Source organism: Tinamus guttatus, unplaced genomic scaffold (assembly GCF_059628265.1).
Source record: "Tinamus guttatus ecotype Peru unplaced genomic scaffold, ASM5962826v1 Tinamus_guttatus_pri_ptg000325l, whole genome shotgun sequence".
NCBI classification, from domain to species: Eukaryota; Metazoa; Chordata; class Aves; order Tinamiformes; family Tinamidae; genus Tinamus; species Tinamus guttatus.
This window is the reverse complement of record NW_028288859.1, coordinates 1,179,410-1,251,498: the sequence shown is the minus strand read 5'-3', so window position 1 is coordinate 1,251,498 and position 72,089 is coordinate 1,179,410.

Below are 72,089 nucleotides of genomic sequence, written 5' to 3'. Positions count from 1 at the left end.
AGGTTACAATCATATTCAGAGGCAGAGCCAAGAGCAGAGCTGGAATCCTGCTTTCTCCTGTAATGTTTAGACTACAGTTCCTGCAGCAAATGCTTTCACACTTTATAGTGTTTACTAACTTCATAATGTCTGCTAGCACACTGCTCTGACTGAACAAGCTGCACAAGAAGCAAGCTAATCAATAGAAAATAAATGTAGTTATTAGGAAAAGGATTCGCACGAGGCGGCACTTAACCCAGCAGCTGAGATCTCCTACCCAATAACTGTTGCTTCAGAAGAAGACCAGCCATTTCAGTATTGCTGCTGCCCAAGGAGAAAGTAAGGAAGAAAATCACAGGCATTATTTAAGCTACACTTGGAAGGTACCAGAAGTGCAAAGCACCATCCATCATCTTTATGTTACACAGCATCACCTGAGGCATGAAGTAATCATCTAAAAATGCACTGCCTGACGTGACCATCGTGTATAATCAATAGCCTCTACGATCAGAGAATATTAAGAAAAATCTTTTATTCTATTGATGTCTTGTTAAAGATGTCCATTACCAGAATGGCATAGCTGCAGAGCTTACCTGACGTAGATGAAAAGTACTCATTTTAGAAATAAAAGTTCATGGCTCAATAAATCCCTACAGCCTCACGGGGAAGCTCGGATTGGCTTTCTGCGTGAGAATTAACTCTTGGAGTACATAAGAACTACCTCCCACGTCAGTAGCCTACGTGTCTGTGTGTGTTGCCTGATTTTACTATTTATATTTATATATACAAATCATAGACAGTTTGGAAAAAAAACCACATTTCAGGACCGCAAAAGCCATGCTCTTTTTGGGGCATTAATGCACTCTTAGAGATGGTACCAGGCAGGTGGCACAACGTGCGAGGACAGGGGATGGTCCCAGCAAGGACCGACACCGAAGCTGAAGCCCATTCTCCTGTCTCCGTAACTCAGCTCGTGGAAAGGAAGGTGTTTCTCTGAAATTGATATTTCTGAAGGACGTTCCATACAGCAAGACACCTTTAACGAACCCTTAATAAAGGCTCTTGGGGACATTACGTGCAAATGTCTAGAATTCCTCAGGCCCCGTCGAGCCGGGATTCGGTGTCTCCCGCAGCAAAGCCCCTGTTGCACAGGCCAGGTCCACGCTGGGACAAGGCCGTGTCTGCTGCTCCTGAGGAAACCAGGCTTAGAGCTGGGCTGGGAATGGCCACGGGGACCAGGAGAACTTCCACGGGGCCTCCGGGGGAGGCTGTGGGCTATGTTGTTGTTTTATTTTCTATCTGCTTCTGTTTCTGGGCTCTACAGGTGAGAGTCACGGCCCACTCAAGCTAATGGGCTTACAAGGGCAGATTCCGCAGCAGGAACGTCCAGCAGCCACATCTACCACCACGAGGCCCGTTGCAGCCCTTCCAGGTCTGCTCCCACCTGCAATGCTCCTTGCTGCTCTCAGCTTCCTTACCTGCTCCCAGAGTTTGCCAGGAGAGCACAAACGACCGGGATTCACGCTGTGTACAACCACATCAGCTCACACAACCACAAGTTTTACCAAATGGTTCCCCCCTGCAGGAACCCTACACAAACACCCTCCCTGGCTGCCTCCCTCCCTCTCTCTCCTTCTCTCTCTCTTATTCTTTTTTCACTCTTGCAAAATACTCCCTGCTTAAATTGCACTCTTTGGAGCCAACACGTCTGGCTGGAGCTGCTCTGTCATTCATAACCTTATTATGCAAATAAAACATAGACAAGCTGTAAGTTCCAATCGAATCCAAACACCCTGGAGCATCCAATAAAGGGAGACATCTAAAAAACATAACTCCATGGATGACACACATTTGTGATCCAGCTGAGAAATCTTAGATACAAAGATGAATAAGAGTGAATTTACAAATGTCAAGAAGCTTCAGGATCCTTTCCCCCACTCCTCTTGCTTCAGGGAACAGTTGAGACCCGGAAAAGGATATCGCTTTCATGCAATGGCAAGCAGTGTTTGCACTTCTTAATTTCCCTGAAAGTTGATCTAGGAATCAACAGCCTTAACTTACATTGGGACTCATTATTCTTGTAAATATATTTTTATATTCTTAAACAAGAGGACTTCAACAGGCCTATTTCAAACTGCATCTCACCTGCTTTGCAAAAGGGGTCAAAAAGTTGACAGATAGAGCATGCAAAGATTTTATCAATGCTTTGAAAGCCTAACTATTTCAGACCATGGACTGAGGTCCCCACATTCACCACTTCCCTGCAAAACTGAGCAACATTTTAGACAACGTAATTTTGGTGATCACAAGTAAAATACAAGCAAATGTGAACCATAAAATAGCAAAGGCATTTAACGTTACTGGCCAATGGAGGAGACTGCAACCAATATTCTTAACTTAGCAATAATTCACTGTTAACACTGGTAATATTAACAAGGAAATTGCAAATTACTAATTACTAGTAACATTATTAAGGCCACAAGACATTTCACAAACAATAAAAGACTGATTAGCATGTTAATATTCCTATCAGGCTACAGAAAAATCATTCGGAATTTCTGGTCTTTTTGCACCCTGTCCTGCACTTCTGTTATTCTTGCAGGGGGACAAATAAGTATTTGGAAGTCAAGTGCAACAGTTTAAGGTTTAAAATGCAGCCTGCTCATTCTGCAATATGTTCAAAAATTGCTGGGATGGCTTACTGGTAACTGCTGCATAAATACCATTGATTACTCTCATTTCAATGGCATTCTAAAGACTGCTTTAGACAACCAGGGTTTAGAGTAGGTGAGGATGCAGCGCTGAGGAGCAGCAGCGATGATGACTGCCATGAAATGAGTGTTTGCAATTGCTCTTGGATCAAAGTCAATGGATGTATCAGCCACTTCCAAATGCAGCGGATGGAACATTTGTGCCTCTTACGGAGGCAAAATAGCGGTGGAGATGAGCAAGCCACGGCTAACCCGAGAGTATCCAAAGTTGTCATGCAAATTGAGTGATTTTGTTTTGTTAAATATGTATTGAAACATATTTACTGCAGTGTTCTGCATCCGAATTAGCCTGCCGGGAGTGTGATTTGTGACCACCACAGCTCTGTCCGACTGCTCCGACCACAGGGGTGCCGGGGTCCTCACCTTGCAGGAGCCACACATACGCTTTCCAGGAGATGAAAGCATCTTCCTACAAAACCTGCATATATTAGTGTGCTCCTGTCAGTCGAAATAACATTACAAATGGTTAAAACCATTGAGAATTCCGATTTCCAGATCCTCAGCTGCTAGAATAAATCAGCTCAGCTCTGCATGCTTTAGCACTGTCGGATCAGTTTACACCAAATGACAGCATGGCTTTGTCTCCACTTAGTTTAGTGCCTGTAAGGCCACTTATCCCGGGCAAGGCATAGGTCAGCAATTAGCTGAAACAACAGTCTTTCTTACACTTTTGTTGTCCTGCTTACCAAAATTGCAGTTAGTGCTGCTTCCCACAAGAACAGAAGGAGGGACACGATATAAAAGAGCAGGTGAGAAAAAGTGGGATTACACAACTGGAAAGGGGCTGCCAGCGTTTTGCAGGGATTTTACCAACCAAGCGGCTCCGTTGACCTCTCTGGAGCAGTTCCTGCACATTTCACAGGCGTGAGTGACACTGAAGCAGGTGCACTCTGCAATGCTGCTTAAAACAAGCGGCCGTAAAAATCACCATGCAGGCAGCGCCTTTACATGCGGATGCCACCACGGATAGAGGCACGAGAAGTCTCTTGTATTTACTCTTACTGGAAAAGCATGACTGACTGGTCCTGACATCACGCTGTTTCGCGCGGGCGAAGCTTTGATATAATGACAGTGACAAAGCCGCCCGCCCTCGGATGGGATCCAGAGCCAGGAAACCCAGGGATGCCAACAGATTTTTGCAGATTACACGTAGCTTGAAGCTGCGTTCGGGGCAGTGGGGCTAACGCTGCTACCTGAGTTGCTGCAAGGATGCTCGTGAGGATGGTGGCACTGATGTCCTGTATCCCACCCGCCTGGGAACAGCCTTGGAGACCTGCAGGAAATCTGCACCCCGAGATCCAGAGGCCTGACCACAGCCACTGGTTTTCAGGAGATGGTTCAAGCAGCCAGTGAACTGTGTAAAACTCTACAGGAAAGCTATACTCATGGGAAGAAAGCTGTGATTAGTATCAAATGTTGCTTTTAATAACAGCAACCCTAAGTAAATTAAACCAATTTCATCACTTCAAAGGAGGCTGCAGAGATCAAAATCAAGATCTCCCAGCAAGTTCCTGGCACGTCATCCATGTTCCTGTGGGTGCCATGGGACCCAGGGATGGCAGCTCTTTCTTCCTCCCCTGCAGACAGGGCCCCATGGACACTGCATCCCAGGGCAGCAGCAGAACAGGAGGGTCCTTTGGACATTGGAGAAGAAGACAGAGGTCCTCCCCTCAAGCTCAAGCCACATCTTCTCCCTTCTTCTTTTCTCTTCCTTTCCCTTCTGCCTGCCCTTCACCTATTGCTCTCTTCCTTCCACTTAACCAGCACCTCCATTAGTGAGTTAGGACCTTTTGTCTCCCAAGCTCACAGAAAACATCTCACTTGCCAACTCATTCGTCACTCTGCCTTTCTTCTGTCTCCTCCACGCGAGTCACACGTTTTTCCATGACAGGGAACATTTATTACTCTGTTTGCACGGTCCTCGGCAAACAGCGATCTCCTTCTGGGCAACTTTTAGGTTATTGTAGTAAAACGAGCAGCAAGGAACGATGGCAGCATTAGGGCTCAGTTCAGAGCTCGCTGAGGTTTGGCTTCTTGCTGTTAACATCTTTTTGAGCATTAAATGGCTCCATTATTTTCACAGAGTATCAAATGAGCAACTGGCAGCAAACACATACCAAAAAAGATTAATAAAAAAAGCTTAAATTTAGTGAAAATCATTAAAAATGTGTTTTATAAAAATTATCTTCTCTTCATTTAACCACCATCCCGCTTAATGAACTTGGAACATTTCCCAAAGCACTTGGTGCATCTCGGTCTCGAGAGGTTCTTCTGCCACAAATGAAGAATTGCCCAGGATTGACAAAAGCTGAACTTCCCTTCAAGTGGCCTTGCTGGAGGTTTCGGGAGAAGAGCTCTGAGTTTTTATATTACGTTCCTTTAGAATATTTTCTTCTCTTTCAAAGAATAATGACTTTCCAGAATATTATATCACGTTTCTGAAAAGCAGCTATTTATTGAATCTGTTTGAATCTGTTGGCCTTTATTACATGAAAAATAGAAGGCTCGTGTTTTTCTTTGCTGGATAGATGCTTCACAAGTAATCTAAGAAGCTACTTTCATGTTTCTTCAGTAAGTATTTCAAGATGCTGCTATTTTGATAATGTGCTGACTGATACATAATTCACAGCAATGCAAAGTTTAATAATATCTCCAAACTGAAATACAAAATGAGCTCTGAACTCTGACATGCTAAATCTAGCTCTAAAGCACACTACTTCACATTTGTTTTGTAAAATGATACAGAACTGCTATTACTCAACTCAGTATATGTCTATTTTTCCTACCCTGATGTATAAAGAAAAGATCACTTAATTCCTGAGCACATATACAAAAAAACCTGCTAGGAAGTGAGGCAGATGGGAATCACTCATGAAGATGAGTACAGTGAATGCTCCTTGAAGAATGAGTCATTCAGGTGCTGAATCCTCTCATGAAACCATTTACCAATTAATTGTCCCACCAGTAGAAAGTTCAGCCAGGAAACCTGATCTTCCTTCCATAGGGAATTATATTAAAATACAAGGATCACAAACGTGAATGCCTGGGTTTCTTGGTGACTGCTCAGTGAATAGCGCTTGCCTTCTCCCATGAATTAATGTTCTCTATACCTGCTGGAAATTTTGTTTGCTAAAGAAAGATAGAAGTGATTTATCTACCTTTAGACATTTGCTGCTGTGTCTAGTCCATTGAAAATATCTAAAGCACTGCCCGCCCTCCTTCTGTTCCTGAGATTCCCATAACTCTTAATGTATTTATTCTCACAGTACTCCTGAGCATTGAGAAAACACTGGCCTCCGCATTTAATCGATGTGGAAATAAAATCTGAGAAACGTGCCAGTTCCACGAAATGGAACATTTCACAACCCAGGTTCAAAATTTGGCAAGGATGGCCAGCGCCCAGGAGAGCTTCTGGAGGAAACCTGCCTCGTTTCCAACTACCTTGTCCTTCTGGACTTGAACCACCTGCGAGGGTGCCAGGGACTCCTTTCTTCTGTGTTAGAGAGAGGCAAATTTCAAAGTCCTCTCCCAAAGAGGACTACAATTCCAGCACAGAAAAGATAAACAACTTGTCCAAGGTCTGAGAGCTCTTGCGAGCTCCTTCCCCCTAGCCACGATGTCTCCATGCTGCAGTCTCACCGCTGCTAGTGGGAATCACACACAAGCACCACGGACCAGAAACAACCACAGGAATTCATCATTTCCCCGGCTCAATTTTGCCCTAACACACGTGGCAGCAATGTCAGTTCAGGGCTGGAGGGGGAACCCAGTGACATGAGATGTTCCAGCTTCTGCAACGTCTCCATACGCGAGTCAGGAAACTCCATCTCTGCCCGGATTCCCCATCTGCCAAGTGGAGAGAGCTCCTCCAGGCCCCCTGCAGATCCCTGTGGCGATGAGTTCATAAGCGCTTTCACATCCACGGAAAAGGCAGCGCAGGGAAGTGAAAAGCATTACGAAGACATTAAAAATACACAATGATATTTCCAGTGGGAGATTTCTTTTATAAGGATGTTTGTAAAAATTACACTCACTTACAAGGTGAAGAGGGGGCAGAAATAAAGAAGCAGCTACAGTCCCACTGCTTTTCCTCACTGCTGTCTATAATTCTTCACATGCTGCTTTCGAGGGACCGGGATGTCCTGTCATCTATCATCAGATTAAATATTTCCATGTGTGGGTAGATGAATAAATCAGACAGGGGGACACCTCACTGCTACACCACTTTTTAAATTTTCCCACTTGCCTCCTCTCTGATCCTCTTTTACCAAACTCATATAACATAGCATAAAACCTAAAAATAAATAAAAAATATGGAAAAAGCCTAAGTTCGACAACCTTGGAGCAGGGATATCTTCCTTTCTGTTCAGGTACAAACTCATTTATGGCACTACAAAGCCAAGGGCAATATACTGCAAGCAGTTTTCAGCCAGCATAAAATGGTGCAGTTGAGAGAAGCAGGACAATTTACACAAGCAGAAAAGTCTGCTCCACCACGCACAAAAACCTCAGCTACTTAAATTCGTGGACTCTAACAGATCTTCCTGAACAGGGCTGACTGCTCCATTTCAATCTAAACGTTACCTTCTCTAATAGTGCAGTAGTTCTGCTCACCTATAAGCTTTGGGAGACTATTCATGGCTTTAATCTCTAATTTTGGTCACATCTTAGTTTAAATTATAAATGAGCAAGACACAATGAATTATAGAATGTTTTAAGAAAATTAAAGTGCCAAACATACTCTTCTCTGAAAAATACTAAACAAAAATCTGGATGTTCTGTGAGCATCACTGCCGAGAACTACGATCACATTTGAAATTCCAGAAAATCCCAAATGAAAGCAGAAAGGGAAAGAAGTCCTTGCTCTGAACGAGACCAGCTCATTCGTAGCTGTGCTGCTACACGAATAAGCACATGAAGCATGTAAATAGGACTGGCATGCGACAGGGTTAGGAGGGAAACTAAGTGTGACAGTGACTTCAATCATCCGTAGAACAAATATTTTGGATGTGTCACAACTAAATGAAATCTAGTTTTCCAGTCATTCTAGCAATCATCTACTCCAAATATACCTTCTTCCTTTATACCTAAAAATATATATTATTGCCTATTTTTCCTATTATGGACAGGAGAGCTTATCTATAGCATGAGAAGAACAAGGTAGCCCTGGGTGCCCCCAGCAGACTGTGCTTAGCGGGCAGTGCCAGGTGGGATAAATCCCTCTTTTCCAGACTTTTGCCTCCCATGCTCATTCCTTAGGCAAGAAGCACTCAAAGCAGAGGTTGCTTACCCCTTCCCAGTTCTCTTCTTACAAACGCAATGAACTCTTGGGGAATATAGGCCTTCTCTTAAACCCCATTGGAAGCAAAGCAGGATGAATGGAGGACATTTTTACCCCACTATTGGGACCTACTTACTCATATTGAGGGTTCTGCGCCCTGAGCTCAGACCTGCACCCGTGCAGCTGGCCATGGACATGCTCTGTCCACGGGTGCAGACAGACAAGGAACTCAACGGCAGGGCCACGCGGCTGATTCTATGCAGCAAAGGGAAATTAATGGTCTGATCAACAGCATTTTCAGATGCAGAGAGCAGCCAGCGCTTTCATTGGGCACGTGAGCACCAAAAACCTGGAATGGTTTGCACAGAGCCAGGCAGGAAACCTCAAAGGCAGCAGGAGAAGCAGATTGGTCAGACTCCAAGGCTGACACCCGACCATCGTTCGCATGGTGCAAAAGGCATCTTGCTGCTCACTTTTCTATTTGGGTGTAAATGCAGAGGGTGGGCAGAGCTGCTGTTTCTCCTCCACGTGTTCCCATGAGCTGTACAAACCTGCTCAGCAGCCCCTTCAGTCCCCAAGAGGCCTTGGCCACGAGGCAGAGCCAGCCACTTGCCAGCCCTCCGTGGTCTTCCAGCCTGATTCCTGCCAACGAGGTAAGGGACCTCTCTCCTTACCCACCTCACATGTGCAAAGTCAACCTTGAAAACAATGGTAAGGAAAATACAGGAAACTCAGTGGTAAAATGACTCTCAAAAAATGCCAGAATCACATTGTTATTTAAAGTAGGAAATGTTTGTTTATGTTTAGGTTTGTTTCTCCTCTCTTTGGGTCTCATTCATGCTTCTGCTGCCAAAATAGAGGCCAGATGCTTCTTCCTTTTGTTACAAATGATGAATTTACATTTCCAAATGCAAATGCTCTTCTAAGAAGGAGCATTTGCTGTTTTATTTATTGTCATTAAAGGAAACTCCTGGAGGGAGGGAGAAAGCCAGTCACCTTGGCTACCATCCACTGATGCTTCAGAGACTGAGTCTGGGGAGACCAAGCTCCGTTGCCTCTGCTGCTGCTCCCCATGTTCCCCTGGCCTTTGCAAACCCAAATCCTCTCGCTCACAGGCTGCAGAGCACCACATACTTAGGATAATCCCACAATTAGCACCTCACCACATTTAATGACATCAGGGTGAGTAATTCTGGGCTAGATCCGGAAGAAAAGCGCTTCCAGCGCCGAGCAGCATAGCTCCATCGGTGGCAGATTCCCATCTCTGCACCCTCCCAGAATCAGCAAACAGCAGCTTTCTGCAGGGAGGCGAGCGCCGACGCTGCAAGCTCAGGATGTGCTTCCAGGAGGGCACCTCTAAGCACCTCGTTCATAAAGTTCCTTTTTATTTTGAAGCTAGAACAACAGCCGTGGCCACACTGCTGTGCAGACCGCTGGGCTCTTTGCACATTTGGGCTCTCTGGACAACTGCTCTCTGCTCGAGCTGCATCGGGGTGCCCAGCACTCGCCTCTACAATTAGGTGGAGCCTCTAATGAATCGGCACACACGTGGATGCTTTGAGATGGCACGGGATGCAGGGATCAGACCTGGATCTCCAGCTCCAGGGTGCACAGTGAATCATGTCAAAAACTGCTCCTGAGAGACCTGTGAATGCTTCAAGTGACATGAGGGGGAGGATGAGACATTCTATTAGGAAAAAAAAATCACGTTGTGTTGTGAATTTTATGTCTTATTTTCCTTTCTCCTCTTTATTACTTAGTAAGCATTCAGGAAAACTGGATCCTTGCTTTTGAGATACTCTGCACCTGCTGTCTAGCCTATAAAAATGCTGTTTTCTATTCAAAGCAATAAAACACCGCAATTAATCTAAATCACATCATTACTGTTGGAGCCTAGGCTCAAAAAATTGGCTCCCTCTACCTGTACACAACTTACCTTATTTTCGAAAATATTTTCCATATGTTCTTACCTCTTTTAACTTAATGTTATTATTCTTATTTGCTTATTTGTAGCAGGGTTCACAGGCTCCATTTATCATGCAAGTCCCAAAGTGCTTAACGAGCATAAAGCAGAGATCCCATAGAGGGATCTATGATGAACTCTCTATCTCAGAGGAACCCCCAGGCCGTGGGTAATATGGTATTAGCAGCAGGAGAGCAAAAAATTGGGGCAAACCCCATGTGCACCTCATTCCTACGAGCCTGATGATCAGAAGAGGATGTAGCAGGTAGGGATGCCAGCTACGCACGGGCTACCCATGCATTGTATACATGCACTGCATATGACCATGAGCACCAGTGTGGGATAGCACAGTATGGGACTGGATGCAGAGCAAAGAGGGAAAAAAATATATTTCTGCCATATATTCTCTCCATGCATACGTAGAGTGCTCCTAGTCCACAATATATGCAGTTGAATTCAAATATTTCATCCCACAGTGGTATTCAGCAAGAATATCACATTGCCAGATTAAAAATGTACTTGCCAGGGATCTTCTTAGCGATCCTCACTTGTTAATCCCACACAAAAACCAAACCAGAGCTATGTCTTGGCTAATATTTACTAAATCTGGAATTTCATACATCACAGATTTGATTTTTTCAGTATATTAATTTCTGAACTTCCATGTTCTCCAGTCTTTCAGTTATGCACCAACATTTACAAACTGCAGTTCCTCCTATTACTACGACAGCAACGTGTGGGCTGATATCAACACGTAGTTCCACAACCTACTGTGACAGAAATCTGAGAAGATCTCCTGGGACTCTCCATTTAACCTCCGAAATAGGACTTCTCCCCAGGGAGCAGCAGTGCCAGCAGCTATGACATTGCACCTGAAGCGGTGAAAAATAATACACAACAAAGAGTCTACTAACCACCCAGCAGCGCATGAATCATTCATTTTATCAGATTTCCCAGTCTTACTTTGAATAAAGTTTGCCAGCCTGTCTGGGCTTAAATACACACATGAATTTTTATTCTGAACTCTCTGACATTGCCAGGAGTAAAGGAGTTGGAAATTTGTACTAATAAGCTTAAAAGCAGGAGGAAGAGGTAAAATTCTCAGCACAAGGTGAATTGAGTAATGTCCAAGGAAAATAACTCAACTCTTCTTCTTTCCAGTGCCTTCAGGAGCAGGAGTTGGCTGTGCCCCACAGGACAACTTCACTGAATGGTGCCCTGTGGCAAAACCATGACCAACGAGCCCACCCGATGCCCACAGATGAGCACTGGTTTCTGACTTCAGGTAGAAAATGTTGTGAAAAGCTCCTGAATTCTGTGCATAGTGCAGGTGGCAGCCTCCAAAGGTCCCTCATCTGGTGTGACACTGTCTCCCACAACATAATTTTGCAGCAGGTTTTGGATAGCCAAACTAGGCCTTTGCCAAGTGCTTTTTCGAGGCCTTCTGTCCTTTGAACGTCGTGAGCGACGGTTCTGACACTTGCTCAACAACCTCTGAGGTCCCTTTTCTAGGTCTCGTACATTTTTGCATTGTCTTTCCCATAATGAACGGAGATATCAGGATGATTTCCAGTTTGGATATAAAATGACCACTAAGGAAATTGCTCTATGTATACTGCCAAAATTTAGCTATAAATAAAATTTCACAACACTGAAGCCTAGGAGATGAGATGCCTCACGCTGATGCAGAGGGAATTAACAAATCTCCATTTCCCATATTTTATCTGACTGTCTATGTTGTTGTCTTGTCAAGGGACCACCACATTGTCAGTGAGAATATGTGATTATTTTCTCATTTCCTCAGCATTTTCTTCCTTTAACAAGGTCGAAACTCTTCCATTTTCTCTGTCTTACAAATTAACCTCTTTCTCCCTTAATTAAAGCATCCGTACCGAGCTTCCTGTGGCTATTCAGAGGACTTGCTCTAAATAACAGCGTGCACTGAAGATCACATGTGGTCCAAGGAAAAAAGCCCAGACTCCAGGACCACCTATCACGACATTAGCAAGATATTAGGGAAGAACTTCCCTGACCTAAAGACAGCATAAGGTGCTGAGTGGAACTAAGTGCTCACAAGGAGAAGGCTGGGAAACAGCGGAGTGGCTGAAATCCTCAGAAAAGTCAGGAAAAATCAAATTCTCCATTTGTGAGTCCCTCATTGGTCTACTGCCTGTGCTCAGACACAGTATGCTGCACTTTCTGGGGGAAAAAACATAGAAGTCGTAACTCAAAAAGGAGCCTTTGACTTCATTTTTATAATGTTTTCAGATTTTTTGAGGGAGACTGTGAAAGTGTCATCTCCTTTTTTCTTTCTTTTTTAAATTAAGTATCATATTCCTTCTATTTTGTTTTTCTCTGGATGTTGCATCAAAAACAAAAGAGGATGTCGGGGCATTTTTATTTCCAAGTTCCAAAATAATCAAATTACCTTTTGCTCTGGAGTAAGATGTTAGCAGCAGTTATTTTAAAAATAAATCCTGCTGAAGCACAGAAAGGCTAATGCATTTCTTCTGCATCATATAGATTGACTTCGGACCTAACTTTTAAGATTCCCCCAGAAATTTTATATACATATTTTCTTCTGGCTCCTGGCTGAACTCTCCTTGGCACAACATCAAATGATGGGAAATTCAGACTAGGTGGCTTCAAGCTACCTGGTTCTCTGCAGACCCAGGAACACGGATACTTCCTTATCCAGAGTATAATGGTCTTGTGCTCAGGTGCTACATATTTTAATTTATTCCTAGCAGAAAACCCAGCATGTCCTCCATATTCTTGGCAATTAAGGACAAAACGGATTAGATGATTGGTATGATGCGTGTTAGTGATAATACCATAATCAAATGGTAAGTTCTTTCCCAAGTCTCAGCTCAACACAAAACATGTGAGAGGAGCACGTAATGGGAGAGAGTCAAGTGCTCCAACACAAATGATGCTTTCCTTGGTTAAGATATGGATCTGAACAGGACCAGAAATAGGAGGGGTAAGGAATCAAGTCACTGCAGGACAAAATTATTGTAATAAACATGACAAAAAAATACAGTTATGCCATGAAATAAAGACTTCCTGTTCTATACAGCTATACTGTTGCATGAGGTTACAGTCACAGCACATATAGCTGTCACAAACTGAAAGATTTTAGAATAAATATGTATATATTTCAGGAAAGAAATAATTCCTATATCGCTGCATTTGTAAAAGCATGACTGACACACTGATATAAAATAGGCAGGTTACTTTTCTTTCCTGTTATATCTCTGCCTTGTAAAAGGACTTTCCAGAAAGCCCAAGCCCTCCTCAATAGAGCTGTGCCAGCCTGAGCTTCCTGGCATTTAGCAGCACTAATTGTCCCTTTTTCCCTTGCTGCTCCTTGCCATATTTCTTGGAAAACAGCAGCTGTGTTTATTCAAATCGCAGTATCCCGATGACTTGATGATAGGCTAATCGGCAGGAATTCCGAGTGCGACTGTCCTGCAGGAATCTTTCCAGAACACCACGCGATCGCCTGCGCACGACACAAATCCTTGGGAAGGCTCCCACTCTTCTGGCCCATCTGGTGGGTTATCCTGGTTAGTTCATGGAGTTGCTTAGAGCATGCACCATATTTTTCAGTTTTTGGGGACTAAATTGCCCATGCGTCACTGTCAGAAAGTAATTTCACAGCATAAACAGCTCCCCTCTAAGCAGAGGGCTGAGAGCAGCACTTGGACTGGCAAAGCCTCGGCATTCATGGGGAAACCAGGGCTATAAATCCAGCACGATTGTCAGTGTTCCCTACGGAACAACGCGAGCCTCAGACTACACGATATGTTAGTAAGCAGTTTACATAATATATGAAATGATCCAGAAGAAAAGCAGACAACGACAGCAGCAGAATTAACCACACGTATCTGCAGAAGAAGCTCTCAGACAAGCGCAGGGGCAGCCGGGCAAGTGTCTACCCTTCAGTGAGAGATGTCCCGCTAATAACCCATCCCAAATACTCTTTTCCCAGCACTTTCGCTAGGGAGGGTGAACTAGGATAAAAGATCTTCTCCTCGCCTGCGTTGCTTACAAAATTATTAACATTTCATACATATTTGTTACAAGGAGAGTCAAAATGAGGGCGAATCACAAGAGCAGGAAGAGCAGGGAGATGCTCCCAGGCACTTGCCTTAGCGGAGAGCGGAGGTCTGAATCGGAGTTGACAGGAGATCCTGGGACCTTTTGCTCACGCTGGTGATTAGAAACACTCCTGTGGTTGTAGGTCTCGGGTCTAGGATAGAATAAGATTTCAGGAACAGAATTTGTGCATTAGCCATGGAGTGAAAAAAAAAAAGCCATTTAATGCTATTTTAAAGTATGCCATTTAATTCGATATTGCCGCATGGTCGCCAAGAGGAATCACTCCTCTCCCTGGCCACAGGATGAGCAGAATCAGCTTAGTCGGGGCTATTTTGGCAGGGCTGGGTTTTCACTGCATCCGAGAGCTGATCTGATCCACCCTGTGACTGGAAATATGAACAGATCTGCTCCTTTAAAAGCAGAAAGGAGTTAGATAAAAGTAATGTGACAGTGCAGCCTTCCGTGATTACAGTCAGGTTATCCTAGTTCCAGCTCTGGATCTAACTATACCTTTGTCTGCTACACAGTGTTTTATGCACCACATAGTTTATTACAGATGAGGTCATCCCACGGTTTTTATTTTGATATGACCAATACGTCATATTCTCCATACAGAGAGAATATATGCTTTCTCGACAAAGTGTATTTGCCAATATTTTAGTCATGCCCTTGGCTTTTGTGCACTCTTGTGAATTGGAAAAAGGATAGTGAACCTGGAGTAAGTGAGGAGAGAGTGGCCCATTCCAAAACTTGTCACTGCCCTATTCTTCTATCATACATATATGACACCATCACACACGCTTTAACATATATATGTGGTCTGTGTACATATACCAGCACAGGATCACTGCCCATCTCATGTTTTCTTCTAGATCATTGGCATAAAATTTAAATAGCACTGGATATCCTGGGAGAGATCCAGGGAGGATCTCTACTAGGAATATATTTTTCTATTATTCTCTATGTAAAGCTACCTTTTGAAGCCAGTTACCTAGCCAGTTCTTAACTTATTTAATATGTGCCCGATAATGATTTATATTTCTTAATCACCCTTTCAAATAAGGCTCAAGTCAAATGTTTCATTGAAGCTTAGGCTTCTTATATTACATTATCTTTTTCAGTCTAACCTGCAATCTCAGAAGAATTTAAAAAAGGAGAATAAAAGGCTGAGTTAGCTTGACCTCTTCTAATCCCAGAACACCTTGATGACTGGCCATTTATTGCTCTCATTTATTTCTTTACTCATACCATTCCATATCTTTTGCTATTATTTTTCCCCCTCCCCGAGTCTAAGGAAGCAATTCCATTTATGTTTTTGTCTGTCAGTACATATTTAATTACATAGCCCTGATCTGCATATAAATAGAAGCACTTAATCCTTTTCTTGCCCAGCCCCACCACATGACAATTCGGACTGTTTCCACATGTCCAATTCCCAACCAACCAGGCATTTCCAAACACGGCAGATGCACCGCTCTTGTTTTCCAGGATTGCCAGCAGGAATCATCTCACATCTCTTAATAGAACAAAACAAACAAACAAACAAAATCCAAATCCCCCTAAAAAGCAGGTTTCTCTAGGTGGGGATTCAGGAATGAATGGCTTGATTTACATGCAGTTTCATGTAAATACTATCTCATCAATGCAGATGGTTCTCTACAACTGAATTATCAGTGCTGATGAACTGAATAAAATTGGTGTCATTTTCCTTCACATGAGAGCCTTTCTCTTTGCTAGAAAATTAATTGCAAGTCACGTATTTGAATTTTCTAGATTAAAAAAATGACAATAAATTTCTTCATGTTTAGAGTATATGGTGAAAAAAAGTTGAAAGTTCACAGAAGAAACATAAAAAAAACCTTACCTCTTAAAATAAACAAATAAATTAAAAAGATCTAACTTAAATCAATCAGGAAACTCCTCTAGTAACTGTCAAAGCATCTAGAATGTGCCCGCCCTAAACATTAATTTTAGGAAAGTAATTAATTTAATAGCTTTCCCATATATTGCCTTGTACTAAATAAAAACAACTTTGTCTTTGTCAAAAAGAAGAAATGCACTTTTGCTCTCTGAGATTTCATCATGCAAGAAGTAAGCCTCAGAAAAAAAAATAACCTGTTTTTAGGGGCAGTTTAGGTAATATTCAATTATCATTAATGCGCTGAGCATGGATGAAGTTCTCCAAATGTAACAAGGCTAAATTAAGCTATAGATTAATGAATTCGTTCCTTTCTACAGGACTTTTGTGCCATACCGAATTTGCTTAGATTCAGATAGTAGCTGGTACCAAGCACCAGAGATCACTTCCAAGAGCCCCAAGTTTCACTGTGGTACAAATGCACACTACCAGTGTGTTCTCCTTCCTGGAGACTCTATTTTCATATAAATGGCTTCAAGCTGAGTTGCTGCCTAGCTTTGATGAAGCGAATTATCTTGTGGGAGTATCAGCACTGGAGCAGGGAGGGGATGTTCCAGACTGTCCTCTCTGGTTTTCCACATCTGCCCTCCCAAGCCAGCCACAGTTCTGGTTCCTCCCTTATGAGAGCATAGAGGGCAGAGCACAGCCCGTAAATTAACTGAAAAGTTCAGAACTCAACCCAAAAGGGGAATGGTTGAAACTTACAGTGCAACCAAGGCGGCAAGAAGGCCCTGCTGGAAGCAACGAGGCCCCAGTGCTGCATCCCAAGGCTCTTCCCAGCCACATCCCGCTCCCGGGGCCGGCTTTGCTGGCAGCGTTGGCCCGTGGGGCTGCAGCCCGGGCCTCCAAACGGAGCTCAGGAGGGTATCCAGGCCTGCAGCTACCTCCTCTGACCACCCTGCACCTTCTTGTTTCCTTCTGAAGTCCATCGAGCACGGACAATGTGGGACCATCGGCTCCCATCTCCCGCTCCGTCCCAAAGCGGAGGCCGAGGTCAGCTCCCTCCACTTGCAGAAGGCTTCGCTTTCTCTCTGAAAAAAAAAAAAAAGAGAGAAAAATGCACTTAATTAGATAACTTACAATCCACCCTGTAATTAAAATACAGAATGCTCTTAATGTCATAGTTCATGTTCCTAGTTCATTATTCATCACTCATTACTCAAATAATGTCAGGCATCTATTTTTTATATTTCCAGTCTATTCAGGTGTTCGCACCAGGCTTGTGCAGGGTCTATGGCCTCCCCTTGAATTCCTTTCCTTCTGAATTGGGATCTTTTCCTACTCTGCTCCAGAGACTTTCTAAAGCATCCAACCTTCCAAAGCATCCAACCTTCCAAAGCATCCAACAGGCCCAGATGCTCTTTTCCCAAGGGAATTAGCTGTTGCACAATTCTGAGACGCTTTCTGTCCATCTATTTAAATAAACCAAGGCTGGGTGCTCTGGGATCTGCACCAGTGCTTTGGCGGTGCTGGAGTTTGCAACACCTTGGCAATCTGAAATGGCAAGAGCCATTTCCACAGCAGGCAGCAGAGCGATTCGAGGAGCCGTTTCATGCACAAATCCATTGGGATGTTCCCTCTCCAGCAGCCCAGGGAGGCTGGAGAATGTCCCATCCCCCTGGACGTCACGTGCAGGTCACCGGGCAGTGGTTGGAAGGCAAGGGGAAGACCTTGGCGCATCCCTAAAGAACCATGGCAGCTACTTGGCAATTGATCCCAGTTCCCTCATCAATTGTGTATGATTATTTTTGCTGATGGGGCAGTCATTTTCTTTCCCTTGTAAGTTTGACTTTAATGACTTCTAAAACTTTATTATTATTTCATACTGGCATTAAATAACAAGTCACACTCAGCAAGAGGCAGAGTAGCATGTAGTGTGATGGGATTCAAGACCTACGCATAAAACTCTTGCAGCATCAGATTCTAAAAGACAGTGAATATCTATTAATGCTCATAAGGTTTGAGTTTCTTGCTGCTTTTATGTAAAATTTTGGTTCTTGTCCGTGCTGAAGGCTCTTTGGCAGTATTGTAATACCGATGAGAATAACAAGAACACAATGTATATTTATGCTATAATTTGAATCATTAAATAAAAAGTTACTATACACACAGCTGCTTTTGGGAGAGCAACAGTAATTTCCTGCTTTTCAATGACTGGAACAAATGTGGTTAAGTTTTATTTAAAAGTCTTTTTGCTTGTTTCTTAATTGGTGAATTCTTGTGTCAAAGCACCCAAATCACTCATGGAATTGTAAAAACTGAATTAGACATGAAACGCTTGCTGGCAGAATATGTCTGTGGATGTTGGAAAACCAGAAATACACACCACAACCTCCAGTTTTACTTCCTGTTAGTGGTGCTAGGGCTGGATTTTTTTTATGTTTGGTTTTGTTTTGGGTTTTTTTGTTTCGTTTTGTTCTTAATACAGTAGCTCAGTTTTATCCGATTTTCTTCAACGTGACATAATCTGATTGACACTCCAGAATAGATTTTCCCACTTTGTTATATTCTTATAATCCTAAAATAATTCCATGAGAATACAGAGGATTTCAGGCGAATGTGCCCGATTTCCTGCGCCCGCAGCCTCCCGTTCTGCAGCTTTGTGGGTGCAGGGGGAGCCCCACCAAGGACCAGGCAAGCAGGAACCCCTGCCAAGGAGCCCCTCTTCTGCTCCCATGCTAAAGCTAATGACAGAGTCAATGACAATGTCCCCAGACACTCCGGACTTAGGGAGTTTTTACTTTTTAAACAGGTTTCCCTCAGAGCAGAATTTGTTTTATGTGGCAGCGAGGGAAATGTTTGCCTCCTCTCAAGGGAGAAAATGGTGCACGCTTCGTTATGAATTAAGTTCAATGGCATTACCAATATAGAACATAAAACAGCGAAGCCTATGAAGGATCAACTAGTTTGTCTTGTTTTTAGAAGGCTGGTGAGGAACCAGCTTTGTACATGTGTATATATTCGTTTAAAACATACATACAAACACCATTTAATAAACCTGGTTCTGTGGAAAATATATAGATAGTTAGAAGAGGTAGGTAAAGAGGAAGGAAAAATTTAAAATCTTAATACAGTTAAAATTTTGAGGTTTTAGAAGTTCTGACGATGTCAACTCAAATCAGTAAAGTACACTCCCATGGAAATTTCCCAATATCTATTTTTTTTGTAATTTCAAAAGCACCTCAAATTCTCAATTTTTTTGTATCCCTAGAGACTGAATTAAGTTATAGCCAACCAGAGAAATAGAGATCTGAGTAAAAAAATAATCTCCAAGAGTACCGACAAGGATGTTATGGATTTCTCCTGGACAAACCAAGCATGTCCTGGACATTACTAAAGAATTTGAGAAGAAGATGGATGCTGAAAGACCATGGCTACAACATGGGCACAACATCCAAGGCCACATATGTAGACCACATGTAACCTGAGGTGAGGGACAGGCTGGTGCATGTGCTGACACTACGGGTTGAGGTTATCGCAAATCCATCTGAGCAGGAAACTGAGCACAAAACAAAGAAAGAACTTGAGCCCTTAATCAAATATATATATATATATGTGGCAAAAAAATGATATTGTTTTCTTCAGTGACAGACCAAACTCCCGCTGTCACTATTTATGCCCATTTTGTCTGCTTACCCCGATTCCTCAGTCATCCAGTAAAACTCTGAACAAAATGAATTAACCTTATTAATTATGTACAGACTTTTCCTTTTTGTTTCATTAATGTGGTGAATGTTGTGTCTTCACGTCAAATCAAAAAAGCAAAGGAAATTATTTAGGTTTCAAGAACCTGTCACAGTGATTTACAGGGCACAGTGATTTATAGGCACAACATGTGGCTGTCCGTAAATGAGCATCCCCACACACAAACCACACGATGCTTCCAGCATCTGACCCACACAAGTTCAAAGCCGTCAGTCCAAAGAGAGCATTTGTGTAACAAAAGCAGGGAAAAGAGGGCTATTCCTTTCCAAAAAGTGCATGCTATTTAGCAGTCACCCCAAACGCACGCTGATAAAACCAGCTCAGACCATTGAGCGTGTTTGTCCATGGATAAATATATCAATATAAGCAACAAGATGACCTAATTTTAATCAATGTTTTCTATCATCCTCAGTAGAGATGACATCTTAGCCTAAAAGAGCAGATGCGGCCAGTGTCTTCAGCAAAGCCAGAATTTTACTCAGAGACATGAAGTGATGAAGGATCTACCACAACAGGACAACAGACGTTTTTGAAGAGTTATGGACCTTGCCAAAAGGTGAACAAGTCTTCACTGCACCCGGGATTTGCTCCATTTCAATGGCCAACCTCAACTCCAATTTCTTATGGTTACAATCCCCATGAGACAAGGACAGGACATGAGTCTGCACCCTGTATCACGGCAATGCAAAACAGAAGTACAAGGAAGCGGCTCTGCCTTGCATCACCTCCATGATGTTTGGGGAGAAAACAGACCATTACTGACCTTGAAAGGTATCAGCTTTGAGCAATGTGATGAGCCAACAAAATTTTGGTTAAAAAAGGTTTTTGCTGCAACATGTTTGCTCACAGCAATTGGTTTTTCACCTGCTAATACAGGAAAAATTGTGCTTTTTTCCCACTGCTGCAACTTGAAGGTGAAGAGGAAGAAACGGGGCCATGACAACCTATCTGTTCTGAATTTCTCTTCTATTTATTGACTACAGACAGCTATAATTTACTAAGTAAACTACCCGGCACCAGTAGAGAAACTCCAAGTCTATGTTTTCCATTACCACTCAGAGGAGAAAGTATCTTAGATATATGCCAAATGCACATAGGTAAAGCAATCAATATGGGGAGGAGGAGAACAGATTAATCACAAGTTATATCATGCTGTACCCTAAAAGTACTCGCATTTAATACCCATCACTTGCAGCTCTTCCTAATTTAGTCTCGTGCAGGTGTTTACAATCAGTTTTGTGCTAGCCTTGTATGACCCGGGTCTGGTTTTAATTGCTTAACAAACGTAATTTTATTAGAGAGATAAAGATATAGCTAACACTAATAAGCTGGCTTCAAAATATAAAGAGCCTTTCAAGATTGGATTTTTAGTTAGCTTGCTGCTCTTTCTTTAGTATCTAATTGATTTTCTTGACATCTCTTTAGCCTGGCACACTGCCTGCCTAAGTACTTTATCTGACCTTCGGGCTCCTTGCCAGCTATTGATCCGGTGCCTCCAGCGCCCGCGTCGGAGCTGCTCGTCCAGCTCTGATAAGAGCTAATGCACCAGCACCAGGGAGACAGGAAGCCAATGGTCACAAAACTTCTCTCATCCTGCTTTCCCTATCATTTCCCTATCATCATTATGTACGGATTCGAACTAATACCGAAATAAGATCCCGAGCGGCTCATATGGGCACGTCTTCCCGATTTCTCTTCCGGGAAAGAGCTTCCAAAAAAACCCGAGAGAAGAGTGTGTAGATTTGGTTTTCATCACGGAGCTAAAATAAAACTCTCCTCATCTGATGAGCAGGGATAGGAGCAAACTTGAGCTGTAAAATAAAATACCAAAACTATAGAAAAAAAGAAAGGTAGAAAGAAAGTTAGAAAGTAGAAATGTAGAAAGTCAGATTGCTCACTAGTATCTTATACACTCAGGTAAAGGGAAATATTTTGGATATTATTGGACCTAAAAGAAAGTAAATAGTCTCTTTAATAATACAACAATTCCAATAAAACAATTTATTATTTATGTTGTATTGTTCCAATACAACAATTTATTATAACTTTGTACTGCAAAATACAGCACAAATTTAAAAGAAGAAGGGGGAAAAAGGCAACAAAATCCCATGAAACTCCTAACATTCTTTTAATAAGAACAGTCAAGCTTAAATTTTCCAAAATCCTGCTTCACCAATACAGGGCCTTGTAGTGAAGTCATCAGAGAGCTATTAAGTGGTGTGAAGTCAGGACTTTTTTAGGTTTTTCCAGAGGAGTTCTTAAAAGGTTTTTTTCCCCAACAGGATGAAATGAGAAGTGACGGTTTCATGATGAGATTTCGGACTTGGGAGGTAGTGGTTGAATCCTAATGCCGTTAAAAATGTTCTTCAGAACTCAAAAATCTTCCAGTCTCTGTACAATATTGACAATAGGTGCACAATGCCCAGAAACACTGCCAGATAAACGCATTAAAAATTGTGTTCAAGGACAACTATGATAGAGCAGCACAGATACCGGAATAGACAAGGGTCATGTCCAGAAGACATCCGTGCCCTGAGGTTCCTGCACTCTGGAATGAAGCCCCGCTTAGACATCACTGCCATGTAATTGTCAGTGATTCTGGATGCAGAAAGATGTACCAAAACGTCACGCATTCACATGCCCCTTATATTTAAGTGAAGTAGTTAAAAAAGCTCCATTGCTAAAATCTGCCCCACCGGCCCCCCCACCAAAGCCAGGGATTGCTCACAAAGCAGAGAGAACTACAGCAATCACAACCTTCTCGCTCTGAAGCTACCAGCCTGAAAAGGGGCCTTAAAACTCCTGCCATTTCAGGGTGGCCTCGTCTTTTCCCCCCCAAAGAAATAATTTAGGTTGCAAATGAAGATTTTATAGATTGATCCGCTGTTTAAATGTATTGGTACGCAAGCAGGGCAGGCAGGCGCCTCCCAGGCTGTTTGGAGCAGCTCCCAGAGCTGCTCTTGCAAAGTGCTGTGGAAGGGAGAAGAGCTCTGCGTTCACCAAGACTGCCTGAAGTCCTGCTCCATAAAATAGAGGTACCTGACATGGCGCTTCCCTGCAGCAAACGGCATCAGCACAAGTGAAACAGGGGCGCAGGGCTCTGCAGCTCCTTCCTGCTGCTGAATCCAAGCGGATCCAAAATCCCAGCTCCGCTCTCCGCTTGGCCTCGCCAGCCTTCTCCCCTGCAGAAATTCCCTGCTGAGATTCCCCAGTTTTTGCTCCGTTTTGTACAGTGTATTTGGGAACACCAGCAAGCAGGACATAGGGCTGTGGATGGGCAGAACACAGGATTTGGTTTCCTTATCTTTAGGGGAAGGGGTAATTTGCTTTGCTGCAATTAGCCATTTCACCTTGAAAGCGCTGCCATTTACTCCAGATTTAGATGTTTCTGGGTGTGTATCTGGGAACAGTCTGTGTGTTTGGAGCCACTGATTTCTCTTTATTACTGCTGCTAATGGCATAGGCTGAGCAAAGGTGGAATGGGAACTAAGTTCTAAAAAAGCTTTGCTAGGTCTGGAAAACATCTTTATCATCCGTGGCCATGCTACTTACTAGCAAACCTTTAGTAACAGAGAAGTGGCTGGATGATCTTCTGCTCCTTTCTTTTAGGAAAGCACCGGAGTCATGTTCAGTCTAAATTAAGTTCCCTGATCTTCGGAAAAATATTTTTCCAAGCTTTTACTAAAACATCTCACTGAGAAGTTTGGGAACTTAAATAAAAGAGCATATTTGGTTGGCAAATTTATATTGTGAAATCTATATATTCTACAGTTTTCCCCTCTTTTTTAAAGTTTAAACTTTGTGAACTTCTAAGTTTTGGAAGAAAGTGCTTTTGAACAGAGAAACTATTTAAGGGAATAATAAATATTCCCTGATGTAATAAAATTAAAAATACACTCATTAACTCTACATATTAATGTGGAGTGGATGTTCAAACTGGGGGATCAGTCATATTTGGTCCTCAGACGATCTCCTCCTACTTCCAATTATTCCTGTTCTCTGCACAGCTCCTGCCTGTTCGGTGTCATTCTGCAACCCTGCCCTCAGTTCCCTCTTACCACCAACCCTGCTAGAGGATCCTGATGCCAAATCTGGTACATTAATACTTGATTTTTTATATTCATCATTATTTTTCGACTCCTTTATTTCTCCTCTTTATGAGTTTCGTTTACAGAACTTGCTGCACGGATGTTCTCCATTAAATGGAATTTTTAAGATTCTTCAGTTCACGCCAATGGAGGTCACATCCCACACTCTTCTACAGACAACTGAAACAGAAGTATTTAGGAACCACAGTTAAAGGTAGCACAAGACTTCAGATGAGACTAGAATCCGTCACGGCACCATTCCTCTTTTATCCGGGATGGGATAACGCAGTCCAGCAGCCCTCGGAGGGAGCCACGATGAGCCAATGCTCCAACATAGAGCGTTTCCAGGGATTGGGAATACTGAAAGACAAAACACATCCTGGTGCTTCTCCTTGCTCTTCCTATTTCAGCATCTACCGTTTACCTATTACAGACTGAAATAGAATACAAAGTAAGAAAAAGTAAATGGGTTTGCAACTACTCTTTTAGTTATACATGTGGAATTTTAAAACACGAACTCAATCAACACAAAAACTACTTTAGTGAGTGCAGAAGTTTACTATACAGAAACTTTAAGCAGCTTAATATCAACATGAGAATACACCAAGTAATTTATTTTCAATCAACTCACTTGCCTAGAATCTGATTCAAACTGGGCTGAAATCCATGGGTGAGATAAGCTGCTGCTTCTCAAACAAATGTCATGTTGTGACAGCGCAACAGCATCTGCCACAGCACCCAGGGCTGCCCTGGAGAGGTCTTGGACTGGCCAGGAGGGAGATCTAGGTTAGATCTAGGAAAACCTTTCCAGCCCCTGCTTATTGTGTAGCCTCTACAAAAGTATATGTCTGTATCTCTCACGATGACTAGAATTCTTCCAAAAGAGAGTTTAATCCATAAAAGTGCTGGTTTAATCATCATTGACTTAATGATTCTTTTGCAATGTCAATTAAATGCTATGAAAAATTAAAGCATTTACAGAACATGAGGACCTTTTAAATTACACATTGCAAAAATATTATTTAAAATTCTAGTTATATAATCCTTTTAGAACTGTCAAAGAATAATACTGTACTAACTCTTGACTCATTACTCATGCCAATGCTTGTTGGAATTCACAGAGTTGGCAGATATTTAAAAACCAAACTCACTAGAAATGAAGAAATTAGCAAAGTGTAACAGCAAAATGAGCTGGTGCTCTGCAGAGGGGAGGCACACGCTCCATTCAGGTGATAAAGCCTATTCAATGTTAACTTTTGCACTGTTAATGTCATGCTAAAACTCCAATTATACAACAATTGACAAGTTACATAAATTGTTACACATTCCGCAGGGGGTTCGACTTTTGTTCTTGGGAAACATATTGAGGCATTTTCCTAGGAATATTCATCTTCCTTCCAGCTTGTTTCACTTTTCCTCCATGGGTCCCTGGTGCACCCGCACCAGCGCACGCTCCTGCACGGATGTTTTGCTCCTGCCTCTCTCATTTGATTCTCTTGTAAAGTTGTTCTGATGCTGCTAACAACCTCAAGCAGCTCCTGATGCTGTTTTGCTGTTTTCAAACTTCAATGCCCTGTGGAGCGTTTCTGTTTGCACCCAGCATCAATCCCAACTGCCACCCAGCAGGAAACTCCGGAGGGAGGAACTGCGGCCTTCCTGCCTCTCTCATGGGAATGAAAGGAGGGGTTTTATCTGGGACCTGTAGGAATGTGGGATTTCCCCCAAGGAAAATACATCCAAATAAGCCCCAATGCACACAAGAAAGGCTGCTTTTGCTTTCCCTGACCCAACGGATGTGCACTGCAGGTCACAGTGTTTGTCATGTGAGGATCAGGGGTGAGCATTATGTTTAATGAAACTAAATAAAATCTGACAGCTACATTTGCAATAAAAGGCACCATTCACCAAGCCGTCTATTTTCTGAACCGTCATGCAATACCATACATAAATTAGCAAAAGACACTAAAGGAGTGGCAGGCAGCCAAATTACCATGATAATTTCTGGCTTCAGCGTCCATCGCCGTCTCCAGTGATCTCTATCAGCATGTAAAGTTGTTGTTGATGATGCACTACCTAAATTCACTTCTCTTTCAGTCTTACTAAATCATAAATATGTTCTAGAAACGAGCCCGCCCCTTCTCTCACTCCACCTCTTATATACATTTGCCAGAAAAAAAAAGGGACCAGGGAGGCTCAAGTAACATTTAAAAAGAACATAGTTCAATAACGCTTTCAAAGACAAGTTTCCCTTTTAATATTCAGGTTCCACCAAAGCCCCTCATTAAAAGGACTTTGTCAGCTAGGGCTCTACCTCGTCTTAGGCTCACGAGTTGTCTCGACTTTAGGAAGTGTTAATATTCAGCAGCAGGTAGGACAGACATCCAGAAGATATTTAGGTAGATTAGGTTAAAAATCTTAGCACAAACTCCAATTCAATGAGCTTGTGTGGACAAATACCCAAGCAAGAAGACTCTTGGCTTTTCTTTACACGAATTCCCACATTGTACAGTCACGATTAACCTTGCCCATACACACCCCACAGTGTTCCCTGTTCTGTATTCATTATTTGAAGAGTTCAAATCACCCCAGCCGCTCCATGGAGGAGAAACGAGACTTGTGTGACCAGTCGTACAGCAAAGGGAGGCAGAGATCCCACTGCTCAAGCTGAAATTGAGTCGGCTAAAATAAAACCAGTCAATCTCCTACTCCAAACCACAGCACTCCCTTTCCCCACGGAGCAATTTGCTAATAGCTATTTGTACTAGTCTTCCTTATGTGATTGCAAATCTGGTCAAATGATATCACTGATAATGGTAAGGATATTCAGGAACCAGAATTTTTAAATGTTCCAGCTCTGATGAGCTTTAAGAGAAAATCTGAAGGTTTTTGATTCCATGGAGTTATTTTGTAGTTGCCTATGTTTCATATACTCCTGATAAACTGAGCTAAGGCTATGGAAAGAGAGTGTATATCTGCCCTGTGCAGACCTCAGCTGTCATTAATGTTTCCTGTTCTAAAAGTTACTCTCCGGGTGACTCTGTTGTGATTTTTGAAACAGAATCTAATGGAAACTTCTGTCATGATAGTAACTTCTGTTGTGCCTTTGCTTGGCAATGTAAACTGAAGGAAGAAAGTAGAAGCTGGGAAGCTTTGAGCTCTACCCCAACTTTGATGCTATTTTGTGATCCTGAATTTCTGCACTTTCCAAATAAGCACAGCATGCAGTGGGATTAAGTGAACTACAACACCACCGAAATGTTACAAAGCACAAGAGGAGATAAAAGCAATTTCTCGCTTGTAATTGCAGCCTAACACTCTGTGGACAGCTACCAATAAAAACAAAAATAAGCTGTCCCTCTGTGATAAGTAATTACATTGCTTCACATGGACTTTCAGAACGCAGCGACCAGACATCTCCTTGTGTCTTCATGACACAACCAAGAACAGCAGCTCGCTGCTTGCCCATGAGGTGTTCCTTGAGCTTATCTTCAGGCTCTTGATCATTTAGGGCCTGATTACCTGATATGTCATCTCCTAAGGACACAGGCAGGAACAACACAGGAAATCCCACCAAAGGAAACTCTCTGCTTTAGTCCACAACAAGGACATTAACGAACCATCCTGGTGATCTGCTCAAATACAAGCGTCTAACAGCACTCGATAGCGGAGCGCTATTTTGTTTATCAGCTTCAGAGATTTCTGACCAAATCTGCCTTAGATTTGGTGGCTTTTCCAGCTCATTTGGACCACATCCCATCTCACAAGAGTCGCCATCCCACTCTATCACGGCACGTTTTAAGATGCCAACTTGCCTGCACTTTGTCTCACAGTCATTTCTCAGGCTTCCACTTAGCTGCTCTCCACACGCAGAGGGGTCCATAGGGCCGTGCAGGATTCACTGCTAGTGACTGCAGAGCTGATGGGGAGAGACAAAGCAAAACCCCCTTGCAAAAAACACATTAGCGCTTGAGAATCCAACAAGCAGTGACAATTGCACCACACACTCGGATCATGACAGAGGCAAAAAGAAAGGGATACTTGTGTTAATCACAGATTATTTCTGATTAGTCATTGGTGCATTTTTTCTCATCATATTTTCCAAGAAAATGTACTGTAGACAGTGGAAAGAGAAGAAAAAATGCTCAATATCACCTATGCCTGCAAAACACCATAAAGATTTGTTCGGTTAACAGATTTCTACTCCCCTGGTAGATGTGGGCATGAGCCAAAGGCAAATCAGTTGAGAGAAGATATAACCAGAAACTCAATCTCACACACACACAGAAACATTATTTTTTTAAAGTAAAATCTGCAAGGTGAAAAAAGGGAAAGCTTCCAACACAGTCCTATACCAGCACTAAGGAGAAACAAGAAATCATTTCAGAAATATTACAGGCATATTTAAACAAGCAACTTGTCAAAAAAGTTGATTTTTTGAGCAATTTCTGAAGTTAGTACATTTATTTCTTTATTATAAGATAGTAATGAAATACGGATGTACTGTGCTGAATTTCAGCTCAGCTTGAGGTATCTCCCTGCTAGTTAATTATGTATCCTAGATAGTGTTAACATTAAGTAGCCCTTTTCTAACAATATTCTTAACCCCTGGTATGTGTTGACATTCCATAAGAGGGTCAACAACCCAGAACCCTTTTCTGAAAAAATGTGCCCACACATTTTAGATCTTTGGGACAACCATAAATACCAATTTTTACTGAGGTAAAGAGCACTAACAGTACTGAAATTGTTCCTAGCTGAATAAAGAAGTAATGTTAAAAGACAAATCAACCAATTACTAACTAGCCTAAACAGGGATTTTGCAGATGAAGGAGGAAGATGGAGATGAAGAATCTTCTGCAGAGATTGCCAGATTTCCCAGAAGCAGATTCTAATCCTCGGGGAGGTGCAAGAGCTTCAAGAGGGGCAGTCGAGCACAACATGAGACATCTCCTGCCCCCAGACACCCACGTTAGCGGTGCCCAAGCCCGGGTCGAGGCTCTGGTTAGGACACACGTGCATGTTGCTCTCCACCAGCTCTGGGTTGGGACAGCAGGTCCCGGCAGTAAAACCAGGCAGACTCGTGATCCCAATTTCACGGGACCACGAGACCTAACCTCAGACCCAGATTTGCTGGAACCGGTTTGTAGAAGCTCTTGGGCACCGCCAACGCGGACGCGCTGCTCCCAACGCCCTCCCGCGTGTGACAAAACCAGTTTTGGGGAAAGCCAGGGAGATGTAACCCCCACCAGGCTCTTCCACACTCCCCGTGCCCCAGAGCAGCCCTTGGGGCAGACCCACAGCACAGGACACCAAGCACCCCCGGTGATGCGACCTGGCACCGCTAATCGCCGCCTCCGCTTCCCGGTTATTCCTCGTGCCACTAACCCAGATCGGCCGGGTAAGGAGCCCAGAGCGCCGCTTTCCAGGTCACGGATAATCCAAAGGGCACAGGCAGCCGGATAACAAACTCGAGGCTGGTGCTCTATGTGGTAAATGACTGTCGGCACTCAGGTACCATGAAACAAAACCTATCATTGCCCGTGTTCAAAGCACTGATTTTCTTGTCTGTTTTAATTAATTCATCTCATTAGATATAAATTAACAGAATATTGTTGAAGGAAATTATATCTTACTTTGGCAAAGGGGTGTTTTAGTTGTAAACTTAAATCTGTAAACTAAAAGCCTTTCTATTATCTAGTATAGTCATTAATACATTAAATGTTCCCAAACGAAGCGTTTGGTAGTTCAAGATAGGTGATGCACCTCATTTGATCTGTCAACACATACAATACTTCTGACCACAGTTAATGGAATTAATGTCACTTGTTTCAATCAGGTCTTATGTAAAGCCAATGTCTAATCTGTGACGTATATATATAAACAGATTTACAAAACAGTAGCTTACATAGCACCTTATCTTTCAAGGACACGGGTTACAAAGCGAAAAAGCCAACTTCACAACACCTGCACACACTTACGAGCTATTTATAATGTGTACTCCAGGTGTAATAACATATACTGATCTTTATATTCATATGACATACATTCATACAGGCATCCTCAAAATATTTGTAGGGATAAGCACTTAATACACTGCTTTGGCATATCTGTGTCTGCTGGGGCGTACATCAACCAATCCCAGTAGCTACTAATTTTTTGTTGTTCAAGCTTACTATGATTTGTTTCTCAAGAATTCAATTTAAAAAATGAATAGAGCAAAATTAAACCCAATATTCATTCCTTTGGGTAAATTAAGTTGTATCTAAAAGTATACTTCATGGGAAACAGCTACTTCTTACACACAGTTTCATCCTGAACTGACTGTACAGTGAAATGGGTAGAACATGTGAAGCCCAGAGGATGCTAAGGCTCAGAGTACATTGGCTTTCAATCAGTGAGCTGTTTACAAGACACACAAAAAAAAAGAAATTAAAAAATAACAGGGAGCTAATGCGTGTGCTGGATCAGGGAAGATGCTTTTTTTTGCTTTTGTTTTCATCCATATGATAATCAACACCTGCCTGTAGAGCTGTGCTCTTCATAGACATTTACAGCAATGTATATTAACAAAAAGAAATAAGTTTTATGGCTATCTTCATACGGTGTCTTAGTCCAAGTAACTACAACTCTATTTTCTAAACCAGTTCTAAACTCTTTACAACAAATTTTCTCGTTAGAAATAAGAAAATAAACCAGTATGTATAAGCTGCAGCCATTTTACAAGCTCTTAAAAACTGTGCTATGGGCTAGATCTTAGATTAATGTTTGTGATGCACACTGAAAACCTGTAAAGCATTTATGTAATTGCAAAGCATTATTATTTTTATTACTGTAACAGATGGAACCAATCCATCCTCGTAGATAATATCTCATAAATGATTCATTACTATTCTTTTAACCTAAAGTCTTTTGTGTTTTGCAGATCCATGAGAAATAACTATTAGGGAGCTCTGTGCATAACAGTAGGAAAACTACCGAATGTCTTCAAGTGTCACAGCCCTGCTAACATCTCGGCCCTACACTTTCCACATGGTTCCTATTCCTTTCCGGATCTCTCTCTCCTGCAGGATAATCCGTCGGGATTTTCCATTAATGTGTTTCCAGGTGACATAAAACACTGCTTCAAACTACTGGTAATGTCTACAGTCTGTGTGGCTGTCACTGAACGCCAGAGATGGACTGGACTTGCTTTATAAGAGATATAAGTATCTCCTGCAAATGCGTGACACAGTTCTATAATATAGCATTTTTGGCTTGTGCTGCTAATGAAAAAGAGTTATGTGATCACCCTGGCCATCTTGCCTGGGCCCAGCAACTTTGGACCAAATTTAATCGAATTTGAAAGCCAGGTAGACATCTCACAGATATGAGTTTCTATCAGCTTAATGAAAACCGATGGCTGCAAGAGAAAAGAAACACACGAATTAGTATCATCCCTGGTAGAAAGGCTTAAATGGGAACCCATCAGTCATCCCCTGTGCCTGGAGGGCCGCTGGCCATGGGGCCTGCTAGCCCGGCCTCACACACAGCACAGGCTCCATCCTGCCCACAGGAGGTTGAAAGAAAGGAAATCTAGTTCATCTCTGCACTGAAGGCTGATGAAAGTAACACTACGAGGACTAATGAATAGTTCTGTGCTTAAAATGCAAAAAAAAAAAAAATGCTTACACACACAAAAATCATTTCCTGCGCTGTTAGGAGAAAATGGAGAGAGAGAGAAGCTAAATCCACCAAACCCAGGTTATTATCATGTTGATTTTGGGAGCATCAGTAGCACAGGACTTTTCAAGCCGACTTGGTGACACTAGCAGGGCTTGCAGGCCATGAAGAGCTGGCAGGTCCCCACTATTCCTGTGGACCTCTATGGGTTATTCAATCTGCTCTTCACAGACAGAACAGTTAGTTACTTTTAGCAGACTTCAGTGTAATGGTAACTACCTGGAGGTGAAGAGTCTTCATGTAGTATCTGGAATACAGACGGGCTTTATTAACAAAGAAATGCCGCAACTTGAATGTGAACAACAGGATCTGTGCTCTAAATTCATGTAAAAAAATCATGAGAATTCATTGGAAAACACTGTTTGCTGTATTTAAAAAGAGTAAAGGAAAGTCAGATGCGGAATTGCATGTTTTCTGAGGAATGCTGCAGCAGGGACCTCCCAAGGGCAGCCCGGTGGCACCAGTGCCATGGAAAGGTCCCTCACGCCAGGCAGGGCTCTCTCCGTGTGCCTCTGTGAGCACTGGCATTTATAACCCGCCCTTCAAAAAACATCTATTTTCCGTTCTTCTCGTCACATAAAAGTTACAGACCATATAAAGGCAGCCACAGAGCTGTTCTTTTTTGCTGATACCACAGTTAAATACAATGAACTACATTTTACTCCAGCACGAAGTGCATTCACTTAAATGAAATGATGTTGCTGGAAGCAGGAGAAAAAAAAAAAAGCTTCAATTCAAGAGAATCCCTTTAATGCACATCATTTATTTTTATCTCTTACAAGTGCTACCATATGACTTTTAACAGCTTAGGCTTGGCAAGTCATTAAGATAAGCCATGTTTATGAGAACCCTGTGCAAGCAAAACTCTTTCGTATTTTCTTTAAACACACATATCGTCACGTGCACCCAGTGGTCCTGAGGACCTTCTGAGTAGTTTTATCACCTTTTTGGTCCCTCAGAGCACAGTCTTTAGCTGTGGTACTTCATTAATTCATTGGCTTTACTGCGACACTTTTAAATACGACTACCAGCTGCTGCACATAACTGTGTCTCTTTTACAGTCTTCTATGACCACTGGCGGGCACCAAAAAGAAAAATCTCAGCTTTGAAATTTATTTTATAGCAAAAGAGAAAGAATAGCAAGTATTCATGAAGTAACTGGTTAGGATAACAACTTCACAGCGAAATATATTTTCATGTCAAGATCCCCAGAGCTGCTTTGATTTTAATTGCTTGCAAGACCACAGATTTCTTTCTCCAGCTCCCAGGAAAAGCATATTTGAACAACTATCACATGGGTGAAACCAGTCTTTAGTTTCCAATCTGCTGAAATGTTTTAAAGTCGTATAAAGGAACCAAAAGGCAGCAGATGCCAGGAGGCATGGCTTTGAGGATGCACGGAGCACAGGATGGACTTTTGGACGGATGGAAGAATTAACAAGAGGTAAATTGGGGTATGTTTGGAAGAAAGAAAATACCCTGTATGTAAAAAACATATGAGGCTATAAATGAATCTTGCAACTGGAAATCTTCTAATACAGAATTTTTCCTCCCAAACTGGTGACATTGCAGGAAAGTCAGTATCTTGACAAGAAGGTAGCGGGGAATGGTTGAACAAATGGCAAAGCCTCAGTTATAGACAGGTAATAACGGGGAAGCTTGATAGATAACCTAGCCTGGAGAAAACAGGCTGAATTAGAAGTGCTGAGCTAGGGGGAAGTAAACAAAAGTTACTAAATTGTGCTACTCTAACACTTCCCATTCCGAGAGAACACATGAATCATAGATAAGGCTGAATATTTGTCACAGCTGTGATTTCAGCATCAAAAAGAAATAATTTTAGCCCAGATTCGAGGGGAGTTTCCAGAAAATGTGTGCGTTCAGCTAAACGGATCCTCGACTCCTCCGTGATCTTGTGCAAGGTTAACGGCACACGGGCTGCAGCCCGCGGAGCAAGAAGCGCTCGCTGTGGGAACGCGGTGGTGACCAACACGGTGGCACACGTGCATTCAATATTTCTAATTTCCAAAACGAAGCGCTGCCAGGAATACAAACATACAACTGAAAACAGTGAGATATATTTTCTTTTTTCCTTTTTTTTTTTGTAAAAAAACTCATACTCTCCTGTTTTCTGCTGGGACAAAATAGCGTTTTTTTATTCTCGGCGATGACAAAATCCAAGTTCCACCCGCAATCCTGACTCACAAAGAATACACGGGAGGGGAAGTAGCCGAGCCTTACAAGGCCGCGCTAAAAGCTACAGCTGGCACCAAAAAAAAAAAAAAGTATAATTTATTCTCCAAAAATATGATTCTGGAGTAAACAAAGTATTTGCAAGTTCAGCTTGGATTTTACAGCAGAGCAAAAATAAATTAAATTATAAAATATTATAAATTATATTTTATATTTTTATTATATTTTACTTTTATTATTTTTATTATATTTTATAATATTATATTTATAAATTATATTATATATATAAATTATAATGTATAATATAAATTATATTATATATAAAAATTATAAATAAAAAATAAAAAATAAATTTTATGTATGTGAAACGAAATGTTTCATTCAATCCTAAGTTATTTTTTCTACATTTTCAGTTTAGGAACTGACCTGAAAATACATGGATATATTGATATTGATAATATATTAATATTTCTGAGGAAAAAGCGGATTTCCCCACACTGATGTGGTGTTGAGGCTGCCGGAACCTCGAGCAGGACACTCGGACGTGCCTGAGTGCCCTCCAACCCCCATGGGTTTCACGTCTTATTTGGGCAATTAAAACAGCACTAATGGCACCAAAACGCGGCCCTCTCTCCCGCCAGGCCGCAGCAGCTCCGCACGGTGTCCAGCAAATACCGTTTTTCCCTGTGTCTCCGCGGCCTGCCCGGTGCAAAGGGGATTTAACGGCCTCCAAGGTGAGGATGGGGATCGGAGCGGGGCATCTCCGACCGCAGCTCCCGGCCCAGGAACATGGCCAGGAATAGGCCCGAAATAGGCCTCGCTCTTCCACACCTCCCACGGAGACGCGCGCGGCTCCCGCACGGAGCCTTCCCGACCCGCGCGGAGCTGGGAATGCATCACGGCGCCCATATGGTTGTGCCAAATCGAGATGCAGAACTGGGTAAATTTAGCCATGTGCTTCAGAGCTAAAATTTCTCCCGTTTGACCCAAGTGGAAGGAACGGAGTCATGAGGCGCGGATACAGGCATCAATCTGACTAACCCCTCGGCTCGGGAAGGTCAGGAAGCGCTGAGTAACGCGCTACGGGATGTGTGGAATCAGAGGACCTCGGTTATCGAGGAAGGGCACTGGAATATGAAAGCACAAACCAGACAGGTCGCAGCAACGCTATTTTCTGAGCCATATTTAGGTGGTGAAATTACAAGTGACAAGTGGTTGGCACTTCGACAGCTGGGCCTACGTTCCAAGTTTTTCTCTTGCAACTCGGAAGGCTGCAAGCTTTGTTTCAGAGGAAGGCTGAGATACTGTCATAATAAGACCAAGGATGAAGGCTCAAAGAAATATTAAATGTTGGGCATTATAAAAAGCAAAAGCAAACAGCAGTGAGGAGCAGAGCACTCCAGGAAAGGCCTCACGAGTTGCCATACGCTTCGCACACGTTATTTCCATGTGCAATGGCCATGGATTGGGGGTCTTCCCTGCAGTCCCCCTGGTCCCTGTCACCTTTGGAAGCTGTGCACAAGGTCGGGCTCAAATACCCCCAAATTCAACGCTTAGAGCTACGTGCATGCACATCCTGCAGGAGCTCATCTCAGACACAAGCTCTCCATCCTCCCCTCCTCTCCTGCCCTTGGTGCTTAGAGGTTTAGCATCACTTCCCTCTCCTCTCCTAAGAAATCAAGCGGCCAAAAAAGAAACCTCTGAGCTCAGTAAGAGGCCAAATATTTTGACTTTTTGCTCCGGTTTAAAGGAAGCACAGACTACAATCAAGTACATGACAACTACTTCATCGGTAACTTTTCTTGCCTGTATATATGCTAATCCAGCCCTCTCCATATACACCAAAACGTACAATCCATGCAGCTGAAATGTTCAGGATTTTCTCCTGCAAACAGTAAAATCCCACAGGATCCTGCAGGTTAATACCAGCAGTGAACGAAAAGGTAGTTTTGCCTTCCAAGTTTGTGCTTTTACAAGACTTCTACATATTCCAAAAGATAACAATGCTTTTCAAACATATTAGCCTATGGTTATAAACCTCTCACCAACCTTTTTTCCCTCTTGAACTTCTAATTAAGTCTCCACACTCCTCTGAAGCAGCAGAAGTGTAATGGGTCCAGAATATTTTCTTATAAATAATGGACTGTTCAAAAAGCATAGGCTCCCTAAGAGCTATTTCATTAGTCCTTGAACAAAAGCTCTTTAAATAATCCCTTTAATTTTTATTTATTTTTTGCAAATATCAGATTCTAGTCCTCTTGTACCAATGCACTCCAGCACGAATAATAAAAAAATGCAGTTTCTTTGGATTTTGGGAGGCTGTTTTTACAATGAATACACATATAGGAGCATGCAGGATTTCCCTCCTGAAACGTGTTCACAGACACAAAGGAAGTGTGAAAACGGTCCTCCTCAACAGATCTTAAATTCTTTTACAAATATTATTCTTTAACAGATGGGGAGCTGAGATTCAGGCACATAAAGTGACTTCCCTCAAGTCCCCAGCACAGTATCAGAACCAAGCTTTATCTCGCTAGCATTTTGCTCTCGAGGCTCTTAAGGACTAGATCGAATAAATCTACTATGTTCTAGGACTTCAGGAGTGATTTCATTGCATGAGATACAAGTTGACTTTGGTAGGAGTGATAAATCCCTTCAAAAATGCACTTTGGGAAGCTGAAGAAGAAAGGGGAGAAGATGCTAGCGTATGAACTGTGGAGGGCAAAGCCTGGATGCACCTTGTTGGAGATGCTGAGGTTCTCCGCATGTTGGCCTGGAGAACCTGTAGGAGATCTTGGGGCAGAACAGGAAGAAAATTCTATTTAACCTGAAACTTATATTACAATTCCTTTCTACCAGCACACATTCATTCTCAGCTATTATGTCAGGTCTAATCCTACAAAGAGGCCACACGGAGGATTTCAGAGTGTTTGGCAGTTAGAAAAAGCAATTAAAAATACTGATATTATTTAACATCATGCAGTAGAGCTTGTAAAACTGAAAGATCAGAAACTATAGAAGAAACACATTTGGAGGAGAATCTTACACCTTCACAAGCAAATCTTATCTTCCACTTCAGAGGAAGACTGTGATTTTGAGCAGCTAAGATTAATATATAAAAGTTGTAATTTATTTACTGTTAAATAAAATGATATCTTGCTTTTCATTTTCTCTTGTAGTTTTCTGAAAATAGGCACTGTGAAAATAGGCACAATTCTGCCTGTGCTGTCATGCTTATTTAAGATTCCCATGATACATTAACACAGGAACACAAGCAGAGACCACTGTGAATGCAAGACACACATTTTCCCCACAGAATTGTTTGAAATATAAAGTCTGTGCTTGGTTTGTTGAATATTTGTTTTCTTTACATTTTGATATTTGGAAAGAAAATAGATGGGCCATAGTTAGGGAAACCCACATTGCAGACCAAAATAAACAGCAGTCCTTCTTATCTGTTGTTCGGAAGTCTGCAGTAACTGTATCTCTATAAATAAATTTCTGCTTGTTTTTTTATATTCGGACTAGTAACGAGAAATTCTCTTGAATCGAGCTCAATAACAAACACTTTAGCACTATATCCTTGAGGTGTGAACTGAGAAGGAGAGCAATTATTGTTATTACTTGCCTGTTTAAACAAAAGTACAAAAAGTCTTAGATAGTTCTACAATATCAAGTTAGACTCTGCTACTTGACAGCTATTTAATAAACTAAAACAAGTCGTACATGGAAAACACCACGACTACACTGCTGTTATCATTAGTTGGCATGCCCAATATTTCTTGGTGGTCTGATTTCACAGTTTTGTATTTCAAAGGCTGTGAATGAAGACAGCTTTACAGTTGCTCATGGCTTCTTGCTTGAAAGGCCTCTTTAGCAGCTCTGAAACCAGCAGGCTTTAATGTTGCATCCGCCTCATCTTACAGACTCCTGATGCTCATTTAGGGTGGTATTTGAGACAAGAATAATGCAACCTTTTCCAGTCTGAACATACACATCACCTATAGCTGCACGCCTCTCCTCATATATCTCAGCAGGTTTCATTCAGCTAGAAGTGTGCCTAACATATAGCCCAAATTACAGGTCAGCTTGCAGCAATCGTTAATTTGCAGCAGTGTAATAGCATGTGGACATGAAAGCTGTGAAATAATTAACTGCTTTTCTTTGATGCTGACCAATTTCCACTATTCAGACCTACTCAAAGTCTGACTGACAGGGGATAGTGCAATACTTAAAAAGTGCTATTTCAGCAATTGGAAACCCTTTCTGTATTGCAGCTGAACATTATGGGAAGATCCTAGAAAAGACCTTCAGCTTTATGAGTTCAACAGAATAATCAGGTACTGAAGACGTATCTGAATACTTCAACGGAAGAATAAGTATTGAACTAACAGATCCGGAAAATGACTTACCAGTACTTTATTTCTTGGAGGATGGGAAAGACTTGACATGGTTCATGTTTAACATCAAGTTCTACGTCTTTTCAAATGATTTGGAACCAAATTCTTGAAGCTTCCCAAAGTGGAATTTCTTTTCAGCTTCCAAACATTGACCTCTTGGTTCCAAAACAAGTTCATTTTCCCGTGAAGGCCACCCAGGGTATGGAGAGACATGTTCACAGAGGTCTTAGGGGTTCTATTCAAAGCAGGAAAATTAAAGGAGTCCCAATATGTAAATACCTCAGAGGCTGTTTTAGACACAAGATATTTGTCTTCGAACTTGTGTATTTTAAGGTCTTCCAGACTTAGACTTAGTAAACACTGTGTTGCATATTTAGAGGCTACCGGTTTCCACAGTTTCAGCAATCTATAGGATTTGCATGGAGCCTTGACACTTATGCATAAAGCATATGTTTTCTTTCAAAAAGATAGTTTTAGGGATCAGACAGCTCATAACTACTAACCACCCAAGAGATTAATTGAGAGATGATGTCTGGTCTGTAACAAGCAACACACAACAATCCCATACAAACTCTCTCTAAAGAATGTGCATCAATTTATCTCATTCATATGAAATTATAACAGTGTGTTCTAAATCCCAAGGAGCTTTGTCATCAATAAAAACTGAGTATCACACGTTTCAGAACCAAAATTTCAAATCTTGGAGTTTGTGGAAGGGAAAGGAAAAAGACCTTTGTCTCACACTTTGATTAAAAAAGAATAATGACCACTGATGCTAAAGTAGGGGGCAATACATGGGAATTAATGCCACAGCATGGACTGTTGAGTAAGATGGTTGAGTAAGACTAAATATATATACTGCTCACTGCATATTCATCGCAAAATACATTTCCAGAACACATCTCTGTGTCTGCCACAAAGCAGAGCAAGGAGCTTCCCCACGCAGCACAGCACGGGGTCCATCCCAGCGCAGTGTCAATCCCATCCCAGGAATCTCCTGACACCAGGAAGCAGCAGCCAGCCCTGACAGCCCCGTGCTCTGCTACACTGCTGGGTACATCCTTTAAATCAGCTTTTGGGAGCAGCCGAGAACCTCAGTGGGAGTAGCAATAGTTTCACACATACAAAAGAAGCCCTATTTAAAAAAAAAAAAAGCTAAAGAAGCAGGAAGTGGAGGAGTAAACGACAGTGGTGCAGAGAGGAGAGATGTGTCTCCTTCCATTTAGACAGGCAGACATACTTTTACAATTTAATGGATTATAAGGACTCAAAGATATTTACTGTCTAGCCACGTAAGTACATTCCCGCTCTTGATTTGCTTTTAGCATTGAAACCGGCCATATATTACATCGATGTGATTCTTGTTTGTTGAAATAACTGAATAATTTGGGGAGTGCATCAATTGCCTGTTTTTCCATTCCCCGTTTTTCCTCCTGTTCTCAATTTCCACAATACACTGTTTGGAAAACTACAGCTGGAAGTACCCAGCCTGTCAGAGAGATCGTTCAGGAAGTCTGACATCTTAAACTTATCCAAGTTAGTAGTAAACCTATTGATTTAGCCTACAGCCTAAGCTGTTCTGAGCACGGCGTGCATCGCCTTTGGGTTCTTGGTACCCAGAGCTGCAAGAGGGCAGCCCTGTATGATCCAGGAGGAAGGAGCAGACTGTCCTGGCCTTATCCTAGAATTGCACCGGTGGATGTGCCCGGGACAGCTTCACTTGTGTTTTTCTGTGAAAAAAAACCCATAACAGTTCTGGAACAGACACAAAAGTTGTGTCTAGCGTCCAAGTCTGCAGCTTCGTGCTGCAGAGCAACTCCTGAAGTGGTTCTGGAGAATCTTTGGAACCTGACGTGTCCGGCATTGCAGGGCTCGGAATGCGGCGAGCCAGAGCGAGGCGGCGCAGGCACAAAGATCAGTCATCTGAATCCCATAATATCGACTTGAAACAAAACACAACCGCGTTTACTCGATTGCTTTGGCGTGGGTTGGTTTGTTTGCAGTCAAACCGCAATTTATACTGGCTCCTCACATATTGATATGTTGAGGAAATAAACAGTAAATACTATTTCCAATCCATCTGTTTAACTTGTTAGAAAAACAGCAGTCAGAGGCTTTTTGGAATTGTGTTTTTTCGGCACACAGGCGAAGAAGGGACTGGATTTCTGTGGTGTTTCCTAGGGGTGGAAGGAGGGAGGACCCCAGACGGGCGGCTGGGGCAGGGGACAAAAGGCCCTGTGCTGTGGAAAGATAGGGAATTTGGGACAAAAAAACCCAAAAACTCTTTTTAAATTTTCTAAATCTAAGAAATTTTATTGCCAATGAATAAAAAGAAAGGAAAAAAAAAGCATTCGTTTGACTCTTGTAAAATAAGACAGAGCCAGCTGCTTCTGTGGGTTCGTTCAGACTGTTTTCAAAATCTGGGCCAGCAAGTACCTTTTTTGAAGCACTAAAAGTGTTCAGATGGATATGAGTTTTACACCCCATCCCAAAGGTATGTCATGAGCTAATTTAAACCATCGGAACTGCAGAGCTGGTGCTGAAGCCAATAAAAACATTTCATAATTATTTTTGCTCCCTTTTTTTTGCCAGTACCAAATGCCAGCGCTGCTAAACTTCAGCAACATGCTGCTTTTTACCAGTTTGGGCAAAAACGTGTACCTAATTCACAAGATGAGTACTCGAAACAGGTGTCTGCAGCAGCGTGTTTCTCAGATCTAAGCTGTGAGTTTTGGAACAGCAAAACCCAGACACTAGCCCCGTTTTTTAGAAGTCCAAATGATCTTATTTTTCTCCATGATTTTGAGCGTTTTCTGCAGAAGAATTGTTTCAAATTATTTTAGGCACATTCTATAACCCTAAAACTTGCTAATTTCTGTGGTTTCATTCTTCCTTGCAGTCTGCTTTAGCGAGATTTTTTTTAAAAAGGATTTTCACATTTCATTGTTTTTCTGTTCATTTCCTTTAATACCCAGCCCTGCACCAATGAATTAAAACACATAAACAGGCTACAGCTGTCCAACCCTCTCCCTCCTGACACCCCCTCCGCCGGGGACCACAGCCTCTTTTTTTCGGTTGTCTCTGACTTTCTGTAGACTGAAATCCAATACTTTTGTCTGCGTCTGCTCCTAAAAGCCATCTCTCCCCAGCCACAGAGCAGGCCCCTGGTGTCTCGTTAAGCACATTTACATTTGGCTCCTGCCTCCTGAACAGCGCGGTTGGTGCCTAGCGCTAGCACTGCCCAAGGAAGCCCTCTGCTCACGGCGTAGTCCTCACACGAGGTACCACCCCATCGTGAGGAGCACACACACAGAATCACAAAAATAGGTGGCTGTCCTATTACAGACATTTATTTAATAATCATTTTTTTCTATATTTCCGTATTTTCTATCTTGAGAACCACAAATTTAGCTAAAAGACACACACGCAGAATGAATGGTGGATCTACTCAGTGTTCCCTCATGTTTTGTTCCCCTGCTTGGTTGGTAGCAGCGATGCTGGAGCACAGTGTGTGCAGCGCAGGCAGCTCCGCGGCACCAGCCTTCTCAATGTCACACGCTTTGAAAAGCCAGCCCGCTAGATCACCGCAATCTCATTAAACACAATTAATCAGCTCTGAGCCAATTCCGTCCAAATGTCCCCACTAAAGCTTTTCAGGTGGCAGGAATGTCAGGAATTCACGGTTCTGGCACACAACAGCAGGAAGTAATTCCAGGCTGGCTCCTACAAGTCATATTGGCGTCGGTTCAAGGACTTCTATTGATCATTCCTGTGGTAGCACAAAATAAACAAAAAGGAAGAAGGAAGCAGGTATTCAGGAGGACAGACCTCAATCACTCGGGATTTAAGAGCAGCAAATAGCATCTTGCAACATATTACAAGGGAACAGCAGCTCAACCTGTATTCAGGTGCAGCATGCTCACCACAAGAAACTATCTCTAATCAGCTGGCTGTGCTATTTGAACTACCTGTAAACTCCAATGTTTAGCTCCAAGAAAAATAAATTGCAATAGAGTTAATGAAAGAAGTCAGGTTTGTTCTCCAAAGTAAATTGGCACGTTTGCCTTTGCAAGAGCAGACAGAAAAGCAGGTCCTTGGATGCTTCTGTAGGAACTTACAGCCAAAAGCTAAAGGTCTGCTAGACCTTGAGGTTTCAAAACATGGGTTCCAAGTAACGGACATCATAGAATCATAGAATCCTTAAGGTTGGAAGGGACCTCTCCAGGTCATCTAGTCCAACCCCTGCACACGCAGGGTCACCCAGAGCATGTGGCACAGGACTGCGTCCAAAAGGGTTTGGAAGATCTCCGGAGAAGGAGACTCCACAACCTCTCTGGGCAGCCTGTTCCAGTGCTCTGGCACCCTCACTGGGAAGAAATTTTTCCTTAAGTTCATGTGGAACCTTTGGTGCTTCAGTTTCTGGCCGTTTCCTCTAGTTCTGTCGGTGGCCACCAGTGAAAAGAGGCCGCCCCATCCTCCTCACTGCCTCCCTTGAGGTACTTCTAGACACTGCTCAGGTCCCCTCTCAGCCTTCTCTTCTCCAGCTGAACAGGCCCAGCTCCCTCAGCCTCTCCTCATAGGGCAGATGTTCCAGGCCCCTGATCATCCTTCGATCATCGACCACCATCTGCAGCTGATAAACTAAACCAAAATACTTCTGCTTCCTTCATAAAAGCCTCCAGCTGTAGGCGGGCTATGCCTCGGGAATGTCACCACTAGAAGATGTCGAGGCAGATGGTCTGGTGACCGCAGCAGCACCACGGACCCCTCTCCAATACAACTGGGGGGGTGTCAGAATGGAGCCAGCCCCTTTCTCCACACTTTGGAAGGTATCACTCATCCAAGGGCATTAACATCAATTCTGCTTCGAGGGCAGCGTAAAAACCAGGAAATACTAAGAACATGAAGGCTGTTTACACAAGACTAAGAATCTTTCCTACAATTAGCAAATCTGATTGAGCACGTAAAAAACCTGTGAGATCATTGACAGCCAGAGACCAGCTCAAAGCAGGACGCTAAATGAATATGTAAGAAACGCTGGCAAAGGAGCCCAACTAGACCCACGATGGCCGGTCCTTCCCGGCCAAATACAGCTCCCCGAGTACCCTGTCGCACCCAGAGTCACAAGGCCGAGGAAGGCCCGGCCTGGCCCTTTGCAACATTCCTCTCCGCCCACAGAAGCGGCCGATTTTATCCTGCCTGTGGTAGGACCAGCAAATTCCTCCGCTGGAAACAAAGAGGCTCCGGGCCCGGCGGCCGTGGGCACCGCAGCTTCCACCCCCGGCTCCACACGGCCGCCGGCGCCCATGGAGCCGCTTCCCGCCGCGATCCGGGGCCGGATCTGCCTCCGGGCAGCGGGAAAAGCGGCGGCCTCCTGCCCACCTTCCCCCTTACTGTCCCCTCCAGAAACAAAATGAATATCCAGGTGGGGTCGAGTTTAAGAGCTGCCTGACCTCTTTTCTTCTGCTGAATCCTTATCCAGATTCCATTTGTCTCATTCACCCTCATCTCCACAGGATCGCTCCGTAAATTTATTTCTTCTGTTGATGGCTAGAAAATGGGGCAATGAATGGCTGGTGAAAGACGGAAGGCTCTAGAATAATGTAAGCAAGAAGCTGTGTTTTAGCCTGCTTGGTGGAAATACATGGCTCAATTATCATTGCCTGATAATTAGTATTGCCTCACTTTCTTCTTACGCTGCTCTCTGCTATTTGTGGCATACTAATTTTCAGATTCCAGATTGTAGAAACAACAACGATGCCATAACCCCTTGCATTAAAGTGAATACTTCTGAAAAACAAAGTAAAAAAAAAAAAAAAAAGATCTAAGTTGGGCACCAGACTCATGGCAAGATGCCTGCTGCCTTAGTCACAACCATCCCATGATCTTTATGATATAGATTTTCAGAGATTCACATTCAGGTCAATTCAATCCTGCAGACTTTGCAAAGTCCTCTTGGATAATCAGCAATATCACAAAGAATTCATAAGGCTCCACAATTCTGTTGGATCCTTCAGTGCTCATTACAGGACCAACAATTCATTCACTGGCTTTTCTTCAAGACTATTTCCCAAGGAAAAGGATGGAGGCTTTTTAGTTTAGAAGAATTTTGATTGTATTTTAATTTCAAAAAGAGGCATGAAATAGTACCATACGAATGGCAAGGGCCCTGCACAACAAACTGCAAAAGGATAGAGTAATTTATCATTGCTCAAGCACAATTCCTGCTGAACTAAAAGGTGAAGAGGTTCACATGATTTGACCTGGTATTTCTGTTATTGTTTCATTTTATTGAAGTGAGCTGTCTTTTAGAAACAATTACTTCAAAAAGTTCAGGGAGAAAAAAATAGAGCTATATGCCTACGGTAGAATTAAATATGATAAGCACTTTTCATACATTTTTAAATGCTAATTTTGTTTGAAATATTTAGATGATTTCCTCACACCTATGAATAAATAATCCCATACCCATGTGTATATTATTTGCATGCATAGGAAAAAGCACACCAATGAATCTTAATTCTTTTCTGGATCATCCAGCAGGCTACCATGCCCCAGTAGAGAGGAGAGAAAGGATGTGAGATGGAATAGCTCTCACTGCCGAGGGATGGCAAGGTTTCTGAACAACCCCGGTGATGGATGGCCGATGCCATCACGAGGTGTTTTACAGGCTGCTGCTAAGTGAAATTTTGCTTCCCCGGGGGGTTTTGGTTAGACTTGTCAGAAAGTTACTCAAGTTTTCACTTCAGAGACGTTCAAAACAACTACAAACAGCTTCTGATAGCAAGCGGTCAATGTGAGCCACAGCAAAAGTAATTCCTTGGGCAGTGCAAGGAAAAATAGGAAGCGCATGATCCCAAAACCATGCCAAAAAGAGCAAAAGGGGCAGGGAAAGCCTTTCATACGATTCATGCTGATTAAAAAAAGCAAGAAGCTCTGAGCTGTTTGAGAGGCCATTAGCCTTGTTTGGAGGCAGTGGTGCTTCCTTTGACCCCTGCCAACCACGGACATGCAGGAGGGCAATTTGCAAGGCGAACATTGAAGGTGAAATGCTGGATGCAGAGCTACTTGTTCGCAAAAATTTACCACGGCCCCATCTCCCGAGGGAGGGAAGCATCAGCCGTTGGACAGTCCCTGTTCACAGACTGGTGTCCTTGCAAGTTAAATGCACCAGAGAGCCAAGCAAAGGAGGAAAATCCCAGGAGCGCTGCTGGCCCTGCCGTTCCCTCCCATGCTGACCACTGCCGGCATCGCTTCCACGGGCACCGTCGGGAAAGAGCATTAATGAGCAACATAGGAAAAACAGGCAAAAATATCACTGTTTCAGCCTAGGAATCCAGGTCATTTTGGGTTCCCATAAATCGAAAGCTACAAGCCAGTAAAAAAAAAAAAAAAGACTCATATTCTTGTTGCACAATCTCTGTCCTCCTGCTCTTGATTTAGTGCCAACGTAACCAGAAGATTGACCTACAACAGCTCAGATTTCCTTCCTGTTTCTCCCCTCCCATCTGCAAGTTTCAAGCTCATAACTTTCTGTTATCTACAAGCCCTGATAGTTCTCTCCAACCCAGTCAAACATTCTGTAAAATGAATCAGCAGCCCGAGAAGGAGCTGCCCTCTCCGAGCGCCCTCCGGGGTTATAGCAACACCCCGATGCCTTTTCAGCCCTAAGAAAACAGAGTTAATGCAAATATAGTGGTTATCCCTGTGCCAGGACCGTGTTCTCCCACTCTGCCAACAGCCTTTGAGCCACTGGCCCATTTCAAACCTATTTAGAGGAAGGAGGGCAGCTAAGTGTGGCAATGCAGCCGTCGGTTCCCTTCTTCCTGCAGCCTGGAAATATGCTCTATCCACTTTTCCTGACAAGCCCTCGCTCCATTTCTAACATACATTTATATTTTGCGTAGCGATCAGCAAGCACTCTATTATTTGTACTATAGTTAGCACAAGCTGAGGCTGATTTAGATAAGACCTGCTAAATAAAAGCTAAATGGTATCAAAAATCCTACATATGCTCCAGGTTGCTGAAAAATATGCTATATCCCAGGAGACACTTTTAGGTATCCATAACCTGAGAGGTGCCTCTGTTATGCTAGACCCCTGTATTATTAAAAAGGGAACTAGGGGCTCCTAGTTTAACCTAGGAAATTGGACTTAAAGTTGAATTAGCGGAATAAACCTTGTATATTCCTAGGAAAATGAAAGCATCCGGCAGCCACCAACACCTTCGTGCTCTGTATTTACCTGGCACAAATCTGCAGGGCTCCGATGGGGTGACCAGGACAGTGTAGGCGCTTCCGATCCCCCCTGCATCTTGATGCCAGGTTCACCTCCAACCCTCAACTTGCTCTTCCTAAAGACTTCCCAGGTCTTAATGGACACCGAAAGGCGAGGCGGGGGGTCGTTTTGCCTTCTTTTTTATTACTAGTTTGAATGAGCTTGCACTTAGGCGGAGCTTTCACAATATGCCACATTTTCCTTAGAAAGCTGGCCTGCAATCAAATATTTAAATAGCGAACCCTATATTGCTTACTCAACAGAGAGCTCAGCAGCTAGAAACTCAAGCATGAAGTGAAACAAACCCATTAGCAATGGCTTACCTAGTCAGCACATCTGTTTTGACTGTAAAAACAAAAACTCAAGACTAAAATGCCAGTTTTAACAAAAGGTTTCTCATACTCCGGCCTAAGAACAAGATCCATCCAGCTGCATGGAAAGGGTTTTTCCTGCAGTCTCCTAAGAGAGCGCATCATTTCACCATGAATGCTGGCAAGGTTTTTGCCTCCCCTGGTCAAATGTCTTCATCACTGACCTGTTAACAGAAAGCTTTTGGAAGGTTTTAGTTATACCAGATGGAATATATGTATGAAATGCACTGTAAATAATTGTAAGTCTGCAGACTACAACCTGGAACATGCAGTTATTGCATCAGGATTACCCCCAGGGAACCAGTTCGTCGTGTTTAATGCAAAATAAGAACCACTGGAATTACTACAAGAAATGGGTATTTTGAAGACCACTGTATCAGTCAAAAACGTAACTAATCCTCATATGAAAAAAAAAAAATGATTCTGTGCATGTGACTCCACTGACTTCAATAATAATTATTTATTTTACCACTACCACAGAGTTTCTTCCATTTCACATGAATCAACTACCCTTTGAGGCCTAGCAAATGCTTCCACACACAGAATGTCTAAATGTTACAAGAAAACAACTCATTGCCTTCCCGCTCCTTGCGATTTGCTGGGAACACCTAACCACGGGAAGGTCATTTGGTCCCACCTGGAGCTGCCCATGACGTGCTTTTTAAAAGGGAGACCTCCGATGATTCTCTGCTCCCAAAGCATTTGCAACTGCCTAGTTTTACTCTTTCCCTTGGATCAGCAAATTCTGCCTTTTTTATTTTCACTGAGCACTACTAGCTTAGGCCTTTAGCAATTCCATTTATGTCAATTAGATTCCTAATGGACTGAGAAGCTGTCCAAGTGAGAAATGCCCCCCCCTTTCTGCCAATATCTCCATTTGTCTGTACACATCTCACACTGAAAAAAAGAGGCTAGAGGAAAGATCTACATCTAAAGCAAGATATGAGCTACTTTTTGAGCATCTTCAACAATGCCCGGGCTAAATTAGCAAGTTAGATTTCTAACCTGTGTCCTGAGCAGCAGATTAGATTGCCCTCTGACTGCTTCTCCACCAAGATTCTTGCTATTACCAACTGTTTTGAATTTCTATACGTCTATATTACATAAATGCCGATGCTGAACGAAGAAATCACAAGTTCTATAATAAGCACTTAGCAAACTTCTCAATGGAAGATGCGCTTCCTGCCTGACCTTATTATCCTTGAACTAGAACAACAGTGCAATTTAGCAATCAAGAAGCAGGAAAGAAATTTGACTTAGAGCAAAGTTATGCCAGCAAAAGCATTCATCCTTTCTGCCCTTTTAGTAACTGGTTGCTTATTTTCTTTGAGCAACTGAGCAATAAATATAAATTGTGCAATTCTAAGCAGCACAGAGAAAATACTGCTTTGGTTTTAGCAGGATGCAAAAGCCATCACAAGAGCAAATCGCTGGGGCAGGTCAGTTCTTTATTCCATGGATATGGAATGAAAAGGATGCATCCTTCACCAGATTCCTTTGAACAGCACTAAAAAAGGCAAAGAATTGAGAAAAAATGCACATAGCCAAACTGCTCACAGAATGTTGTCTTTGGGATGGAAATAGATAGAGGTTTTGGACATGGCAGAATCAATATACAGATAACACCTGTGTCCAGCTCACTAAAAAATATTTTTTTCTTAAAATTCTAAAGGAAAAACAACAAGGTAAATGGCAAATGAGAATCTTTGAAGTCAAAGAAGTCATCTGCCTCTGTGAATCCTTACAGGAGCACAGGAAAGTTCCTTCAGTGCCAGAGCACGGATTCACCCTGGTGCTGGAGGTCAGCCCGTGCAGGAGACATTCACGGAGGAGAGGGTGATGTCAGCTCTGGAGCAGAGATGGAAAGGATCCAGGAACCCTGTTAGCACTGCAACCGTTGAGGAACAAGTGTTGGACTTGGGAAGCAGCAAGGAGACCAGCTTGGAGCCAGCAAAGCATCTCTGTAGGGAAGCAAAGCAGGAATTAGGTAAGAAACCAGTTCAGAGCCTGCAGAGAAGAGGTCCTGTTCTGCCTGCTCCTCCAGCCGTCCGGCCGAGGTGGAAGCATTTGCATCCATCGGCACCTGGATTTTGCATCGACTCTACCCAGGCTGGAAGCTCCCACGCCACATTACACGGCAGCTCAAACCAGGCGGCATTCCTCGGAAATGCAGGGCCACTGCCTGGCAGGAAAGAAGAGCCGACGTGAAAACACCGCATCTTGGAAGGAAAAGTCACCCTCTCTATGAACCTACCAGGCTCTGACACCATCTGATTGGCTCCTGTCTGGAAAAACAGGTTTTCTGCGTCCACTAATTTCCACTTCCTGCCCTCGGAACGTCAGTCCTCACAAGCAAAGGTGAAGAGTCCTCCTGGTAGCACATGACGGCTCCTACACAAGTTCATTAAACCTCAACCCAACGATCCTTTACAACTGAACCCTTTACTTGCCTGAGCCTCACTTCTCTCTCCTAGAACATTTTCATAGCTGTCCTATATGTTTTCCTGGTATATGTTTTTTCCTGGAATCCTGCAAGCCAGGGCTGACACGGAGCTTCCTTGCTTTGCCTTCTCAGCTCCTCATATAGAGGTAGAATCACTCCCTTGCTCCAAGTGATCATTTCTCTTCTTTCACATACCCAAAAAACAGCATCAGGTCTTTTCCTTTATTGGATTAGGCTTCTTTAAGGTCTCGTTTTGTAAGACAGAATGCCAAAATTTGATAAAACAGAAATATCAGTACATCAAAAAAAAAAAAAATCCTCCTTCAGTTTTGAAGCTACTGGTTGCAAATTAATCAGGCTACACATAGTATTTAAAAACATTTAATTATAGCCAATGCCTCTTTATTTACAGGCTGGTGAATTTTCATTGACAGCTTGGTGGATGAGCAATACATCGTTTTTGCTCCCAATTTAGGAGTATTTATTGGTCATTTCTCCCCTCTGCGGAGCTTGAAGCTCACGTCCTGCAGCAGCAGCAGCAGCAGCTCCTCTGTGCTCAGCCTGTGCGCAGGAGCCGTGAGGATCCGAGGCTGCTTCCCGTGGGGATCCGAGGCTGCTTCCCGTGCGGATCCGAGGCTGCTTCCTGCAGCGCGGAATGCCAGGGCACGGGCAGGGAAGGAGCCTGCGTTAGTGCAGGTCACTGGATGAAGGGACACGTTTGAGCCTGGACTTTAGGAGCGGGGATGTAGACGGGGAAAGCAGAGGCTGCTCTGGCGTGGGGCCTTGCAGGGCACTCGGGAAGTGCAGAACTGCCTCCACAGCCATAAAACCTGGGAATTCGCAATATGCCACCGATTCCTTTAGCTTCCCTTGCAAATATCCTAGCTTGATATTCCTCCGCATTTACTTCCTCTTCCCTGTTATGCAGTGCACTGCTGTTTGTTCTGCTACCACTGATTTTCATATTTGTTCTAAAGTGGGTGACTTCTCGACCATTTTTTTTGATGTTTGAGGAACCACAAGTTTTTGATATCCCAGATGATGCTTTCAGATAATTCCCAGCTTCCAATACTCCTCCTAACATTATGTTCCCAAATGCACTTGGCAAATGGAGACATAGCTATGAGCTTGGAAAATGATTCCTCTTGATGTAGGGAACATGTGCACGCACATGGGTCCATGTGCACATATATTTGTGTGCATAAACCACAGATAAGTAAGTGCAGCCGTGACCTATTTACATAAGGTAAATGTAACCAGATCATAATTAAGATATGAGGCACATACTAGTGTATTTTAGAGTGTCAGAGGAACATTTTTCTTTGCCCCTCAGAACTAAATTATTCTACGTGGTAACACAAGTCTTCTGTGTTAAGATAAAATATATATATTTTTAGATGACTGGCCTTCACAAGTTCATTATCTAACAGCAACAGTTTCCTAAGCAGAAAAATCTTTTCAGAATTATGAAAAAAGTATATTCATAGAGGACTCTAGGAAGCATGGCTCAGAATTCACTTACCAGTGAAAACTAATCTTACATTGGAGGAGATAAGAGGACCTGGTAACAAGTTCTATTACACTCAAGGGAGAACTGAATATAAAACTCATGTCTTAGCAATTTAAGTGGAAGTGTTGCCCTTCTGCACGGCTGAAAGCTTCACACTGTGCTGAGAATAAACTTGCAGACAGCAATGACAGCTGTGGGAATGATGCCACGTATTAAAATGTTTCAACTTTCCTCCGAGATGACAAGAGGAGCAGCCACCCAGCAGAGCATCCCTCTACCCAGGGACAGGTCGGCGGAGACACAGGGAAAGCACTGGAGAAAGACCATAAATTGAAAGGTAAAACCAAAAAGGTTTCAATGATAACCCTCTTCATGAGGAGGAAGGCTTAAAAAGAAAGAACGAATGATTAAAGCTCACATTCAGCCAATTCCTTTCATCCAGAAGCCAGGATAAAATGGAAAGTGTCATCAATGGCAACTGAAACGGATCTCTAAAAACCGTGAAAAAAACAAGTTTTTAAGTAAATATCCATTTGGTATCTCCTCCCCCAAGTCCTCCACCAGACAGGAAAGAAAAATTCCTCCAGTGGGCCACATTCCCTCGCACTGTGCTGTGCTGCAGAAGATGCAGTGAACACATTAGCACACAGCAAGTATAACAACCTCTCCATTAATTCACTTAAAACCATGCGAAAGACACTGCATTGTGACAGGCCCAGGATTCCTGCTCACCAACAACTCTGGAGATGCAGAGTTTTGGCCAGGTTAGAGAAGGATGATGGGAAGAAGCCCATTTTTGAGTTCCCATTTCGGATACAACCGCTCAGTCAGGCACAAAACCTGCTCCAAAAATCCCAGAATCCCAGACTGGTTGAGGTTGGAAGGGACCTCTAGAGATCACCTAGTCCAACCCCTGCTCCAGCAGGGACACCCAGAGCAGGGGCACAGGGCGGCATCCAGGCAGGTTTGAAGATCTCCAGAAAAGGAGCCTCCACAGCCTCTCTGGGCAGCCTGTGCCAGGGCTCTGGCACCCTCACGGTGAAGAAGTTCTTCCTCACACAGAGATGGAGCTGCCTGGGGTTCAGCTTGTCCCCGTTACCCCTTGTCCTGTCACCAGCCACCACGGAGAAGGCCAGGAAAACAGGACAGGGATGCGGCTGGGAGGCGAAGGCCGGTCCTGGAACGTGAGCTGGGGCTGATTCCAGGGGATCCCACAAAAAGCAGCGTGAGGCCAGCACGGTCACCGAAGACACTTCCTCATCCCGGGTTACACCCTGGGCTCGAGGTGCCCCAGCCAACAGCAGGAGGACGTTCGCGTGTGAAGCCGGAATTCACTTTCCCAGCCGGAATGAGGGGGTGTCTGCGCCCGCCCAGGCCCAAGGGCTGCCCCGGGGGCGGCTTTGCTGTGGTGTGAAGGCCCCGGGCGCTCCCGGAGCATTCCATGCGGGAATGCCGTCGCCTCCCGCCGGGAACGCTGCGGCGCGGCACGGTGGGTGAAGGAATGGCTGGAATGTGCCCGCTGGAGCACGGCTTTCTGCTCTGCAACCACTTGCCATTTCCTGCCGGGCTGCGGGGAAAAACAGGCTTCTTTTAATACCCACTTCTTTCCTGACTAATCCCCAGTTCCAAATAGCGCTAGTGCCCCATTTTCTCGGGATAAAAGCACATTTTATTAATGGGAATTATGTAAATGAAAGAAATATTTTTAATTCATTTTTTCCCATTAATTTGCTTCTTTCTATTCCAGGATGCAAGCATGTAGGTCTCCGTATCTTATCCATTATCTATTCCGATGCACGCATTTTGCAGAACAAAGACATTGAAATTGGGAATCCAGTTCCCCAGCGTAGGTGCTTCAGACTGTCACAGCCACATGAAGAGGCTCCGGAGCCGGCAGAACGGGATCCGCAAGGAATAACCGCAGGAGCAGGGAGGTGCCAGGGAGCCGCGGAGCCGTCGTGCCCCGCTGCTCCGGAGCCCGTGCGCACAGGGCACGAGGTGCCCAGAGCCACCTCTCCAAACCATCCACACCAACGAGCCCTCCCGGCCCTCCCAACCTGCCTCCCATTCCTGGGCACGTCCTCCAGGAACCAGAAGCTTCCCCGGGTTCTAAATTCTTGAAGGATGCCTCTATTTTTGCTTCCGCTCTAATTGCGAGGAAAACAGACACTGAAAATTAGTAACATATTTCATAACAAGCAGTTATGAACCGCCATGCTATCTCTTACTGATATTTTCCTCAGATTTTTTAAAAATGAGGAAATTAGATGGACGCTGGACCATTCATACCACAAGTTACAAAGGCTTTTAATTAACAGACTTGCAGAGCACTAGCCTAAAATGTTCATACGCTACAGAACAACCCCCCCCCCCTTTTTTTTTTTTTGTATGGTTTTGTTATTAATTCCAGCCAGAAAATGGAGCTGGCACCAGTTCTCTGCAAATACTGCCATCCTTCACAGGACTTTTTAGGGGCGTTCTTGGTGCAGTTTCCTGCTGTTATTGCTAGCTAAGATCACCAGGAACAGCTCCTCTCTGCTGTTTACAATCTCCAAAGACTTGTAACTAGAAGGCAGATCCGCACAAATTATAAAGAGAAAATCAGCCACAGAAAAGTGTTAAATAATGGCACTTCTGTGCTACAACAGTAACATAAAACACTTTCGTTTTTCACAAGTACATTTTTGAATGCAATAAAATAGAGTGTTAGTTAAACAAAGATGTTGGCACCAAAGAGCCTGTAAAGTTATTCAAAACGGGTGTTCATAAAGGCTAATATATGGAGGGCACTTAGTAGTGAGTTTTGCTTTATTTAAAAGTTTGGTGTCTTTAAACTCCGAGTTAATGAGAAGCGGAGGGTGCCAGACACCAGGCGCAGCAGATGCTGCTCCGAGCTCCGTCCATGTCCCGGAGCTCCACGTGCCACCAGGTCTCACTGCTGGCAGCCAGGACCTCATTACAGAGCTGGAGAGCCCCAAATCCCAGATCCCAGCCCTGCAAACCGCACCAGGCCATTGCTCAGCTAACCACGGAATTGCATTTCCTCTTCCACCTGCAAAATAATGAACCTGACGCACTAATCTTAAAGGAACACAACATAACGAGGCCTTGGAAAAGACCCCAAAATTCCTGGCCACAGCACCATACTTTTATTTGCAAACCAGCTAAGTAGAACACACCGTTTCTATTTGCAGGAGAGTTCTCAATATAGAGAATTTTCATGCTAGCTGGAACAGCGAGCTCCAGAGAAATATATTTCAGATCTCACAAGTGCTACATTCGACTGTCAACTAGCTAAGCTGGCTTCTAAGCAACAGTTTTCTCCTTAAACAATAACAATATTCAACAGTCAAACAGTGGAAAATAGGCCTTGTACTGTGCCACCAAAGCAACCAGAACCCCAGAGCAACAATATCTGCAACCAAAAATTGTCTGGTTTCCCTCTGCAGGAATTTGCCTCTGGAACTGAGAAGCAGGCAGCCCTTTCTGTAAATGCAGAGGAGGACAATAAGCACGAACCAAACACTGAAGGTGTACAGCAAGGTATAAGACGTGGTAAACAACATGCCTTTTTATTTCCCAGGTGCGTCTGCCTGAGGAAATGAGCATCTGAACAACTTATATGAACCACGGAAAAAAGTGTTAATGAGCCAGAGGGGAAAGGGACCTTCCCGGGGGCTCGGAGGCAGGACACGGTGCAGCCTCATTGCTGCTGCTTTCACAACAGGCTGAGACCTCCCTGCAGGAGCAGGCGGTTTAGTTGAAGGTTCCTTGTAGGGGAATGTGGGTCGATGCAGATGTTGTGCAGGAGGTGAGCTCATGTTCAAATGGATCGTGGCCGTGTCTCAGCACAGCCAGGCCCTTGCTCAGAGGTGACTGTCCCCAACCCCGTGCTCCTGTGTGACTCCAATTTAAAATGACCTGGCAAGAAATGTCCCCTCCCCACACATAATAACCCCCTCTGACACAAAACTAGTACAGGAAAGGCAGGGAGATAGGATTCAGCTCCAGGGGATGCTGCACGAAAAATATATGGAATATTGAAGGCATGTCTCCCTTAAAGGGGTTAAGAAATATTCTCTTCTTAAATGATGCATCGGTAATGCAAGTCCATAAAAGTCTTTGGATAAATTCTTTACAATCCAAAATAAAGATAGGAAAATATTTTGAATAGAAACCTATAGATACTTCTATGAAAATACGAAGAGCAACCAGTTTCTTATGTGTTATTTTATCGCTTGTGTTATTTTAAGGCAACATGAAAAATAATATTCTGAATACTAGTAATGATTTAGCAGCAAAAAGTGGGAGAGTTCAAGCTTAAAACTAGGCAGTATCATCCTATTTGCTTCTTGAGTGTGTTTTTTCTGGAAATCCGGGTTTAATCTTTGGTTCTAGAACAAAACCCACACAGAAAGAAAAACTTTACACTTTTAAGGCAAGGAAATGTTCCGCCGTCCTTAGCATGCACATTTCCAAAGTTTGTATTTCCCTAAATCACACAGTCGTTGTGCAGATTTAGTGCTTACCTAGGCCTCTTGCTGCTGCGTCAGCATTCAGCTTAGATCTCCGAGTTCCCATCCCCTCAAAGCCAAACACGCACGACGGGAAAAACAGCAGAGTCTTCACATTTGCAAGCGAGTAAATAAAAACACTGAACCAGTAAGCAGAAGAGATCGTAAACAACTTGTATCCTGCCCTTCATCTGCAAAAAAAAATAACTTTCTGGAGGATGAGAAGAAGCCAGCGCAATGCATGCATGGCTATGTGTGTGTTTCCCATTAAGAAACAACATTTTTGCTATTGTAGAAGTACGGCCAAAAGACAGATCCTCACTCTGCAGCACTGGCCGTTGCCGCTGCACATGGACATTGCACGTTGCTCTGGGCAGCCTAACTGTAAAGTCTTGCCTCTAGCAAACCCATCCACATGCTGCATATTTACAGATGACAATTTATTTTTCCTCATGATATCAGATTTTGACATTCAGTTATTTTTCTTATGCTAGCACGCATGCAGTGAGGTGTCAAACATGGTTGCTCACAGCTTTATCCAGTTGGGCCTTGAAAGCCTCCAAGGATGGAGGCTCCATAACTTCCCTGGGCAACCTATTCCCTTGCTTGACTCTCCTAATGAGCAAAAAAGAAGAGTTTTTTATGTCCGTTACACTGCTAGCCAGGTTCAGCTTGCAAATAAACAGCACTACATCACTTTATGTTCAATTAGTTTAATTGACAGATCAATGAATATAAAACAAGAGTAACACCTACATGCACACAGCATATGTAACTTGCTGGGGAAAGAAGCAATACCGTCCTCCACAATAACTGAAATATGGCTGGAAAGCAGTAGATAAGAGCTATAAATATTTACATTTTTGTGGCTTTTTTTTTTTTTTTTGTAATTCAGAAAGTGGCAGAATCTAAACAACTATGTCACAATCTGCAAAGGCGACGCATTTAGAAGGTGACACTGAATTTTACTGCACTAGTCTGCAAGCAGGTTCACATGTATCTGGGTCCCCAAGGACCCAAACAAAGCTTTCCTACAAAGAAAGAGCATCATCAAGAAAGCTAATCTGTCATGAAAAGCAAAAGATACAAACTTCAGCATTCAAAATCTCAAGGCTCTAATAATGGCAATAATAAGTTCATAAACCAAACAAATGTACTTTTCTCTGCAACTTTAACTCCTATCCAAAACAGATTTCCTCTACGTGCCATTGATCATTTCTTACCCACAGCCAAGCACACATGGGCATAGGGTCCTAACGAGTCAGCTTTCCATGTAATTCCCTTTTCCCCTTTCTTTTTAAGAGCTAACATTCTTTTTGCACCATACTTGCTGGCAGTGCACTCACCCTAACATTTTATCCTTCATTCATGTGTATTTTAATATCGTTTCTCTAATCAGCACATATTGCTGGGGAGTGTATTTGGAGAAAATAACATGCATATGTTACAACTGCACATGTTAATTCTCTATGGCTATACTTAACATTCTCTATATAAATGCACTTAAACATTTCAAAGTAAATGACACAGCAACGTACAAGAATTGCTTAATGCAACTCATATCCTGTCTGCTAATAAGTCACTTCTTCAGAAACTTCATTCATGAAAACTAGAAGAGGAAAGAAAATGGTTTTAAAAAATGTAAAGAAAGTATATAGCAATAGCTACCTTATTCCTCGAGCACTACAGCTGTGAAACAGCCAATTTTGTGTTTGTCTGGTGGGAAACAACCCTCACATTTTATTTCTTAAATGGATAGTTATTAGAAGACTATTTACTGGGTAAGCAAATGCTCTAGTGAGGAGGTCCTGTGCCACTGGCTCCTTTAGTTTGAAATCTTGATAGGACACCAGGGAATAGAAATCCTCCCCGAAATATTTGTAATAATTTTCTTTATAATTGAGATTCAGAAACTAATCCACAGACACTAAATAATTTTAAAAAGTAAAGAGAGGTCAAACTGAGTGGCTCATAGGATACCGCATCTGCACGAGCCCAAGAATGAAGCACGGCTATGACAGCACCACTGAAAACAACCAAGGCATTCTGGAAAAAAAAGTTATTTGCACTACATATATATGTATATATACACTATGCATAGATTATACAAAAACCACGTAAATATTTTATAATGATTTTTTAATATACAGAACAGAGAAGCTTTGTACAAACTGTAGAGCAACTACAAGTCTACCAAAAAGATCTTGAGCAGTGAACCCAGTTGAAACGATCAACTTGGACAGCACTTCCTCAGCAGAAAAGAAAGCTAAATTTGCCAGATAAATAATTCCCTATGAGTTACTTGCTCATCCTTCAGAGAAGTAATTTGAAAAGACCATAAATGTAAGCACTAAGTGAAATGTGTCTTCTTCAGATTGCCATGCAATGGAGTTTTAAGTGGGGTAGCCAGATTTTCACACCCATTTCGTACCTCACATGCAAGGGTTATATGATAATGACAAAGACCTACAACTCCCCCCCTTGTTGCTATGTCATGCCATAAATGCAAGAAATACAAAAAAATAAGATTATGTAAAGAAGTTTCACAGCATTTTTCTTTCTCAGGAGAAAAATGTTAACAATTATGCCTCTGCATAAGCCTCAGAAAGTTCCAACACTCAGAACTGTTTCTAAAGCTAGTTATCCAGTGGTATCAGTAATTATTTATATTTTCCAGGAGCAGAGCCACTGTTCAGAAATGGGGGAACGAGGGGACGAGACCTTTTTCTCCATCCTTTACGCTGAAGCGAGATGCTAAACAGAACACGCAGGGCATGTGTGAGACCCCGAGCAGATTTTAGAGCCAAGGCAGATTCCAGCCTCCTGATGTCCCACAGCAGAAGGGCTGCCAGGCCCTCCAAACAGCAACACTCACGGGCATCGCTGGACTCGGCTCTCTCCAAGGGCAGCCTCCATCAGGAAACCTCATTGGAAGCATTATCTTCACCTTTTTGCCTAACCTGCATAATCAACACACACATACATATTTATATATGTTTACATATACTTTTATACACATATATGTATATATCTGTATACCTAACTCAACTCTTTAGCCATGCATCGCTATGGAGCAAGGCCTCCCCACGGCAAAGCCGCGCGCGGTCTGTGCGCGCAGCAGCCAGGGAAACCCTCTTGGCTCTTTCCCAAGCTGCTTTTCTTTGATTATATCCCCATGGGGTGCTTAGGAAGCTTAAATACTACACGGGATTTTCAACGGAAAGAAGGGAGCGCAAGCGGTTCAACGACAAAAATTCCACACTGGATTGGCAGAGAAAGACACCACGTTCAGGTGAAAGCTGCATTTAATGTGCTAGTTCTGGCAAACCCTAGCTGCAGCGAAAAGACATTGGGAAACAGCTTTTAATCTTCTACATTTTAGCACCTGCAGTCATGAAAGAGCACAGTGTTGTAAATATAGAAATATTCCCTGGAATTTCCTCCAAGGCTTAAGTAATTCCTACCGAGTCCCTTCCCTCACACAAGTAGTTGTTAGTTTAGTTGTACGGGAGGTTATTAAGAGTTTGTTTTAATCCTAGGAGCAATGGACAGCACTGGCTACACGTGTAAAAGTTAACTAGCAGTAACAAAATTCAGGAAAACGCTCGAGGGGAGCACAGGAAGGAGGATCCGAAATTCCATTTCTCAGGATGGTTTCAGCACTCAGGTAAAGCCACAACGGGATCGAAACGCGGTGACACGGATTGCTGGTGCAAACACCTATTTTAGGAGGTCTCCCTCAAGGAATGACGTCCCGGCCCTGCCTCGGCACCCACGGGACAGATGTGCAGCTAAATTACTACAGACAACGCAGTGAAAAACACGTTTCAGCTTTCACACCGGAAACGACAGATTATGCAATAAATTACAGTGAAGAGTTGTGCAGAAAGGGAGTTTTCTCCTGTCACGTCTGTATGTGCTGTTTACACAATACTTTCTCAAAAGCAGCAGTATTACAGCTATAGGGAAGAGGGATTGCACAAACACGGAGTATGTGCACGGAAAAGCCATCATATGCATATACACTGCCTTGAAAATCACTGCTGACAGGGGCACTAAAAACTGGAAATGCCATCTCTGAGGAGCATAATTTGCTATTATATAAATTGTCTGAATTGAGACCTGGTGCTTGTCCTTCTTCGCTGACTCTCAGCACTGCAGCTATCCATCCCACTCGGAGAAGTGCGATCAAAGGGAATTTTACCATTGACCTTGTGGCTCAGAAGGTTCCTTTGAGCCCAATTCAGGTGCACAAAGCCTCAGTTTGCAAGGTGCAAGGCTTATAGAAAGAAAACGGGAGAAACCAGGAGCCCCTAAGATAAGTCAGTGGTCACAAGATTATCTATTTAATTGATGAAGGAATATATCCAAGTTGTCTTCGTCCCACCTCAGCAGGTGCTGCCAGCTTGGTGGATTTTGCTTCCTGAAGCAGGGTTATATCGCTGTAAGCTCTGCTGCTCTCCTAATTGCAAACACGCAGCTCATTTTTGATCCCCTTCCTTTGCAAAACGAAGCTTCCTTTTCCGCCTGCCTCGGGGGAATTCTGCTGAGCGTAGGAGAGCTATTTCATGTGATGCAAAAGGGTCAACTGCACCATTACCCGTGTCTCTCCTCTCCGTCCTCACTCGCAGATGGACAGGTTTGTGCTGCCGCGAGCTCGCTCCGGGCTGCGGATCCGCACGCAGCTTGGTGCCGTTTTCACAGCCCAAATCCCAGGAAGGACCCAGCTTCGCACTGCAGGGCTTCTCCTTTCCCCCTTAGCCTCTTGTTTCTTCATGGTAATTCTGAAATTACAGCCTACAAAACCTGCAGTGCCTGGGGAAGGGAGCGCGACCGGCATCAGCTCTTGAACAACCTGAACTGAAGGCACCAAAGCCGGTCCCTCCGCGGCCCACGTGCCCATGGACTTCACGGAGGAGGAACCAGTGTCCCACCGGGCCATACCTAAAAACTGCTCTTTTCTTCTAAAATGAGTTTTAGAAAGCACTAAGAGTCTAGAAATCCTAGAATGTTTCCCTACTATAGATGTCAGTGGAAAAGGAGGAACTCCTATTTAATCCGCACCTTATCTCCTCTATTAGGAGGAGGCTGGAGATCAAAGATATCCTGTTTATTGCTTCGTTTTTCTTTCAAGCACTCCTGTTTATGTCCCAGTTCCATACTATTTCCACGTTTCAGCTGTATGATATCATCTGCATATCTCCTAGGTATTTTAAAAATAAAAAAACAACAGTTCTTCCAGGACATATACCCTTTGCTTCATGTATAAAATCTATGTTTAAAACCTTCTATTTTGCACTTAGCTTCCATTTGTACTAGCTATTTTCCCCTTTTTAACAAGAGCTTTTTTCAATTAATAAACATTTCTCTGTCTGAACAATTTCACTTTATTATTTCTTGCTTTTCTTTTATACTGTGTTTATTCTTCCTTTATTTGCATTTGCACAGAATGTCTGATGCAAGGCATTTTTCGGGGACATTAAAGCCTCTCCCTCTTTCCTGTTGGCTCTGGATGTCACGGGGCTCCCTATCTGTGCAAAAGTTTCTCTTTTTCCTTTCCACACGCATTCCCTACAATATTGCTCCTGCTGCTTAGAAAGATTTCTAATTCTGCTTAGGCAGCTCAAACAAGAGAAAAAAACATATGCCTGCAAGGAGATGACTTTTTTATAAGCAGATGTTTCATAATTTTTATATTTATCTGGAGGTTGCAATAAAAATAGAGGAAATTAATACTTTATTGAAGAATGTAATTTATAAATAGCCGCATTTTTTTTCCATTTTGTCATTCTTCCAGATATAAACAAGCAATATAAATTCACTAGACTTGCTATACATTGTTGGCTCACATAGCGCTGCACTAATTCAACTTTTTTTCAACAGGAATTTAATGGAAATTCAAATATGCTGCACCAATTTCTTTTTTTTTTCTTTGCTAAATAATACTGCACAGCCTCATAATCTTCTAGCTCAGTGCAGAAATCATAAAAATCTCACAATTTCCCTTCAGCCACATGGTGGAAACACGACTTGGATATTGCTTCACTAAAACAGCAACCCAAGTAAAAACATCCTTGGAAATGTTTCCAGGCTGCTACTGCAATGGAGCCTTCACTCAGTTGACTCCCAATAGCTGTGAATACTAATAAAAATAATCAATTCAGCACTTAACACTTCACTCACAAGACATATTTTTAGCTTATTACTGATAGCCATGTTATAAAAACAGTAGTCTGTCACGTTTGATGCTTTTCTCATGAAACTCATGTGACAGAGCCAGATAAGCAAATAGTTTAAGCTTTTTCCTCTTGAATAATTACTGTATCTCACACCAAAACAATAACACAAAATCCCAAAGAATTTTGATTCCAGTAATACCTGAGTGACTAGGCAGTATGGCAGGCAGGCATGAAAGGTTTGAATATTCAGTTTTCTTGCAATTTTATATCTATATATATATGTATCTATCTCTCTCTATATATATATATGTCCTCATAATTACAGCTCTCCTTTATAGAATTGTGTGAAAAAAAGACAATTTCCAAGTTTTTAACTGGGTGGCATCCATGAGCACGTGCCTCTGTCCAAGCCCAAATCCAGGCCAAAATCACAGAATCTTTTGAGGAAATAAGTGAGGTTAGTGACTACAGCTACGAACAATTGATATTTTAACCACTGAGGAACAAAGCTGCAAGGCAAAAGAAGTTTAAACAACCTAAACTACAGAAAAATAAATCTCTTTTTTGATCTTGAGATTGCTATTCCATCTACTGAAGCAATGCCTAAATAACTTCCAGTGAAAAATATGTGCAAATTACATAAATACACACACAGGCATGCAGAAATGCATTCCTCTCTGCCTGGCTCTCGTGGCGTCAGGAGTCTGAGTCACAGCCTTTAAGTGCAGTAAGGTCAATGTTCCAGCTCACTAGGACGTTTCGCCGCTATCCCAGACATTTTAATGTATCTATTAAATTTCCATTTTATTAACCTTAGCTAAAATGTATAGCAATAACACTACATCAAATAAAGCATCCTGGTTCCATAAGTCCTAGACACCAAAAAAGAAAAAAAAAAACAAAAAGCAACAATGCACTTGCTTATTTTCTAAGCATTAGTGTACAGAAGAACAGAAGAACAAGTGAATAATTTGAGACCATGACAGTGCTATGAAGCCAGCGAGAAGCCACCTGAGCTGCCTGGTACCGAGATCTTGGAGGCACAAGCCTGAAGGTATCAAGCTGGGAATATCAAGCCAAAACAACATCCATAACAACATGTCTTGGGGAGAAAATACCCTGAATTGAAATGGAAATATTACTTCTATTTTATGGCTATTTTGTTTTGAAACACATTCTGATACCTCATATCAACAAGAACAAATTGCTGCCATATTTATGTGACAAGCGTAGCAAAATTCTTGCATTAGCAGGGAGATGCTGCTTTCCATCATGGGATTTATTCCAATTAATTGTGCAAAATCTGTTCTGCGCGAGGAATGGCACCGCCTCAGGGTCTTGCCATACCTGCCATGGGATTTCCACATGCCCCACAGGGCCAGGGCTCCAGCAGGGCAGGAATTCAGGACCCAGCGAGCAGCTTAGAACTTGCTGTGTCTTAGAAATGGCAAACGCCGCACTGGGAACCACGACCTCAGATAATATCATTTATTTTTATTCCAGCTGGTTGCACTGGATAGTCATAGTAAGCTCCTGTAGCCCACAAGGCAAACACCCGTGCAGTTGGGATCCCACCGCGGTGCCATGGACTTTCCCTTTGCACTGTCAGAGCCCAGGGAAGGCCCGGCTGGCCCGCGGGTTATCTCATCTCCCCTCCTGCTGACTCGGGCAAAGCTGGGCTCTGCACAGCCAGCCTATTTGCACAGGCCTGTTATCGATCAGCAGAAATGATCTGTGCGGTTTACCTCTGCTGATTTGATTTTTACGGCTCCCTGTCCCCTGTATAATGAGGAGCTCCGGGCTAATTCTGGCAGATTTTTACCCGCTGAAGTCATCGCCGTGTCCCAATTCCAAATCCTTGGCGTTGGGCTGGCGTTTAAAGGCACAGCCACGCGACGGCCCCGCGCCCACCGCTGCTCCCCAAGAAAGACAACGTTGCTGAAGGATCCAGCCCTGCTTAGAACCCCCTTCGCCCCCGGGCTGCAGAAAACCTCACACAGAGAGGCAAAAGGCAGCAAAATGTTTGTTCTGGGTTTGCTTTGCCACACACCTTGCCTTGGGCTGCCTGCAGCCCGGGCCTCCCATCACCGAGGAGAACTTCAGCCATGGTGTGAGGAGAGGATCTGCTTTCCAAAACGCCCGGGGATGTCTCCTCCTCTCTCCACGTAGCTCTCTGGAGGTGTCAGCTTTTGCAGTCGCTGCTCTGCTCGGATCCCAAGCCTGGAACTGGACCAGCGTGCTGTCAAAAGGCACCAGGGTTACAGAGAACCCCAGCCTGAGCGTCCTCCGAGCAGGAAATCTGCCCCACCGACCAGGGCAAATCCCTCTGCGCGTGATGCTCTCCCCACAAAAGGAGCAAACATCGAAGGGAAAAAGAAGGTGGATTAAAGGACAGCAGAGCAAAGGAGGTGATAGGCTTTCCTGTGCACGTATATCCTTTCTGTAAGCTTGCAGCTAGCTCTTGAAATGCTGACTTTTAAAACAGTTTAGTGTTTGTCACATCTGGGACTATTTATATATACCAACAGCGGTTACTGTTGCTAATTAAAGAAACTCTGTAAATTCAGGAAATGTAATACATATGCTTGGATGCCCTAAAAAAATAACAAAACCGCTTTCTAAGTTACTTGGAACCTCTCGTGTGGCTTTCCCAGTCCCAGAGGTGAGCTGGATTTCTGTTTCACCCACTTGCTTTGCCAGCTGTCAATACTCCATTTTCCGCAAACTGTCCAGCAACTCCAATGTCCTTTCATGAAAGAATTCCAGATTGCAACAGGCACGGCAAAGAAGGCGATTTAACTTAAAGCTATCACAGAAACAAGTATGACAAATCAAAAACTGCTTTTTTGTGTGCGTAAATGCTAACCCAAGATCCAACTTTCGGCTTTGAAATAAACTACATGGACCATCTACAGGCATATGTTTGCTGTCTATGTACTCCAAGAAAGAGTAACAAATACTGAGATTAATGAAAGCCTGCCTTTCTTTTCCTTTCCTTTCTTTCTTTTCCTTTCCTTTCCTTTCTTCTTCCTTTCTTCCTTCCTTCCTTCCTTCCTTCTTCTTTCTTTCTTTCTTTCTTTCTTTCTTTCTTTCTTTCTTTCTTTCTTTCTTTCTTTCTTTCTTTCTTTCTTTCTTTCTTTCTTTCTTTTCTTTCTTTCTTTCTTCTTTCCTTCTTTCCTTCTTTCCTTCTTTCCTTCTCTTTCTTTCTTTCTTTTCTTTCCTTTCTTTCTTTCTTTCTTTCTTTCTTTCTTTCTTTCTTTCTTTCTTTCTTTCTTTCTTTCTTTCCTTCTTTCCTTCTTTCCTTCTTTCCTTCTCTTTCTTTCTTTCTTTTCTTTCCTTTCTTTCTTTCTTTCTTTCTTTCTTTCTTTCTTTCTTTCTTTCTTTCTTTCTTTCTTTCTTTCTTTCTTTCTTTCTTTCTTTCTTTCTTCCTTCCTTCTTCTTCCTTCTTCCTTCCTTCCTTCCTTCCTTCCTTCCTCCTTCTTTCCTTCTTTCCTTCTTTCCTTCTCTTTCTTTCCTTCTTTCCTTCTCTCTCTTTCTTTCTTTCTTTCTTTCTTTCTTTCTTTCTTTCTTTCTTTCTTTCTTTCTTTCTTTCTTTCTTTCTTTCTTTCTTTCTTTCTTTCTTTCCTTTCTCTCTTTCTTTCTTTCTTTCTCTCTTTCTTCCTTCCTTTCTTCCTTTCTTTCTTTTTCTTTCTTTCCTTTCCTTCTTTCTTTCTCTCTTTCTTTCTCTCGTTCTCTCTATCTTCCTCTCTTTCCTGCTGCTGCAGTCACAGGACCCACCTAAACAGGGGTGAAATCCCAATTTCCAGGCGGCAGAACACATTCTCAAACGTGCACCTAGACTTTTGATGAGTCATGCACCACTTTTAGCTCTTTATCGTTGATACGGATTAAAAATTACCTACGAGGGTGACATGTAGCACACTGGGGCAAGCACCCGCCGAGCGTGTTCAGCAACACGGGCAACGCTGAGCGGCTCTCACAACCCAGCACTTGTTTCCACCTCAAAATTCACACAACTTTCAAATCACAATAAAAGCAGAGACATTTCTTAATACACCAAAGGTAGAGCTACTGCTTTTTTCAAATTTAATCACAATTTAAAATAAGATATGGGGAATCTCAAGCTACTTTTTTTTTCTCAAAATCATTGGGAAAAACATTCTCATTTAGCAGGCAGCGCTGTTCAGCTGTTCAGCAGCATCACTCATGCTCCGTGCAACACAAAGCAATTCAAGATCTTCAGAGAGAGATGTAATAAAACACAGAATCAATATAAAAATTGCACACACACCCCCCATATTTACCCACGCATACAGGCATTTGTTATTAACAACAAAAAAAAAAAAAGGTAAAATTTCTGAGTTTCGGTAGCTCCTTCATTTCTAACCAGATGCCTCATGTCTTCCACAAAAAAAATGCCAGGGAAGTGAGGCCCCAGACCAGCACCAAAACCTCCATCTGAGGAGTTATTTTAAAGCAACCCCCCAAATCTGATATCATTATATCTGAACCAAACAGGGATGACAAAAAGAAGCCTTTTTTAATCTAACAGGTGAATCAGAAACAGTCAGTTTCAGCACTCTAATTTCCTCATTTCCTATAAATAACTGAGCTTTCAACACCTCTTCTAATTTACTGATGATTATCTTTTTATTCACCAAGTAGATTAGAACATAACTGACATTCTTTGCTACCCACCGGTTCAAATGTTCTCATCTTTCTGCATCCAAAGCAAGAAGCAGCTGTTTGGTAGTAGATTTATCTTCTTTCTTTTTAGCCATTGCAGAATGCCAAGCTTTTTACGGAGAACTAGAAATCTTCCAAAACCACCCGGGCTTGCTTTGCTCTATTTACTGCACACTGCTCAAGAATCATCTCTTTGTTTGTTTTAATCTCAATTAATTTAATCTTGCAAAGGGGTGTCTGTTTTATCAACCTGTTTGCCTGTCCCCTGGACCAAGCATAGGAGCAAGCTTGGATAGGGGAACATGTTCCAAAAAAATCTGTTACTGGATACTGTCCAGGTAATTTCCATTGCTCTTCATGACACAAATGTATCCAGTTATAGCAGAAATTATCATTAGAAGCAGAAAACAAAGCATTTCTTAGAATTATTTAGAGGTTTTGCCTTGTTTTGCAAACATAATGTAGAGCTTTTCTCTGTTTTTCTTTCCATGGCTTTCCAATAATGGATAGAATCTTCTTTATCACAGTTTTTTGAAATAACAGCACCTGGATGTCTACTACTGAGAAACCCACCAAGCTGCTAATGTTCTCCAAACTACTTAATAAGTATTTCTGCTAACGTGAATTGTCTGAATTATTTCTAATCTAACAGTATCTTCAAATACCATTTTTGGGAACCCTTCATGCTGTCCCTAACGTCTTATTCACTAATTAGAAGATAGATTGCTGGCTCTGAGCATCTGATGGGCCATTTTCATCTGTCTCTCATATTTCCAAATAAACAGTTTTGTCCTCTCTCTCTCCCTATTTCCCGTGTGTGGAAAGTGCTTCCAGTAACCATGCAAATGGTACTGTCCTTTGAGTGCTACCTAGAGCAAAGCAATGGCAAATGCCTGCCAGACTGGTGGTATCATCATGTTGCTTCCATGGTCTTCCCCATTCGACTGACTTACACTTGAGTTGTCTCCTCAAACTAAATTCTAGGGGAGACTTTTAAGTCAAAACCTGAACAAAACTTTGCATGAGTGATCGTGTTGCATAACTTGGATCCCAAGGCACTACATAGTGCAAAAGTGTTTTTGTTTTTAAATTGTTTTCTAAATGGAAACACAAACATACCAAGATGCTAAATGACTGTCAATAGCAGAAACAGATTAACGATACGGTCACATATTGTCCCAAACAATTCAATTTGTGGTAATTCATATTGCTCTACTTGTGTTTCTTCTGCTTTTAATAGGTTTATTCTAGGATCTCCCCTTAAGCATCCAACACAAGGGTCAAAAACAGGAGTCAAATGTGCATCAAAGCAGGTGGTGTAAAAACCAAACCTTTGCACAGCTCTGCAAATTGAGAACTGCCTCCTGGCCCTGATGGGCAGAACGGCAGCGCATGCAAGTGATGCAGCCAACATGACTTCCCTGCATTCGCTGAGTGTGTTTGCAGAAATGTGGGAGTTTTTATTTTACGGCTTGAAAAATTTCTTTTGAGCCGCAATCTTTTCCTTTTTTAGGTAATTAGCAATACTCATCTCTCAGATGTGTGTAAACACAAGTAGCAATAACAAAACAATGTATCTCAATTTATGACTAAAGGAAATTCTTGGCACGGCGAGCACGCTGCTGTATTTACTGATTTTACAGTGTAAACACATATGTTGCAAGACAGATGGACCTTTCCCCCCCAGCTTTCAGCAATGGGTGTCTCATCAGGGAAGGGATTAAGGAGATCTTAAAATCTTTAAACAAGGTTTCACAGGCCTTGCCATGGGCGGCCGTCCCTAAAGGCCGGGATTATGTGGCACAAAGGGGTGGGAACAGCCAGGCCTCGCTAACCAGATCATTCAGCAGTGTTTTAATTATATTACAAAAAAGGGGTTAACGGTAGAGTTTACTATCAACTGCAGCCAGGTGGCTTTACAAGATAATTTTGGGGGGGTTGGCCCATGGCAAGCAATTCCTAAATCATCCACTCACAGCAGCGAGGCCTGAGATTTTAAACTGACTAGGTCCAATACAAAAATACTTTTGCGAAACAGGCACAGTTTCAAATTATTTTTGATACACTCTGCATCTACAAAAATACTTTTTTCTTTTTTTTTCTTTTGAGAAATACATAAACATGGATTTATAAATAAAACAAAAATTCACATCAAGGCGCTCACAGATTTGCCAGACTATAAACTTTTCACTTTTAGTTTCTGTTTGGTCAAAGGTCTATTTTAATATTTGTAGAATGAAAGTCCATGCTATAAATATCAACAGTTTTTTTTTTCTTTTTTTTTCTTCAAAAGACTCAGAGGGTGCAGCATGCACACAGTCAGGGACACCTATAGATCCTTATCTGGACCCCATCAGTAGCTGAAGTAAAGGATCTCCATTTATGCCTATTCTTTTTTTCCTGCTCTTTCTAGTGTTCTATACAGCATAATCCAAATTTTCCTTCCAAGGAGCTACAGAGACGGCAGCAGTCCATATTTTTCCTATTTTCTTTTATCCAGGAGTACTCTACTTCATTATGTTTATCTGGGGAAGATAGACAAGAACCTCATCATCAACGCTTTAAAATTAAGTAGGAAGATGACCATCTCTTTCACTTCTCACTGGGTCAGTGATACCCGCAGACTTTACATTGAGTTCTAAAACTTGCCTCAGGTAGACAACAATCTCTCAAAGGCAAGAACATAAAATGCACACAGAGAGCAAAGTAAAGGTGTCTGCATCGACTAGGGAAATGATAGGCTTATAAAGCTTCTTTGTCCGCCGTACTTTAGAAGTTATTAATTATTTTTTATGCAAGATCAAGCAAGGGAGTGAGAATTGATGTCTAAACAGGTTTGAAAGAAAAGGAAATGAAGAGAGAGGAAGATGTGATGAGCATCAAGGACAACACGTGAATTCTTTTCCCCTCAGCTCATAAAACTGACACCAGTAAGAAACGAGCTATTTCCTAAACCAAAACAAGCTACCGTATTCAGTTTGGTCATGGGTTCAGATGAAAGCTACATTAACAACGTAAGATTTTTCTGCTGAAAAATCAGACACTGTACCAGCAATGCGTTACGGCTTTGCCCCGCGCGCTTGCTGCTACATCTTATTGCCTTGCATGGAAGAGGAATGTGCCCAGTGATCCCACCCGCTGCATCATGATGCTCTTACAGGGAAGACTCCAGCCTTGTTTTGAAGTCCTCCTTGTCGAGACCGCTAATCTCGCAGTGTGAGACCATGTCTTCTCCCCCACCTCCATGGGCATCTTCTGCTGCTCTCTAATTTACACTGACAGGCTGATTTTGAATACTAATTTTTTTTGCAGTTCACTATGTCCATTGCCAGCAAAATCTTCATGGAGTATAATCCCATTTTTTCAGCACAGTAACTTGCAAAACAGCAAACATTATGCAAAAGGTAGGTGATAAGAACTGACTGGCATTCTCATATGTTATGGATGAACACACTCTAATGCTACTTAAAAGATTTAACGTCTGATATTCTCCTAATGAGATTAGGGGGACAAGGAATTGAAAACAAGGGATGTTTACAATTACCAGCACCTGAAGAGCAATGATGTCACATGGAAAAACAAACTTTCCACCACGGATGAATTTCCTTGACAATGTAAATGTGTTCATCTCTAATTGGAACATAACGGTATGCAAGGCCGTTTCAACACTGTAACTGCAAGAATAGAAATGAATTCAGCAAAGTATAATGGTCAATGATTACAAGATTAAAATTACCATAAAAATACACACATGTAACTGAATTACTGAGAAAAATGAAACTGTAACATAAGAAACATGAAAAAAACATTATTATGTAGAGTGACACATAAGACAGTCCATAAGACTTAGAGTCACCTTTTGCAAGGGGCTGTAAGTCATACGACTGACTTATGTCAATCTACATAATGAGGTTTTTTTTTTGCCTTTGGATTGTAATAATTTTTCCTACATTTTCTTCTTTTTTTTTTTCTTTTTTTTTTCTTTTTTTTTTAACATAGAACTTTTAAAGTTAGCTTCGATAGGATTATCTTGTTATACTTTCATCACATTTGCATTGCTAAGGAATATAAATCAAAATAATGTTTGGATTATGTTCTTTGTGAAAGGCTGGTCTCACTAAAACCCATCTTCTCTATTTTATTCCTTATCTCTGCCATTAAAATGCTGTAGAACTCTGCACCTTCTGACACCTCTTTTGTTGGCTCCTGCTTCCCCTATCACACCATATATCCTGCTGACTCTCCTTGCCCTGTTGCTATTTTAGGGTCTGACTCAAAACCCTCTGAAAAGAGAAGAACCCTATTCATTTCAATGCTGAGTGATATTAACTTATCTTTATGACATAGTAAAATGTCCTGTCCTCACTGTAGCCATTAAATTTGCCAATTCATTGTGCCCGCATACTCAGTCTTCCTCCTTCCAATCTGCACTTTTACTCTCCTGTGTTCTTTCCCAAAGGCAAATTTTGGAAAGGGTAGAAATTTCAAGTCCGTTGAATCATAGCAAAAGGGGTAGCGAGATTTAAAAACTAATCAATTTGCCAGAATAAGGCTTTACAAAACTCAGTTGGAAGGCTGGATGAGGCTCTGTTTACACCAGTAGTTGTGTTGTCCGCACACTGCAGCTGAGTCCAAGGCGCAGTCCCACCAGCTTTCCCCAAGTACCAAAGCAGGCCCACGGCCTGGATGCTCTTTGGCCAAGCAGGTTTTAAGCTCCACAGGGGTGCAGGATTCTGAGCCGGGGGGTCCAGCGTGGCCCAGATGGGCAGCCCAGCTCAGCTCAGCCCCACAGGGCCTCAGGGACGTCGAAGGCCGCAGCGGGAGGGAGCTCAGGGCCTTCGCCCCTCACAGCTCTGCCTCATGACACAGCCCAGGGCTTTGGCCAAGGGGAGATGAAGGCTTAGGTGTACCCTCCACGGGTCCCATTAGCTTCTTACAAACACACGTTTCCACTGGTTTCCACTTCCACTGGTTTAACAACGAGCTTTTCTACTACTTTTAGTTCTGGGTCTGCTGACGATCCCAGAGGAATGATGATTGAGACAGGCAGCAGGCTCCAGAGCAGGGTTTGCTCTCGCTTATCTCTAGGAAATTCTCTAATCTTCCTTGGTCACTTCTGGGAACACCTAATTCTCTTGGCTGATTGCATCTGAAGCCAAAGCAGCCAGCCGGGGCGTGATGGGGAGCCTTGCCAAGCCATGGATCTGCACGCACACCTACATGTCAGCCCAGCCAGGCCTCAGCAGAAGATGCCTAAGCCATGACTCTTAAAAGTCCAGCTGTTTTACAGATCTGTAATAGTTCAGTAAGAAATTTTGTTTCTGTAATGACAATTTAAAGCTGAGACATCATGCATCTGAGTTAAAAAAACAAACAAAAACCTTATCTATTTTGAGGCCTTGACCCATGCAGTGCTTATTCTTGAAAACCTCTTATCAACTTCTAGAAGATAAAATACCTTGAAAGGAAACGCAGATCTCATTAAGGTAACTTATCAAATCCTATCTATACTTTTAAAAGTAAACCTATTAAATACAATGAAGGCAAGGAAGACTTTTCTACCTTCCTGTAGATTTCTTAAGGTGGAGAGTTTTGAGGATTTATGTGGAGGCTTTTCCAGGATTTAGCCTGAACAACGAACCCTTGATGTTTTACTCTTCAGAGGTAGGATGTCAAGTTAGGCTGCCAAACTAAAATATACTTTTGAACCTATTTTTTAATAAAGGTATTGAAGTAGAGATATAGTGTATGCCAAGAATGAAAACCCAAAACAAGCATTGAAGAAAATGACACTTTTGCCTAAGGGACAAACTAGAATCTAATCTCACGAGAGTAGAGAAACTGCTTTCAAAAGCAGTTTTCAAAACGCTTTCAAGAAGGCAATCATTCAACTTTTTTTAAATACAAATTTTAGCTGCTGTGTTTAAATATCTGCCTCACTGATTATAGGGAAATGAAATAGCTCAAACCCTTACATTAGTCATACTC